The 68849-nt window shown below is 48.2% G+C and overlaps 4 protein-coding genes and 1 non-coding gene across 5 annotated transcripts in view; 2 read left to right on the top strand and 3 right to left on the bottom strand.

Moving 5' to 3' along the window:
• Positions 1-10492, bottom strand: part of Sf3a3 (splicing factor 3a subunit 3) — a 16132-nt gene extending 5640 nt beyond the window's left edge. The window contains exons 1-12 of the mRNA XM_051188746.1: positions 10303-10492; positions 9987-10034; positions 9618-9670; positions 9404-9509; positions 8528-8600; positions 7363-7454; positions 5584-5666; positions 4278-4416; positions 3259-3327; positions 2481-2548; positions 2144-2251; positions 1273-1342 (exon numbers count right to left, since the gene is read on the bottom strand). Coding sequence (XP_051044703.1) covers positions 1273-1342; positions 2144-2251; positions 2481-2548; positions 3259-3327; positions 4278-4416; positions 5584-5666; positions 7363-7454; positions 8528-8600; positions 9404-9509; positions 9618-9670; positions 9987-10034; positions 10303-10398 — 1005 coding nt within the window. The 5' untranslated portion in view covers positions 10399-10492. The remainder of the gene's footprint in view (positions 1-1272; positions 1343-2143; positions 2252-2480; positions 2549-3258; positions 3328-4277; positions 4417-5583; positions 5667-7362; positions 7455-8527; positions 8601-9403; positions 9510-9617; positions 9671-9986; positions 10035-10302) is intronic.
• A 4801-nt stretch (positions 10493-15293) lies between these two features.
• Positions 15294-22797, bottom strand: Fhl3 (four and a half LIM domains 3). Its single transcript, XM_051188760.1, has 6 exons — positions 22620-22797; positions 18111-18287; positions 17830-18004; positions 16453-16622; positions 16157-16367; positions 15294-16069 (listed from the first exon to the last, which is right to left on the bottom strand). Exons 2-6 carry the CDS (start codon positions 18264-18266, stop codon positions 15915-15917), a joined length of 867 nt encoding a protein of 288 aa, XP_051044717.1. The 5' UTR covers positions 18267-18287; positions 22620-22797; the 3' UTR covers positions 15294-15914.
• A 2301-nt stretch (positions 22798-25098) lies between these two features.
• LOC127225515 (U6 spliceosomal RNA) lies at positions 25099-25208 on the top strand. The gene has a single exon (XR_007834801.1). It is a non-coding gene; the product is annotated as a U6 spliceosomal RNA (small nuclear RNA).
• A 3600-nt stretch (positions 25209-28808) lies between these two features.
• On the top strand, positions 28809-42713 carry Utp11 (UTP11 small subunit processome component). Its single transcript, XM_051188759.1, has 8 exons — positions 28809-28975; positions 35574-35635; positions 37612-37714; positions 38168-38281; positions 39142-39235; positions 39335-39465; positions 41611-41721; positions 42447-42713. Exons 1-8 carry the CDS (start codon positions 28913-28915, stop codon positions 42528-42530), a joined length of 762 nt encoding a protein of 253 aa, XP_051044716.1. The 5' UTR covers positions 28809-28912; the 3' UTR covers positions 42531-42713.
• An 18181-nt stretch (positions 42714-60894) lies between these two features.
• Pou3f1 (POU class 3 homeobox 1) lies at positions 60895-63876 on the bottom strand. Its single transcript, XM_051188748.1, has one exon. It carries the CDS (start codon positions 63821-63823, stop codon positions 62468-62470), a length of 1356 nt encoding a protein of 451 aa, XP_051044705.1. The 5' UTR covers positions 63824-63876; the 3' UTR covers positions 60895-62467.
• Between the last annotated feature and the right edge of the window lie 4973 nt (positions 63877-68849).

Here is a 68849-nt window from a genome sequence, read left to right as displayed (position 1 = left end):
CCTCAGAACCCAGGTAAAAAGCCACACCTGCAATCTCAGCACTCTACACATACACACACACCACCCAGTAACTTTAAAAATAGAAAATAGGAGAGACTAAGTTTTGCCTTCTTGTTTGAACCGTGCTCATAGTCCACACCTGGTTCTGAAGGAAAGCCCAAGGTTTCAGTGCACATGCCTGGATTCTCACAGGTCTCAGCACTGCTGAGCCAGTCTTTCTGCTATGACCACCCTGCCCAAGAAGGCCACTTCCATTCACAATGAGTTCCCTATTTGCTTGACTTTCCATGCAGCTACTCATTTCTCTAACCACAGTGAGATATTTAAGGACCATGACATGCTCATTTCATATGGGAAATTCAGAATCATGCTTCAAAACCAAAAGCCAAAAATAAATGGCAAAGTAAGGACAAACATCCTATGGTTCAGAGTGAGAACATCTTTGGGGAAGCACAGGCTAGAACTCGTTAGAATTCACAGAGGTGCCATATCCTGGTTGAAAAAGCAAAACACTTCCAGAAAAGGGAGAAAGCAGTAGGCATACATCAGGTCAAGGGAATGGAGGTAATGGCTTCTCAGCCAGCTTCAAAGGACTGGCCACCCACATTAATAACAGCCCATGGTCACTGTCCCTGACACCTAGTGTCTGGCCAGTCTTTCAAGAGGATCACTCATTGGAGAAGCAGTGGGGGACTACTTCCTCAGATGTGTGGGTGGGTGCTAAAAATAAAGCAGAATCATGTCCATAGCAAAGGGCAGATATACGAACAAGTTATCTTGGGCAAGTCAAACCTTTTCCACCTCCCACTCACCCTTGGCACTCCCTGAGAGACAGTGCAAGAAAGTTCATAGCCATCTTGGTACCAGCCCTCCTCTAGCCTTGCTAGAGGGCAGACCGTGTCACAGTGTCACAGTACATCACACCTGAAGTACTGCTGTGAGTCGCCCTTGTCTTGCCTTTTGAGTGCCTGCTTCTTACTTGGGTCACCCCCTGGTCTATGCTGAACCTCAGCAAAGAGCTGCATTATTCTTGGTCCAGCTGAAAGGGGGTTTGTTGTCTATGTCTGGCCTTGTGGGAATTGGGCAGCCTTGGGAATATCACCTAACAACAGAACAGGAACCTACTGAAGGGCCAAGGACTTCAAGAAAACCACATTTTGAGATGAATTTACTGCCCACCCCCCTCCTTATTTGAACTTGAAAAAAAATTATTCTTCCTATCTAATTTCCACATGGAGCAGCACCACAGCGCTCAGAAGACAATGCACTCACCCCTAGAATCTCCACGTATTCATAGATCTGAGCTTCCAGGAAAGCAATATCTTTGTTCCTCTCAGTGTCTCTGAGAACAAGAAACAAGCTGTGTCAGTTAAGGGTTCTTTCTGCACCTAAAGCTTTACTCCTGTCAGGGACACTGACTCCATGACTGCATTAGAAACCCTCAGGCCCGTGAGCAACACAACATGCAGAGCAACCTCTCTGCTTCAAGTCCGAGGTCAGTGCTGACAAGCTGGTGTCTCCTCTTGACCATTTCAACCATAACACTGCAACTTACAAAGGAACACAGTACACAGGAAGTCCTGCAAACAAGTGCATGGCACAAAGTCCTAATTTCCCTGCTTAGTAACTGCAAGAAAGGGCACATTTTGCAACTTTCCCAAGTCCCTGAAAAAAAATCAGAGTAACAACTACTATTCAGGCTTGCTATGATAAATTAGAAAAAACAAACAAACAAACAAACAAACAATTAAAACAAAACAAGAAATGATACTCTGTATAGGTATGTAGCTCATGAATGCATTTAACTGTCTTTAGCAAAAGTAAAGTAGAAGCTAGGCCATGGTGGCACATGCCTTTAATCCCAGCAATTGGGAGGCAGAGGCAGGCTTATCTCTGTGAGTTCAAGGCCAGCTTGGTCTACAGAACAACTTTCAGGACAGCCAGGGCTAAACACAGAAACCATACCTTAAAAAAAAAAAAAAAAAAAAAAAAAAAGATGGAGGTCTTGCCCAGAAATGTAGCAAGTTTGAAGCCAACCTGAGTTACAGGAGCCCCTGTATTCAAAGGAAAAAGCAAAGATGGGAAAGCAGACCCTATGGGACAGAAATCTAAAATCAGAGTAGAGAGCGCTCCAGCTACTCACCTTTTTGTACCCTTTGATTTGGGATTTTTGGCAAACAGAGAGGTGTCCAGTGACTCCAGGGACTTTCCTTTGGTGCTGAATAGCCTCTGAGCTCGCTCTTCTAGGGTCCTAAGGAAGTAGGGGGTACACAGGATTTTAGGGTGAACTTTATGTATAGCAGGCTGGTGTGAGACTCAAAGCCTGCCAGCCTCCGCCTCTCAAGTGCTGGGTTTAAAAGTGTGCACCATCATGCCCTGTACAAGATGGTTTTTTCAGTGTGGGGCAACAGAAAATAACAAAATCGGAGCCACACAGTAGACACACAATAACTAATTTTGATAGAAAATCAGGTTCTTACCCGCCACATTTCAGGCCTAAAGCCAACAGTGCAGATTTCAATCTGTCCAGACCCAGGGACGCCAACTCCTACAAAAGATAAATTAATTACAAAATAGCACAATTAGCTTTTTCCACAGGCAAGATTACATCCTATAGCTAACCTAACTTTCAGTCTCCAGAGACGACTACACACACATTGGGAGGACAACATTCCCCGGCTCTGTGTAGGTAGAATCTGTCCGTCCTACCAGTATTTTTGCAGAGATGGGAACTGAACTCAGAACTCCACACATGCTGATCAAGCAGTCCACCAAGCAGTCTCCAGCCTCCTGTTCTGTTTTAGAATTACTGTGCTTGTGTTTTGAGACAGGGTATCATTCTAAAGCTAGCCACCTTTGTCTAAATACTGTAACATCATATCATACGTCTCTGAAATTTAGTTTTTTAGAGAAGTTGAAAGGGTTTTTTTTTTTTCCCTCCTGGTTTTTCCATATCCCTAGTACATGCCTGTCCTCAGGAAATAGTACTATTGCAAGTCTAAGACACTGAAGACAGGAAGACAAGTGGTCTCTCTGAAGGATGGCCAGGGCTGGTGAGAGAGCTTAGCAAGAAAAAAATGTTTGCTTCCCAGGAGAGAAGTTGGTGGAAGGAGAAAATCAACTCCCAAAGCTTATCATCTGCACATGCATGCTGTGGCACATGTATGGAAACATACAACTGCTCCTACACAATGAATTTAATAACAAAAGGAAAGATGGCCAAGCAAGGCCACTATCATCTACTGTCCTGAAACATACCTCCCAGGAAGAGAATGCAGAGAGGTCAAGATGGGCTCCAGCATGGGTCAGGGCACTGCTCGTCTCTTTCTGGCAAGAACAGGAAGTTTAAGATCCAGGTGAATAAGATGAATGAAAGTATGGGAGCCATCTAAATTCCAAGGACTGGCTGACCTCTTTATTTAATCACATTTATAAATAACGATCAATTCATACAGAAATGAAGTGATAAATAAAATCAGATGGCTAGTTTTCTTCCTGAAGGTTCAAGTTTATTAACAGAATGCAGTCTCTCTCTCTCTCATCACATAAACTGATTAGACTTTGTTCAGCAGGAAACAGAGAATCAGGATATGATGGTTAAAAATCCTGGCACACATCATTGATCTTAGCACCGGGGAGGCAGAGACAGGCAATCTTTTGTGAGTTTGAGACCAGCGTTCCAGGACAGGCTCCAAAGCTACAGTGAAAGGGAGGGAGGGAGGGAGGAAGGGAGGGAGGAAGGAAAAACCCTGACCCCAGACAATGGCCAGTTGGTCCTGACAAATCTTGTTCAAAGCATACAGAGAAAGCCTTGCTTCAGGGTAGAGCTAGCTGATCCTGAGGGACTGGCATCCAATGTCCCGAAGCAGGAACTCAAGACTGAAATAGTAAGTTTGTTATGGGATATTTGTACACTATGTGAAGGTGTATTGCTTTATTGTGGGTATAATAAAAAGCTGAATGGCTATTAGCTAGGCAGGAAGTATAGGCAGGATTTCCAGAGAGAGAAAGGAGAGGAGGAAATTCTAGGTGTGTAGAAGACACAGAGGAAACAGGAGGTACAAAATGGAAGAGAAGTAATGCTATGTCATAGGAAGTAGTTTAATATAAATGGGTTAATTTAAGTTATAAGAGCTAGTTAGGAACAAGCTTAAGCTACAGGCCAGGCTTTGATAACTAATAAGTCTCTGTGTCATTATTTGGGAGCTCGCTAGCAGGGCAGAAAAAGACTCGCTACATAAGTTCACTTCCCTGGTATGAACCCCACTGAAGCTCACCGGCCATCCAGGAAAGGTACCATTATCCCACTTCTTCTCAAAGTCGGTCTGAATCTTCCCAAAGAGTTCATTCTGATCCTGAAGGGGCTTCACTCTATCTGTGTAATCCTGAAGGTACTCCAGCAGCATTTCCAGGTATCTGCAGAGCATGCAACAGAGAAAGCAATCAGCTCTTATCTGTGACATGCTGGTATGCCCTGCAAACTATACTTTTTCTTGTTATTTTTAAGGCAGGCTTGTGTAGTCCTGACTTGCTTGGAACTCAACCAGGCTGTCCCAGAACTCAAGAGATCTGCCTGCCTCTGCCTCCCAAGTGCTAGAATTAAAGGCATGTGCCACCACCATCTGGCTCACCACTAAATTTTTAAAATGAGCTTAATTTTTTTTTTTATGTCATAACCTTTCCTACCTCCTTTTATACTGGCGATGTAATGTCAATTACTTAACTCACAGATAAAGGTCAAGTAAACAGAATATGAGAAAGAGCAAGCTTGGGAATAATAAAGAGATGTGTGATTAATTCAATATTACTTTCCACTTAATACTAGATCCAAGCACATAACCAGTCCTGGAAACTTTCCCTGTCAAACTCCAAACACTTCAGAGGTTCCTCAACAGACTTCTTTCTATAATCAACAAAAATAAGGAAGGTGTGGGTAAGACCACAGATGTTCCTATAGTTTGAATGTAAGTGGCTCCCATACCCTCATAGGGAGTAGCACTATTAGATGTGGCTTTGTTGGAGTAGGTATGCCTGGAAGGAACTGTGTCACTGTGGTGGTGGTCTTTAAGGTCTCAAATATGCTCAAGCCACACCCAGTGTTTCAGTTAACTTCCTGTTCTCTGGATCAATATGTAGGACTCTCAGCTACTTTTCCAGCACCATGTTTGACTGCACACCCCTATATCTCATCATAATGGATTGAATCTGAACTGTAAGCCAGCCAATTAAATGTTTTCCTTTTTAAGAATTGCTATGGCCATGGTGTCTCTTTATTGCAATAGAAACCCTAACTAAGAAATATACCTTTGTCCACGACCAAAATGTCTCAAATTTTTATTTTATTTCTTGAGACAGAAATATGCATCCCTGGTTGGCTTGGAACTCACCTCAAATTCAGTGGTCTACCTGCCTCTGCCTTTTACGAATGCTGGGCCATCATTATACCAGCATCACAAATATTTTAAAACCTAACACTCACTTACCTTCCAACACTCAGGCAACAAAAGGCAGAATTTTGACTTCAAACCTTCCCATGAAATTCTAGCCAAACCCAGAAAAGGTCAGGAAACTGTGAATGCCTACCTCTTATATTCTGCATTCTTTCTTTCTTTAGGAATGTCAAACAACTGGTCAAAGATGGATAGGTATGTGATGTAATCCAGCTTCTGAAAAGAGAAAAGAAATGATAAGAGTCAGAATGATAAGTCAGTTAATATTCAAAAAGGGCAATAGCTGGAACGATGGCTCAGTGCATAAAGGTGCTCGCTGTAAAGACCTGAGTTCTACTCAGAGACCCACACTGAGGAAGCAGAGGACTAACTCCCTCAAGTTATCTCGAGACCTCCATACTTGAAGGCCACTGCACACACATGTGCACACACACTAAATAAATAATTTTTGTTTTTAAAAGCAAGGTCAAATTGAATGTTCTCTAACTAAGTGTCAAGGCTTGGCTCACTGTAGTGTTTTCTTTCCTGTCTTTCAATCCCTAAGGCTGTTGATTCCACTGAAGCGAGTAGAAGATTACTGGAAGTGAAACTCACCCTACCAGATTAAGTTAATCCAAACAAGACACACACTGGACATTTAGGGTGGGCCAGGATCCTGTCTAAGGACTTTTGGCATTCTCAAATAAGGTCCTGAAAGGTGCCCTATGTTAATTTATGCAGCCACTTCCTGAAGACCTTTGAACTAAACATGGAGAAGCAGAAGAGAACAAGGCACCTGTCTGCAGAGCTTAAAGGTTAGTAACTGAACTTGGGGACATTTGCCCATAAAGACAAGGTCTCACAGAGATCCTTCTGCCTCTGCCTCCTGCATGCTGGAGTTACAGGTGTGCCACCATGTCCCATCTATGAACTTACTATTAAACTTCCTTGTGACCTTTATGAGTTTGCCATTTTAAACCTCATCACTCAACAAGCAACAAACAAATACCTGCCCCACAAAAAGACACCAACTATTCCTTTCCTGGTAGAGATGGTATTGTATCTCTCATATGCCTCATACTGTGCACCTAACACAAGAGCATTCAGAGTATCTCTGGGTTTAAAAGCTTGCCGGGTGGTGGTGGCACACGCCTTTAATCCCAGCATTTGAGAGGCAGAGGCAGGTGGATCTCTGTGAGTTCGAGGACAGTCTGGTCTACAGAGACAGCTCTAGGACAGCCAGAGTTACACAGAGAAACCCTATCTCAGAAAATGAACAAAAAAGTTATTTATCTTTGGGCAGGGAGTTAATTCAGTGAGTCAAGTGCTTACAGTATAAACCTGAGACCCTAACAACAGATCCCAAACCTCATGTAAAAGCTGGACATGGTGGTACACACCCAGACCCCTAGTGTTGGGGAGGCAGAGACAAAGACCCTTGCCTTTAATGCCAGCACTAGAGAGGCAGAGGCAGGCAGATCTCAGTGAGTTCAAGGCCAGCCTGATCTACAGAGCTAGTTCCAGGACAGGCTCCAAAGCAATAAAGAGAAACCCTATCTTGAAAAACAACAACAAATAAAGAAAAAAGAAAACAGAGAGAGAGAGAGAGAAAAAAAAAAAGGTATGGTAAGCAATCTGATGTTGGCCTCTGACCTCCAAGTGCACACTCCCCATCAGATATTTTATATTTTACAAAAATTTTATATTTTACAAAAATTAAAATGAAAACTACTAATTAAAGAAAATAACGGGCTTGCTGTATTATCTGTAGGCATATGTCATTTCATTATAAATATTGTTTAGTACTCCAAGAAATGGAATCACCTACTTAATATCAACACACATTACATGGGGGACACTCTACCTGCTTTAACTAGGTGTCTTGATTTAGTCCCTAGAGTGAGACTCTCTCTCTCCCCTCTCCAGGCCTTACCTCAGATGCCTTCAGGTTAATGTACTTAAGGTAGCAGTCATGGAGATCAAGGTACCGACCATATCCCTCTTCATCTGTGAACTCCACCAAGTCTGAAGGAATCACACATGTCAATGATTCTGATATTAAAGACCACTTTCCTGAACTTGCTCTATCAAGTGCACTACCTGTCTGAAGATCCATGAGGCAGCCCTTAACTCCAATGTTCTCCTTGTTCTCATCTAGGTTTTCATTTGAGCATAACTATTTTGTGCAAGATCATCAGGGTGTCAATATAGCCCAGAAACCAATCTGAAAACCCAGCTTTCAATTTCTGGGGTACTCGGGGGTGGGGTTAAAAATAGGGTTTCATACAGCCTGAACTGGCCTCAGACACCGATCTGCCTGCTTCCACCCTTTCATCTAAGAGCTGGGATGACAGGCGCGTGCCACCACGCTGGTTTACACAGCTCAGAAGTGAACTCAGGTTCTCAGGTACTCAGCAATGTTCTACCAACAGAGCTAATCTCTGTGCACAGGCCTCAGCTCCACATAACCCTGTAGTTTGCTTTTAAACCAACACTCAGAAGGCTGAGGCAGGTGGATGATGAGTTCAAGGCCAGCTGCACATGGGAGCAAGAGCAGCCTGGTCTATATAGTGAGTTCCAGAACAGCTATGGCTATGTAGAGAGACCCTGTCTCAACAAAACAAAATACCATAAAACCAGACAAACATAAATGCCAGGTGGTGATGTCTTAAAAAACAAAGAGGGGAGGGGGAAGAGGTAGAGAGGGAGGAAGGGAGGGCTGGACAGATGGCTCAATGGTTAAGGAAAAAGAAGAAAAACAAGGACAAAAAAAAAAAAAACCAAAGATACCAGTCTTTAGCTTCTTTGATTTAAATGCTATCAAGCACAGTAGACTTGGACCCAGGTTTGAATCCTGGCCCCCAAATGGTACTCAAAACCATTTCTAACTCAAGTCCTATAAGACACAACTTCCTCTCCTGGCCTCCTCAGGCACAGCACACACTTTGTGTGTAGGTATCATGCAGGCAAAATATCCATACAGACAAAATAAAAATAAAGACTTAAAAAAATAAATACATAAAAAAGAAGACAGGTTGTAGCTATATAGTCCAGGTTGGCTTCAAATTTCCCAGAAAGAAACATTAAATCATACTTACTTTGTGCCTCTTCACTGGGATTCTCTCGAGCCTTCAGGAGCTCCTCAAATTCCACTGACATTGGCACACAGATCTGGGGGAAGGAGAAAACGCAGGTGAGTCAGTGTCTCATGCATGTGCAGAGCTGGACTTCTAACGCCTGATTTGCACTGTAGTGTTCTGAGGAGCTTACTACTGTTCTCCTCTTGCTTTACAAAGTATAGCTGGGCAGACACTCATTGCCACAAGTCTGGGCTCCTAAGGAAGGACTGCATTGGAAGAGCTATCTAGAAGAGATTTTGTTTTGTTTTTTTGAGACAGGGTTTCTCTGAATGGCTCTGGAACTGGCTCTGTAGACCAGGCTGGCCTCAAACTCACAGAGACTCACCTGCCTGCCTCCCAGGTGCTGGCATTAAAGGCATGCGCCACCGAGGTCTGGCAGGAAAGATGTTTGAAAAAGGAGTTGGCATTGAACATGAATCCTGAAGGTGTCCATTAACTCTGGAGTGATCAGAGTGCCGTTATGTTGGTATAAGATTTCAAGGCAAAATTAGGAGCACAGTGTATTGGGTGGGGTGAAAGATAAAAAGGAAAAGGCAAGTTTGGATAAGGAGAGAGCCTAGACTATGATGCAGGCAAAATCTGGACCAAACCAATAAAGAACTCTGGAGTAAATATTACTCATCTCTCATTGGGCAGAAAAAAAGCAGGCCTTTATACCTTCACTATGCTCCTTTACAGGATGAGAGATGTCAGGAACGTTGTCAGCTAACTACGTTCACTGCAGTTAAGTGGCAAGTTCTTTCTTGGAGAGACACCTGAATGGCATACCCCCATTTCTCTTGCATCTTTCTTTATTTTAGGATAGGTTTGGGGAAATACTCTGAGAGGCCATACCTCATTTGGGTGTTTCCGATGAAATTCCTTTATCTGCTTGAGTCTGTTATAGAATTCAGCAAACTCATTGGGTCCTGAAATAGCATTGAGTTCTTCCTTTCGAAGTCTGCAAAATAATGACAAATCCGAAGAGTATAAAGCACAAAGGCAATCCTCTCACCATGACTCCTCAGAAGCTCTAACAGCTGAGGGGATGTATGTGACTGTCACTTACCCATCTTTATCATCATACAAATCCCTCAGGTTCCCACTGACCTCCATGTATCTCTGAAAGGCAAACACAAATCCATCAGAATGGAGCTATTTGTATAACAGGGCTAAATACACAACAAAGGCTTTTCTCGGCAAAGCCCAAGGAAACCTCATGAGATACAAGGTCTTTAAAGTTCCTCTACTTTTAAGAGACAGCCTGAGCGGGGAGTGGCAGTACACACCGTTAATGCCAGCATTTGGAGGCAGAGATAGGACGTAAGTCTAACACGAGACGGGGTATTCTCAGCACCTACAAGCAGTACTCACGCTGAGCCTCCGCACCTTCCCCGCCCAGCCCAACCTAAAGGGAAGCGGATAACGGGGCACTCACATCTTGCATGGCCCGCGTGCGGTGATCAGAATTGATCTGGTCCCGGAGCTGGAGAAAGGCAAACAGACGGTGTTAGTTTGAGTTCAGGGTTGGAAAAGCCACCCGGAGGACGAGCTTATTGGTTTAGGTCTCAGGTACTGAAGCAGAGGGACTGCTGGGCCCTCGGAGGATGTTACCGAGGCCACGGCGCAGAGGCAGCCGAGGAGGAAAGCGAAGATGGGGCGCGGGGAGGTTTTAAGGCCGAAGAAAGCGCTCAGGGGCTCGGCACGGGACCGAGGCCCTCTTCCTGGTGCGGTCCCAACCACGGCCCACTCACCGTGGACTTCTTAGTGAGCATCTCTTTGGCCATGACATCCATGAGCCTTTCCTTCTCCTCATGATAGCGCCGTTGCTGCTCCAGAATTGTTTCCATTTTCCCTTAGCCGCGGCGCTTCAATTCAGACTACCAACACGGCCGGAAGCAGCGCCTGCCGCCTTGCGCGTCTGCGTCTTTCTCTCAGCGCTCTGCATCCGGCTGCACCAAAGTTCCGTGAGCCCCGGAAGTGCCGTGGGGGACCTCAAAAAATGAACACCACACGTCGTTGCTTTCGGTAACACTGCCCCCTGCTGGCTGGGGGTGTGGAGAAGCGATGCTCAGCCACTGAATGGTCCCTCTAGGATGCCTGCAAAAACGCTGGAGGCAGAGGGTGAAAGGCAACTGACTGCCTGAGGCTCGCTGTGGCTAGCTGATCCGACAAAGACACACTGGTGTGGACCTGGATCGAGAAGTTGAAGGATACAGAAGGACAAGAGAAACTGGAATCTCTAGTTTCAGGGTGTGACCTCTGGTGTTTTCCCCTTGTCTGGACTTTAGTATCTGTCAGTAAAGTGAGGATGGTGGAGGTTTTGTTCTAAACAAAACTCATATATGGAAACAACCTTTTGTTTATCAGCAGAGGACTCTTTAAGTAAAATGTGGTATATTCAAGCAATGAAATGCTTGCTATTCAGTACGGGCTGACCTCTGATTCTCTGTATCCTTAATTCTTCTGCCTCTGCCTCCCATATTCAGGGGTTACAGGTATGAGCCACAAGACCTGGCCACTGGACGGTTTAGAAAATGAGATCTTTTTTAAAAGGAGGAGGAAGAAGAAGAAGGAAAAAAGATTAACAGCACTCCAGAGGCAGAGGTAGACAAATATCTGTGAGTTCTAGGCCAGCCTGGTCTACACAGTGAATTACATAGCAGCCAGGGCTACATAGAGAGCCTGGGACTCAGGAAACAAACACAAACAAACAGATTAGGACTTGAGAGCTGAGTCAGTATAAAGAGCTTGTCTAGCATGCACTGGGAACAGGGTTGGAGCCATGCAAAGTGGCTCACACCTGTAATCCAAGAAGAGGGTAAATTCAAGCTCAGCCTGTACTATGTAGTAAGTGCAAAAACAAACACCAGGTGGTAATGGCAAGAGCCCATAATCCCAGCACTGCACTAGGGAGGCAGAGGCAGGCAGATCTCTGAGTTAGAAATCAGCCTGGATTAAAGAGTGAGTTCCAGGACAGGCTCCACAGCTACAAAGAGAAACCTTGTGTGGAAAAATCAGAAACAAAATAAAAAACCCAGAAACAGTGTTCAGATGAAATGGGGATCAGGAAACCCTTGGAGACAAAGAGAAGACGAGAGAAGGGTTGCTTGGAATAAGGAGTGACTTACAATGAACAGAAGGAATCTGTTTGGGGGTGGCAATAGTTGTACAACTCTATCAACTTTGCTAAAATGGGAGGCAGAGGCAGGCAGATTTCTGTGAGTTCGAGACCAGCCTGGTCTACAAGAGCAGTTCCAAGATAGCCTCCAAAGCCACAGGGAAACCCTGCCTTGAAAAAAAAATCTGGGGGCTGGGGACTGCAGAGATTGGTCAGCACTTAAGTGTACTGGCTGCAGCTGGGCAATGGTGGCACATACCTTTAATCCCAGCACTTGGGAGGCAGAGGCAGGTGGATCTCTGTGAGTTCAAGCCCAGCCTGGTCTACAAGAGCTAGTTCCAGGACAGGCTCCAACGCTACATAGAGAAACCCTGTCTAGAAAGAAAAATGAGAGAGAGAGAGAGAGAGAGAGAGAGAGAGAGAGAGAGAGAGAGAGAGAGTACTGCTTGCTGGCCTACATTCTATTTCCAGCACCCATAGAGCATCTAGTATCTGTAAGACTTCAGTTCTAGAGGAACTGATGTTCTCTTCTGGTTCCTATGAGAACTCTGTGCATGTTGTGTATATGTGTATTTGCAGGCAAAGCACCTATTTTATAGGTGAAATAAAAATAAAATATAGCCAAGGCTATACAAGAAACCCTGTCTCTAAAAACTAAAAATAAATAAAACCATCTGGCAGAGGCAGATAGAGCTCTGAGTTCAAGGCCAGGCTGGTCTACATAGTGAATCCCAGACCAGCCAAAGCTACAAGTGAGATCCTTAAAACAAACAAGCCAGGCAGTGGTGGTACACACTTTTATTCCCAGCACTTGGGAGGCAGAGGCAGGTGGATCTCTGTGAGTTGGAGGCCAGGCTGGTGTACAGAGCTAGTTCCAGGGTATTCAGAGCTCCACAGAGAAACCCTGTTTCAAAAAAACACAAACAAACAAAAATACCCCAAATAATTTGAGTTTCTACTACCTACTTAATAAGCTAGGCATTCCAGTACAGTAAGTACTATAACCCCAGATCCAAAGGTAGCAAAAACAGGAAGATGGTTAGGGCTTGCTGGATTCTAGGCTACTAATGCCTTATGCTTTAAATAAATAAATAAATAAATAAATAAATAAATAAAGTGCACTATCGATTAAAAAAAAATTCCCCAGTCCCTTACAATTTTTATTTATACTCAAGATATAGCATCCCTCCTTCTTTTCCTTTAATGTACATATGTACATGCACACTTTCTTTCTTTTGAGACAAGGTCTCATGTAGCTAGCCTTGGCTAGCTCCAAATTCATTATATAGCCAAAGATTATGCTGAACTCCTGACTCCTGCACCAAAGTGCTGGCATTATAGGCATGTGCCAAGCAGGTGTGTTACTATGTTAGGTTTTTTTTATTTGTATTTTAGGTACTTTGAAGTTTTGCCTCCATGTATGTCTGTGTGAGGGTGTCGGATCCACTGGAACAGGAGTTGTAAGCTGCCATATGGGTGCTGGGAATTGAACTTGTGTCCTCTGGAAGAGCAGCCAGCCAGTGCTGTTGATCGCTGAGCCATCTCTCTAGCCCACTATGTTAGTTTCAAAATAAATTATGCTAGCGATGTTGAATCTGAAAAGTGTTCATAGTGACATAAATGAAACCATTTATAACTGAGTCTCTTTCTCTGAGACCAGCAGGGGACCTCAGCCATGCCTCAGGGCTGAAGCCTCCTTTAAATGCTGCCATCCACACTCACTGCACACTGCTTCCAAACCAGTCACCAGGCCCCGCCTTCCCCTTGCCACTGCTGCCGAGCGTCTCATGATCTCTCTTGGCCCACTGCATCAGTGTTCTGATCAGCCTGCTCATTTTACTGCTAATCCATTATTCAAACGCAGCCAGAATGATCTTTCTCACACTGACCCTCCAATGCCCCTGCTTCCACATTTCCAAGGGCTGCTCACCAGTAGGGTGAGGTCTGTTTAAGTTGGCACCTGACTTTTGACTACCCCGGCTCTGCCTGCCATTTTAGTAGCCTTGGCACTTCCTCCGTAATGAATTACTTATGCTTCCCCAAACCGGTGTATGTTTTTAGGCCTCTGGGCCTTTCCCCAGCTATTCTCTGTTTAGACTGCTCTGCCTCAACAAGTGTTTATTGAACTTGCAGCAACTGTTGGGAGTGCAGGAAGCTGAGAAGGCAGATGCATAAGACAGGCAGTTCTCTGGTTGGTGGGAGAATGAAAGGGAAATGTAGACCCACAATTGTTATAAGCATGTATGGAGGGCATTCTTAAAAGTTTGTTGAAAACGTTGGGCTGGCAGTGTGGCTCTGGGGATGCTGGCATGATTGCACTGAAAGGTGCTGGCCATCAAGCCACCTCAGTCTTAAATTCTCCCACGTGGTGCTGGTGCAGAGAACTGACTCCCATAAGTTTTCCATTCACCTCTACACTGTGCAAGCAAAATTTTAAAAATTACAAAATATAATGAAAAGGCCAACTACAAACTAGACGATGGTGACGCACTCCTTTAATCCCAGCACTGTGGAGCAGAGGCAGATGGATCTCTGGGTTCAAGGCCAGCCTGATCTACAGAGGCAGTTCCAGGACCAGAGCTGCACAGAGAAACTCTTGTTTCAAAAAACAAAACAATAACAAAAAAATAAGGACCTGCCAAACGCGCGCGCGTTAATGTTCATAACTATCACCCTCCTCTCTGAAGTCTGAGGCAGGAGAATCAGCCTGGGGTATACCATACAATAAGAACCTGCTCCTCATCCAGTGAAGCCTAACCGCTGCCAGTATAAAGAATTAATCTTGATCTTCAGGTGACTGTCTTTACGACTTTGGACAGATGACCCGGGAGCCTGCGTCTCTGAGAAACCGCAGTAAGGCCGGCCTAGGGTTAGGGAGTATTTCTTGAGATACTACACTCTCACTGTTTCCTCTTGGCAGCCCTCCTCCGCCCCACAGTGTCCCCGCCTCCAGAGGCTGCTGTAGCCACTGGGGAGCGTACCTGCCGCCACACTCTGACCGCGGAGACGGCGGCCAGGGGCCAAGCCCAGGCTTAGGCGTCCAGCAGAAGAGTGCTCCACCCCATCGCCCCACTTCAGGGGACAGCCCCTCCGGCTCACTCCCGCCCCCGCCAGTGAATCACGAGAGGCGGGGCAATGACCCATTCATGCTGGGAATCGGATCCAGATGTTCCCCGGCGCGTGCAGCTGCATCCTTGCCTTTTTTGGCAAAAAACGTGCGGCCGTGAGCGGATCCTGAGCCACCCCCACTAATCCTTGGGTAGAGGGGGAAGGGGGTTGAGGGTCTAGGCCCAACTGGGGATCAGAACTCCGTGCTTGTATGTCGGGTTGGGACAGGGTTGTTGGCGGGTGGGGGAAGATGTGTACCAGACCAAGAAACCCACCGCCATCCGGCTCTGTTTGGCACTTCTCCCAATCCCTCCCTTCCTCCCAGAGGTAAAAGCCCTCCGCCAGCAGTGGGGAGGCTGGCCAAGCTAGAGGGACTAGTGTGGCTGCCAAAGGGGATCCTCTTCCTGGGGTGAGAATCCCCACCCCAAGGCCCGCCCACTATGAGGTTTACAAAAGCCTGACTCAGCCAAGGAACCTTCCTTTACCCTCCCGACAAATACACGGGGGGCCCTGGGCTCCCTCACACTGTTTTATTGCAGAATCTGTAAGTGGGGTAAGCCACCCCCTCCTGCCTATCTCTGGGCAACATGGAGCCGAAATAAAATGGTACTCATAAACTGGACAGCGCCCTGGACCTTATGACTCTTCAACCAGGGAGCCCTTAATCTGCTATCCAGACAGCTGCAGGCTGGAGGTGGGTGGGATGGGGGTGAAGTCAAACTGGGGCACAATCTATGAGGGCTTCTCAGGCACCCATAGGCAACCTAAAAATCCATCCTGTAAGTCTAGATTTAGGGAAGCCTAGGTGGGGGTGGGGCTGGGGTGTCTAGAGCCTTGATCTAGGGAAGGAGCTAGATCTGGGAACCCAAAAAATATAGAGGGGAAGACTCATTTCTGGAGTGCAGACTTGGAGAGCTTAAGTTCATGGGTGTTCCACAAGAGCCCAGGTTTGGGGCCTGGGTCAGAGGGCACCAGCTGGTTTTGCTGGAGACTGAATCCTGACGCCACCGAGCTGCACAGGGGCAGGTGGGGGGGGGGGCCCATTCTACGGAGGGACTGGGTTCCCAAAGTGGTTCAGAAAAGGAGCCATAGTCTTGAACCCTTGGTTTGGGAAAGGGGAGAGTCAGGAGCCTTGGCTCAGGGCCCTGCTTGGCTGCAGCCCTGGCACACAACTTGGTCTCCGTCTGGTACGAAGCCTCGGCCCACCAGGGAGGCGGAACACCGGGCACAGGAGAAGCAGCTGTGGTGCCAGTGCCGGTCTTCGAAGGACACATACTTGCCTCCACCGAGTCCTGGAGGGAAGGGAGGGGGGTTAGCTCCGCAGCTGTGGTGGCACCGCTGCCCCTCAGCCTCGCCCAGGACCACAGCCACACCCTTACCTGCAGCCTCACCGCTACTCCCGCCTGTGATGGGGCGCTTGCAGCTGCTGCACTTGGGTGCAAAGAGTTCTCCAAAACAGGCCACACAGTAGGGATCATCGTCCCGAGATGTGAACTGCTGCCCCGCAAGGGGGGTCTGGCACCCAGTGCAGACCAGGCATTCCCGATGCCAGGGTTGATCCCGATACGTCACTCCACCCTGGGTCAGCGTCTGTGGGGGCATCACCCATCAGCAGGGGAGTGAGTCTTCCCACCCACAATAGGTCTTACCCTGAATTCACAGGCTCAGCCCCCACCTTGCTGCAGCGGGCACACCGAGGAGCAAACTTGTTCTCATAGCAAGGCACGCAGTAGTGAGCACCCTTGTCAGGCACGAAGGAGCGGGAACCTAGAGGCTGCTCACAGCCACTGCATAGGAAGCAATGTTCATGCCACGTCTGGCCTCCATACTCCAGCTTCCGGGACCCTGTGGAAAACAGGAATCCCACTTTGTCTTTGTCCCAAGTCCCTGAAGGTCACTGTCAACTCTACTCCCCGTGCTCTCCACTGCCTCTATAACCTAGTAAACCTAGTAGCTATAACACCCCACCATGTATGTTACATGTGCCAACCTCTTCCCCCCAACTGGACATGAGGGTTCAGCACATGATAAGAACATGCGTTAAACATTCCTTGCCTCACACAGGATTTTTTTTATTTGTCTTTTTTCCGAGACAGAATTTCTCTGTATTGCTTTGGAACATGTCCTGGAACTAGCTCTGTAGACCAGGCTGGCCTTGAACTCACAGAGATCCGCCTGCCTCTGCCTCTTGAGTGCTGGAATTAAAGACATGCGCCACCACCACCTGGCTCACAGTACTATGGTAACATACATCAAGCCTCTTACATAGAGGCTTTACACTTTTACATAAAGTATAAAACATATGTTGTCCCAGTATATTCTAAATAAGTCATTATATATCAGAAATACCAAGGTTTCTTGTTCTGGTGTTTCGAGAACTAGCTCTGTAGGCCAGGCTGGCCTCAAACTCACAGAGAAGCACCTGCTTCTGCCTCCCACGTGCTACCTGTCCAGAAATACCAGCCTAACACTCAGGCAAGATCCCAATAACCAGGCAACTCTGCTTACACAAAGCCTAATGCCCTAGGAATGACAGGTTTAGTACACACTAAGCCTTTGCATGTTCTAGGTATATCATTCTTCACACATGCTAAGTCTTCACATACCTATGAAGCATGCAGGACACCATACATGTTAAGCCTACAGTTCGATCTCTACACAAAAACTTCAATGCAGCAACCCTGAGAATCTCAGCAAATCCTTAGCTCTCATACAAGCTAAGGCCTGTGTGTGTATCAAGTATGTCAGCTGCTATACACATGGTAAGTCCTTAGGCGTTCACTAGGCCTATTGGTCTAATACACACTAAGCCTCCAGCTCGTCAGTTTCGGTACCCCCAAGCATTTGTGTGTAGAGCTGGGTGTGCCAATCCGTGTACATTAAGCTCTCAAGAGCATACATACATGCATAACAGATCCATAGACATTCCAGGACCATGTAGTTTGCCTAGGTCTCTACCCACACCAAACCTCATGCATGCATGAGACGGGCAGGCGCAAAGACCCTTCTCTGATGGCAGGCCCCATACCCAGGATGAGGTCCTAGGACATACCAGGCATGACAGTCTCCCCACAGGCTGAGCACTGTGAAGAGAAGGCTGTGCAGTAGCAGTCATTACAGAGAAGCTCACTGTCCTGGCAGGTGAAGGGCTCATCAGCGAGAGAACGCTGGCAACGGCAGCATCGGAAGCAGCCCTCATGGAAGTGGCGATCCTCATAGAACAGTTCCTTTGGGAGACAAGGCAGGGGCACTAGCATCTGGGCTTGGTGGATTTATCCTTGCCCCCCTCCCACCAGTCTGCATTTACTCTCACCCATCTAGTATGGTCCTTACCCTTGAGTCATGCCCGATGAGCTGCTGGCACTCCGCACAGGTGTTGGCGAAGGTGTCATCATAGCAGGGAACGCAGTAGGGGCCACTGTCTGTCTGGATGTACTTGCGGCCGTACAAGGACTCACTGCATTTTGCACAGTCAAACGCCTCGCTCATGGTGGTGATGCTGAGTAAGCCCTGTTAGGAGCACAAGATGGGGCAGAGTTCACCTAGAATGGCTCTAGCATAGCCCTGGACAAGCTCTTTGCACTCAAAAAAAGAGAGGAGGCATAGAAGAGATCAAAGCAGGTGGGGAGGAGGGGTACTGCTCTGGGAACCCAAGAGTCTTAATGCATGCTTGAATCTTGGGTGTTTATTGCTATATTTAACTGTGAGGATAGGAAGGGGTCAGGAAAAAATCAGGAAGCAGAAGTTGTTTTCTTATCTAGGCCCTGGCTGGCTGATCTGGGGGGAGGGGGCTTTTCCTGGGTCAGTGACTCATTTCCTGCTCCAGCCTGAGGTTTGCTTCCACTCTCTGTACTGTCCCTAGGGTGCTAAAGGCCAGGACAGGGGGCCACCAACCCTACTGTATAGAGACAGAACTCTTACCTCCTGACTCCCTGGATGGGACCATAGGAGTTCAGATATGGGGACATTCATCTAGGGTTCTGATCTGGGAAGCTTTGTGGAATGGGCTGTTGTCTTCCCCTACCCCCACAACTCCTCACCGATGCAGGAAACAGTGGAATGCAGGAGAGATGCTTGACTGATGAATGGTGGAGGGCGGTGTGAGAAGTTGGGCCTCCCCTCCCTGGAGAATCAGCCAAGCAAGCACTTACAAGGCTCAGCCTAGGTTCAGGCAGGAAGGAAACCCTGCAAGCTGGACACAGCCAAACGTCCCCAGCTGGACCCTCGGCCTCACCCCCTACCACCTCTGCTGTGTCTCTGGTCACACCAGCCTGGACAGTCTTGGCTGCAACAACATCTGCTGCAGCTGTGGTAGAGCAGAGGGCCAGATGTCAGCTTTTTGCCAGCCAGAGGGAGGAAAAAGGAGAAAACCGACATGCCTGGGGAGGCAGAAGGGAAGTGGAAACACAGGAAGAGGGTAGTGTGGGCCCCCTCCTTCCAGGTGTCTGCTGGGAGGTAGCTCTGCAAAGACCCAGGGTCATGCATGTCTCTTGCATCTGGACAGACAGCCTCTTCCTACTTCTCCTGAGCCCCCAGGGATTGAGGCCAGAGAAGAGAAAGGTAAGGGAAGACAGGAGCCCACGGAGCCCCAGTCAGGCTCCTTCTTGGGGAGTAAGAGAAGGGGGGCCCAGAGAGCCGTTGCTGCAGACACCCAGCCCCCCACCAAACCTCAGACACTTTCCATTTTCTCAGGAACAAAGCATGTTTGTGGGATGAGGTCACCCACACAGCTGCCTCTGGAACAGGAGCAAGAAGAATGGGGGGGCAGGGAAGTGGGGTTCCCAGTCTCTTCTGCTGGCCAATGCCAGTCTCTGGTCCCAAAGTCAAAGCCCCCCAGCTCCGCCCTCCTCCACTACGAAGCACATTCTCAAAGCCCTGGGTAGGGAAGAAGATCCCCCTAGGAAGGAGATGGTGTCATTGTTGCAAAGGAGGCCCGGGGGAAGTTAAAGGGGTGCACAAAGGAACCTACCAACCCCCTTCTCCGGGGCTGTACTGGCTTAAGATGAAGGAAAAGTCTTTCTGTGCAAGCACAGCAGGAAATTCTCACACACCTTGGTCTGCCTTAGAGTTCAGGCTTCAGGCAAAGACAGACGTCTCAAACCTGGAGGGCCTGCCTCTTTGCAGCTTGAGTTTGAACTTTCCCTTCCACAAAGTGGGAGCCAGTGGGTTCACACCCAAAGCAGGCCACAGGCCACCAGAGTTGAAGTCTTCAGAGTGGAGAGTCCTCAGGGTGGAGGTTGTGCTGAAGGGTGGAGAGAGCCCCCTCCTCCTCATGCCCCTCCCTGTCATTCAGAGCCTGGTTTCCTCTGGCCCAGCATCTGAAGGTTGCTTGGGCTGCTAGCCACTGGACAACAGTCAGCCATACAGGTGGCCTGTGACTATGTGTTCACTGGGGAGGGCCCTAGGTCTTTTCCTTCCTTCCGGGCTTGGCCAGCAGCAGCAGCAGCAGCTACCTTCCCAGGTCCAGGCTAGCCCTGGATCCACCCCCTCAGAGCCAGTCACTAGGCTGGGATGAGGCACCCCAAATAGGGTATGGGCGTGCCTTCTGCTTCCTTCCCAGAATCCCCCAATCCCTTAATTTACATTTCTAATGAGGACAGAGTGAAGGACACCACCAAGGCCCACCTGTCTAATCCCTGTTCCTCTTCTTCCACAACCTCTCCCCATTCCCTCACAAGGCTAGAGGATTAAAAGGATGAGCAGGGAGCCAATCTTGTATTCCTTACTGGCTTGTCGCAGGCCGGGTTCAGAGGAGTCACTGGATCTTCCAGATAACCCTCATCTGCTATTCCCACTACCGCACATATCTCTACACCAGACTTACACACACACACATAAACACACATACAGTGTACACACACCAGTGAGCTTGCTGGCAATGAATGACAAGACTCCTTTCTGTGTGGTGTTCAGTGTGTAGCAGCTTGTTTCAGTCGTGAAATATATACCTGACTTGGGATCCTGTGACCTTGGGTACATACTTCTCATGCCCTGAGACTTAGCCCATCTAGTTAAATGAGATAACATTACCTCCCTCTCCCAGGACTGCTTTCAGGCTAGGAGAGGGAGGTAATGATAATCCCTGTAAAGCATCTAGCAGATAAGGCCCAGGTAAATGGTAGCCACTACAAGCCCCTCACTCCTATTGGAGCCAGACAGTAGATCTCAGGAAGAGCTGAGGCAGGAGCTGGCCTGGGATGTGAAGGCCAAACCTAGGATCTAGCTGAGGGGACCACTTGGGGCCAAGAGTAGCTGTAGCCCAATCAGCTGGACACCAGGGAGAGACGCCCTAAATATCTTACAGATGGGTAGCTCACAGGTGTTCACACTTGTATGACACCTTGTCATTCATAAAATACATAGCTCACCACCACTGTATCACGTCTCACAAAGGTAGGCAGGACAGCAAATATCATCTCCTCTTTAGAATTCAGTACAAGGTACCAAGGGCAGGCAGGCTGGAGGCATCGATGGCCAAGGCTGTTCAGCAAGTAACTCTGCCTAGCAATGCTTTGGTAGTAGTGGAAGGGGCAGTCAGCCTTTTAGGATGATGGGGGAACGGACAGACAGATGGACATGACGCAGACGGACAGGAGATACACTAGAACTGGCTCTTCTCCCCAGCTGCCAACCCTGCCACTGGAAGACACCCAAAAGTCTTTCCAACTATCCATGCCAACTGCTCAATCCTTTCACACACCCCCAAAATCCAGGAGGACCCTGGCCAGGCCCCGCAGCTGTGAGTCAGAAAGAGAACAGAGGCCTCTCCCTTGACAGGAGACTTAAGGGGAGAAACTAACACTTCCACCCCGCAAACAGGCACCAACCCCAAACTCTCTCTCGTCCCTCTTCCCCACAGGGCCTGGAAGTCAAAGCAGTTTAGGGAAGGGGGGAGTTAGGGAGCAGATCCAGCAGCTGCTCTGAGGGCAGGAGAGGAACATTTCATTCACCCTCGAGTCCCCCAGGGCTGAAGCAGAGCGTCCAAGATTTGAGTTTAAAAATAAATTGGCGCTGTCTTAGTGGCTGTGTGTGCATGGGGCTCTTTCTTGAGCTCAGCTTTCCAGCCTCAGGTCCTCTGTCTCCTGGGGGATGGGCTGGCTGAGAGTCAATTTCCCCCCAAGCTTTGCCTCTACCTTTTCAGGCCTGGGGCAGCTGTCAGTGAGTACACCTAGCAGCCTCTCTTCCGCGAACTCTAGCCTCCCCTTCTCAGCACCCTTGGGTTGCGGTCTTTGTGTTTGGGTGTGGGTGTCCCTGTATCTCTGGAGCTGTGTCCCAGTGGACCCACTCTGGGGATTTCTATCCCTCGGCGGCCAAGTCTTGGTCTCTCAGTGTCTCAGACTCTGAAAAGTCACTTTAGGCCTCAGGGAGGCAGATTTAGCACTAGTCTAACAAGCTTCAGCCTCAGGGCCCTCCAAGGCCCTGGGAAGGGCGCTAGCAATGATTTCCCTGGGGTCATACATTTGCTTCTTAAAATGTTCCATAGAACCGGGGTCCCCGCAATGCCAGGAGAACTTCGGCGGTCCATTCTCTGCACTAGTTTGAATGGTTCCTGTAGCCTCCTGGGGCGTGCGTCCTTGTCAGTTCTATCAGGCTTCCTAAGAGCCTCAGTTTCTCCAACCCTCCGGATCTTTCTAGCTTTTCTAGTTCAAATTTGGTCCCCTCCCCCTGCAACTCTGGCTGTCCCCTCCCGGCCCGAAGGCGCCAAGCGGTGAGGTCCGTACTGGTGCGCGTGGTCCCAAGCTCGGGGTGTTTGGAGGTGTCCCAGCAGGGGAGAGTGGCGGGGAGTCCCCGGTAGCACCCCGGCACCAGCGCAGCGCGGGTACTAGGGCGGGGGACGCTCACCTCGAAGCGGGCGTGGGAGCCGGGCGCGCGCGGGCGTAGGTGGGACCCGGAGCCGATTGCCCCGCCGCTCCTACCTGCCGGCCGGGCCGAGCGGGCCGAGAGAGCCGCGGAGACGTAGCCTGCTGCGACAGACTGTGTGGGCGAGTGGGCGCGCGGCCCTAAGCCTCCGAGGAAGTGCGCGGGCCCGCCCCGCCCGGACCCCGCCCCCGGGCCCCCAACCCGCCGGCAGGGGCCAGACCCCGCCCCCTCCTGCCTGCTGCGAGCCCGGCCCAACCGAACCTGGCGCTCTGACCTTCTCGGCCCCGCCTTGCCTGCTCCCTGCAGCCTGGCCCGCCCCCCTATGCCCCTCCGACCCACGAGAACTGCTGGAAGCGATCTTAGGCCAGGGCTGCAGGACTCCTAGGACCAGGGTCCGACTGGGGACCAAACCCCCTCATCATCTCCTCCTAGCTCATCCCCAGATGTTAACTAAACCTCGGCTTGTGAAAGAGGCCTTAATGCAGTCTGCGGGAGGGGATGGTTTTGATTCTGCTGGCATAGCCTTAGCAGTGGAGATCAAGGTATTTTTTTTTTTTTAGAAACTTGGGCTAAAGAGAGCCTTTATCCTCCTCAGTTTCAAAGGGCTTTATTCTATAACTGAGTGGCGAAAGCCCAGGCAACAACCTCCCCAACCTCAGATGTATCCTGGCACTGAGGTTTCTACAGTGCCCCAGGAATAGTTTTGACCTTTCAGACTCAGGGAGACCCTAATCCTCAGTTTCATGAGCTTTTGGTTTCTTGGGAGGGGTGTGAAGAGCGTGAGTGGTTATGTTGCTGCAGGCAGGGGTGGTGAAGGAGAAGAGGGGGGACTTCTACAGTTTCTGATCCTCCAGCTTCTACTCTGTGCCGGGAAGGGAGGACAAGCGCTTGCCAGGGACACAAGGCCCATCCAGGTCCTAAAGGCCAACCCCCCTGGGATCCTCAGGCTTGTCACTAGGAATAAATAGCCTCAATCTGGAGGGAGGTGGTGGTGGAAGGGGGGAGGGGGAGGCTCTGTTGTGCTGTTTGCAAAACAGGAGACAACAAACTTATAACCTTTGTATCCATGGTGATTCAGATGCCCAGAGAGGCTCCCCTGATCCAAGGCTGTATCCCAAACAAATTTGTACTGCAGAGATTAAGCCCCCCACCCCTCCTCAAGGCTGGTGAGGACCCTCCTCTTCTGTAGCATGTGTCTGGTGCCTCGGTCCTAGGACAGCCTTCAGGCCTTCAGGCTAGGTTTCCTTTCAAAATTAAACGATTGCTTATAATGTTGTTGATTCTTAATGCAAGCACATTGAGGGCAGAAGTTGAGTTGTTTTTTTTTTTTTTTTTTTTTTTTTTTTTTTTTTGGTTGACTACTACATTCCCAGTATCTACTCCAGTGCTTGGCATACAATAAATAACTGATGAATGAATGACACACTGCTTCAGTTTGGATCCCCTTGTCACTCCCTGCCAGGCACCTGCTATCAGGAGGTGACTAGACAGCCTGAGGGTGGACCTTTCCTCTGGAGGGATGCAACAAACACTATTCCTGGTTGGAGTAAATAGCAAGAGGGGGTCTGTTGGGGATGAGATGATGAGGAAAGGGTTTATGTCAGCTTGAAATTCCACATCACAGCTTTGCTCAGGGATGTCAGGGTAGGAACTCAAGCAGGGCAGGAAACTGGAGGTAGGAGCTGAAGCACAAACCATGGAGGGACTTGCTGCTTATTGGCTTGTTTCTCATTACTTGCTCAGCCTGGTTTTTTAGAACACCCAAGACCACCAGGGTGGCACTGCCCACAATGAGCTGGGCCCTACCATGTCAGTCAGCCAGTACACTGCTCTTCCAGAGGATCCAAATTGAGTTCCCAGCATCTATGTGTGGCACCTCATAGCAGGCTGTGACTCCAGGGAGTCTGATGCCTTTTTCTGGCCTCCTCAGACACCAGCACAGGTGACAATCATTCATACAAAAACAAACATGTACATATAAATAAAAATAAATAGCTGGGCAGTGGTGGTGCAGTCCTTTAATTCCAGTAGTCAGAGGCAGTTGAATCTCTGTGATTTTGAGTCCAGCCTGGTCTACAGAGCAGGTTCCGAGACAGCCAAGGCTGTTACACAGAGAAACTTTGTCTCAAAAAAAAAAAAAAGTAAAATAAATAAATTATAAAAAAATTGATATGTGTGTGTGTGTGTGTGTGTGTGTGTATGTGTGTGTTTATACACATGAACATACGGTAGGAAGTAAGGAGCAACTTGTGAGAAGGAATTCTTTCTTCTTGCCATGTGGTTTCTGGGAATAATCAGGCTTGGTGGTAAGTGCTTTTACCCACTAAGCCATCTTGCTGGCCCTGCAGTCAGTTAGATTCTGCCTGTATAGGTTTAGGGGATTGGACTCAGGTCATCAGGCTCACAGCAAGTGAGCTGCCTCACCAGCCCTAAATATAAATTTTTAATCCTCTTCTCAAAGGTGAGAAAATCACTTCGGCAGCACAAATACTAAGACTAGGATGACACAGAGATAAGCATGGTCCCTGTGCAAGGATGACATGCAAATTCATAAAGAAAGTCATTGTTTTTAAATAAGACTTTATTGTATAGTTTTTTGTTCCACTAAAAATCTGTTAACCAGAAGCAGCAAAAAAAAAAAAAAAAAAAAAAAAAAAAGATGGGGAAATAGAGATTGGGGCCTGCGGTGGTGCACACATTTAATCCTAACACTCAAGCAGCACAGGCAGGTGGATCTCTGTGAATCCGAGGCCAGTCTGGTCTGTACAGCGAGTCAGGGCTGCTTAGTGAGAACCTGGGGAGAAAGAGAGATAGGGGATAGGGAGAGGGGTGGAGAAGAGAAGCACACATACATTAACTGCCAAGGATGGCAAAGTCAAGATTGAAATCCAGACTGTCAAATTGTTTCTCATGTCCAAAATGATCCTAAGCATTACCTGGATAGTCAGTGAACCTGTGAAAGGCAGTCTCTTCCTCAAGGGTACCATTACTAAGTACTGATGAGATCTTGCAATAAGTCTTCAGTATGTGAGGAGCCCTCCCCTCCTTCCCTCTCATGGTTAAGTGTTAAGGTTCTGTTGTTAGGACTTGGGAGTCTAAAGGTCAGAGAAAGTTGGGAGATTTTTGGCTCTGGCCAGCCTGGGGGAGGGAGACTATCCAAGTCAGGGGGCTGTGTGTCCTTTCTCCTCTCCGTTTCCAGTGGGCTCACATTTCCCTGCTCACTTTTTTTCCATTGGCCCAGGAAGACGTGCCCCAGGGAGTTCAGGGATCAGCCTCATGGACTCTCTGTCCCTGTTACCCATCTGTCCTCTCCCCCTTTTTTTGGAAACAGGTGTTTCTGAGCCGGAGCTGGAAGGAAGCAGAGTGCTTGGCCACAGGCTTAGGTTAAGTGGGCATTTGCTCTTTCCTTACCCAGGGGGTTCCTACACACATTTCCCCATCTCAAGCTCGCAGAGCCCCATCTTGTCTTCTTGCCTTGCAAGAGCTTTTAAAAGAAGGCTCTGGGTCACTTCTGCCAGGCCTCTCATAGCTTCCTCTGTCTGGGTGCTGAATCACTTTGGTGCCTGCAACCACAAGACCTCCTTCCCCCTAGGGAGAAAATACCCTTTCTTCCCTGGGTGTATTGCTCACTCTTAACACTGCAATGCCCAGAGCAGGCCTCCGGCTTAGCAAACACTCTCTTTCGAATGTCTTAGAAACTTGATTTGTGCTCCCAATCCCACAAGGGTGTCATAGAGGGTAAAATGAGGACTCTTTAACAGAGCACAGGCAGGGAAGCAGAGAACATGGTTAAATGCTGTGTGGGCACCATGCTTATGGTACTTGCTATGTTGTCTAGTCTTTAAAAAAAAAAAAAACCCATGTGAACTGGTTATTGTTATCACTTTACAAAGGTTTTGATGGTGTGGCTCTAAATGCCAAACTAAAGGGTGGTAGTTGTGCAGCGCCAATCTAGGGCTAACTCTAGAGTCCCCCACCTTCTGGGTACAGCAATAGCTTTCCCAGATGCTGCTGGACAAGGTAGGAGTGGAGACAGCAGTTATCTGGCCCTTCTATCAGATAGCTAAGCTTCTTGAGATGAAGCTGGAAAGGTGGTCCATCCAGGAGCTTGTTTTTCAATTAGGAATTTTTCTAATGCATGTGGACCTAACTGGGCAGAGATCAAGTGTGTAGACACAGAAAAAAAAAATCTTCATATTGTGACCTTTTTCATACTCACTGACTCCTGAACTCTCTGAAGAAGGTTTCCATGTCATTTTTCAGCTGGAGAGGTGGCCAGTGACATGTAAAATGGATGCAATTAAAGATCCTGTCTAAGCCTAGTGGTGCATGCTTTTAATTCCAGCACTTGGCAGGTGGAGCTCTGTGAGTTTGAGGCCAGCCTGGTCTACATAGCAAGTTCTGAGACAGCCACAGCTACATAGTTGATATTTTGTCTGGAAAAACAAAACAAAACAAACAAAAAAGAGCCTGTCGACGATGAGCCTCATGTAGTGGAAAAGAATCCAAATGCCAACCGATTAAAAAAATAAGGATGAGAGAAAGAGAGGGAGAGGAGAGAGACAGAACAAACAATTCCAAACACCATTTCTTGCTTTGCTGGGTCTAGCTCTCTCTTGTGCTACTTAGAGATAGCTTTAGTGATGATAAAAATAACACCCATAGCTGGGCATGCTAGTGCACACTTGTAATCCAAGCACTCTGCAGATGCAAGGGAATCCTGTGAGTCTGAGACCAGCTTGGTCCAATGAGTTTCACGGCAGCCAGGCCTACAGCAATAGATTCTGCCTTAAGACACCAAACCAAATTAGACTAAGTCAAACCCAATAAAACCAGAAACTAGAGACAAAACAATGTTATTGTGAACCAGCTAACAAGTAAACAGGGCACTAAGCACGTTAAACATATTATGACATTTAAGCCTCACAATCCTGTGGGTATAGCATTATTTTATTATTTTACAACTAGATATGGATATCAACCCTCAGCACAACTATCTTTCCTTGTTTAAGAGTAGGGGTGGGTCACGCGGTGGTGGTGCACTCCTTTAATCCCAGCACTTGGGAGGCAGAGGCAGGTAGATCTCTGTGGGTTCGAGGCCAGCTTGGTCTAAATAGTGAGTTCCAGGACAGCCACGGCTGTTACACAGAGAAAGCCTGCCTCGGAAAAGCAATCATGAGTAGGGATGGGAGTGGGACCAGAACACTCCCACCACAGTTCATGGCTCAATCTGTTGTCACATTATACTTCCTTACACTGAGTCTGCCAGCCAGCCATTTCTTTGATGGTTGTGAAAGACTCAGAACTTTACTGCTAGTAGATGATTCTTTTCTGCCATGCTTATAGATACAATTCTGCAACTCTGTGCACTTGACACTCCTATGAGCAAGACCAGCGTGCTATTATTATCTTCGTTTTATGGATGAGAAAAATGATGCTCGTTAAAGTCAAGAAACCTGCTCAAAATCCTACAGCCAGAAGTGTTCTAAACTCACATTATTTTTAGTTTTTGTTTCTTTTCTTTTTCTTCCTTCCTTCCTCCGTCCGTCCGTCTGTCCCTTCCTCCCTTCCTTACTCCCTGCCTCCCTTTCTTCTTTTTGGTTTTTCGAGACAGGGTTTTTCTATGTAGCATTGGCTGTCCTGGAACTAGCTCTGTAGACCAGGCTGGCCTCGAACTCACAGAGATCTGCCTGTCTCTGTCTCCTGGGTGCTGGGATTAAAGGCGTGTGCCATGACCGCTGGTTTTTTGTTTTGTTTTGAGACGGGGTTTCATTTCACTAGGTTGCCCTGGCTGGTCTGGCATTCACTATGTAAGGATAGCCTTGAACTCACAGAATCTCAGTTTCTGCCTCAGAGTGCTTGGATTAAAGGTTGCTGGGATTAAATGTATGAGCCACCACCGCCCCCTCTATTTAGAATAGAATTTTAACCCAGGCCAAGTCGCAGGTGACTGCACATGCGCATACGCAAGCCGAGCTCTGCCAGAGGGCAGTATCAGCCACGTGTTCCCAGATGCCAACTTCTGTGAACACTTTTAGGCGAGTGAGAACTCTGGAGGAATCACGAGTCTCGATCTAGGAAACTACATCTCCCAGAAGCCTCCTGTCCGTCCGGACTGCTTGAGCGGGGATGGATTTCCGGTAGAGTAGGCTTCTGATAGGCTGCACAGTGTGGAAGCCTCAAACGGCTGGGCCTGCTTCCGGTGGTCTTGGCGGACGCTGCTGCTCAGGTACCGGTGGTGGAGTTTGCTGAACCTTTTCTGGACCCCAGTAGGCATGGCGGCGGCTTTTCGGAAGGCAGCCAAGTCCCGGCAGCGGGAACATCGGGAACGAAGCCAGGTAGGCTCTCGCAGTCTCCATGGGCGACGGCCAGTGGCCCCTGCCCCCTTGCTATCCTAGCGTCTGGATACCGGCAAGCGCATCTGCCTTCTGTGAATACCCGACACATGGGTCCTGACCCCTGCGTGCCTTGTCGGGGAGGCCTGGGGACCTGGTTAGGGGGATGGTCATTGTCCATGGTAGGAGGTTCAGTGGGGAATTGAGTGAGGCGAGGTGCGTCACATGCCTTCCCCCGGTGACCAGCAGCAGTGGGCGCCCCGCATCCGACGCGTGCAGGAGTTGTGACCCAGGACAGGTGTGTTCCTAAAGTGGGCCCAACTTTTGGTCTTGGGATTTCTGGCTCATGTAGATCTGTAACATGCCTCACACTGGAATCGTGGTACTTTCCTTCTCCCTTCAGGAAAGTGACTTGATCTGTGGGGACCTGACAGCCCAGGTCTGTAATTGCAGCTACTCAGAAGGCCAAGGCAGAAGGATCACAAATTCAGGGCCTGACTGGGCAACTTAGACCTGTCTCAAAATAAAAATCTAAAAAAATTCTAGACATACAGCGGAGTGGTGAACTGTTTGCCTAGCAAGATTTAGTCCTTGATAGGAAGAAAGGAGGGAGGGAGTCCCCCACTAAATTTTAGTTAGAATAAATAATTGTGGGGTTTCTAAGGAGAATGTGTCAGTGTGGGAATATGCAGTAGAAATAAAGATATACCCGGAATCACATTATTCACTTTATTATTCTCAGAAATCACATGATTTTCAAACAAGCCTTCAGTGGCTGGAGAGAGGGCTTAGCCATTAAGAGCACTTGACTGCTGTATCAGAGTTCAAATCCCAGCACCCATGTGGTGGATTCACAAATACCTGTAACACAACTCCAGGAAATCCCACACTCTCTTCTGGCTTCCACAGGCCCTCACTCACATGCTCATATACACACAGGCATACCCAATTATAACATCTTTGTTTGTTTGTTTGAGACAGGGTTTCTCTGTGGTTTTGGAGGCTGTCCTGGAACTAGCTCTGTAGACCAGGCTGGCCTCGAACTCACAGAGATCTGCCTGCCTCTGTCTCCTGAGTGCTGGGATTAAAAGTGTACACCACCAACTCCTGTCACAGTTATACATCTTTTTAAAATATTTATTTTGGTTTTTCAAGATGAGGTTTCTCTATGAGAGCTCTGGCTGCCCTGGAACTCTCTGTAGACCAGGCTGGGCTCGAACTCACAAGAGATCCACCTTGTGAGCAGTGGGATCAAAGATGTCCACCCCCACCACCCAGCTTTTATTTTTTATATTTGTTTGTTTGGAGATAGGGTTTCTCTGTGTAACAGCCCTAGCAGTAGAACAGGCTGGCCTCCCAAGCACTACTGTCCACCTTTTAGTTTTTCTAATCAAAACTAACTTATGTTTGTTTATGTGTGTCTGTGAATGGGTTTCTGCACGTGAGTTCATATGCCTGTGGGAGCTGGGGTCACAGTAGTTGTGACCCTGGTAATAGATTCTGGAAAATGAACTTAGATCTTCTGGAAGAGGAAAATGTGTTTTTTAACTGTTAAGCCATCTCTTTAGCCCCTCAAATATATTTATTTATGTCAAGAAGATCAAGAATTGAGGATAATCCCTCAAGTTTTAGGACACTCTAGGCTACATGAGACAGTATCTCAACAAAACAAAATGGGCTGGTAAAATGGCCCAGCCAGTAAATGTCCTTGCTGCAGAAGCCTGGTGATCTGAGTAAAACCCTCTGGACTCATATAAAGGTAGAAGGAAAGAATGGATTCTCTCTTTTTGAGACTATAACTTAATTACAACATTTTCCCCTTCCCTTTCTGTCCTCCAAACCCTCCCATGTACCAATGCTTGCTCTTTCAACTTCATGACCTCTTTTTGGAGGATGGATTTTTAAGAAGTTGTCCTCTGACAACTGTATATGCAGTGGCCTGTATGTTTACATACACATGTCGTGTATACACACAAAATTAAACCACAGTAACAACAAGCAGAACCCCCCCCCCCAAAAAAAAAAACCAACAAACAACAAACAAGGCTTTTATAAAAACCTGTTGTACGGAAGCTGAAGAAAGGGAAAGGACATTATCGGAAACTGCAACTGACTGATACTATAGAACTTAGCCTCCTCCCCCCCTTAAAAATCCTTCTCTAGTTGATGTTAGCCAAAAGGATAAGAAGTGATAGTACTGAGTCTTCTTAAGCACAGTTCATCTGTGCATTTATTAGGGTGAATGCTTAGTGGAAGCAGTATCATACTGCAGTGTATGTGGAGGTCAAAGGACAACTTGCAGGAGTTATCTTCATGTTCAAACTCTTGGCAGCCAGTGCCTTTACCCACTGAGTCATCTCATAGTAGTGTATTTTCACATCTTATTTGTGAGACTGTATACAGACCTATCTAAAACTAATAGTAGCTAGCTAGAACTTGGTGAAGTGTAAATGCATGACTCTCACTGTCAACTCAGGGCAGCTGTTTGGAAGCAGTTTATTATGTCCTTACATTTCCTTGAGGAAATGAAGGCTCAGATGGGTCAAGTACTTTGTCCAAAGAGCCACAGCTAGAACTGTCATATGGCAAAGCTGGAAATCACATTAGCTGTTTCAAGAATATAGAGGTGGGACTGGGAAGATGGCTCAGCAATTAAGATGCTCTTCTAGAGGACCTGGGTTCAGTCCCCAGAACCCACATGACAGTTCACAACAGCCTGTAACTCCAGTTCCAGGGGGATCTGGCACCTTTCCAGAGTCAAGACGTGCGGGCAAAACACCAATGCACATAATAAATCTTGAGGGCTGCTTTTGAAGGCAAAGCCATCAAATGTGTTTTTTGTTGTTGTTGTTGTTGTTTTTTTTTTTTTTTTTTTTGAGATAAGATCTTCAGCTTTAGCCTAGACTTACTCAAATTCAATTTGTGATCCTTCTGCCTCTGCCTCAGCCTCTTGATGCTGGATCACTGTGCATTCTGCTTAAAATGACCACTTTTTCAGCATCCTAGGAATAGTGTCTCCTAATCCTACAGTGTTCTTAGGAGGTAGATGCTGTTTCACCTTATAAACTAGGAACCTAGTGCTTAAAAGAGATTAAATTTGACATCTAAAGTCACAGTTGCGAATAGTTGACTTGGGCTAACATGGAAGAAAGGGATTTCAAGGTGATTCCTGAGTCACTTCTGAATTTGGATCCTTGTATTTTTCTTTGTCCTGTTCCTCTGTGATGCTGTGGAAGTGAATTGTGCAGAGGAGGTAAATGTGGAAACCGCTTCACATGTACTGTCTGGTTTCCTCTGTAATGCACACACACATTTACATATTAATGACTCCTCTGACCCTTGAAATTTCCTTCTCTGTCAATCTTCCTTTGTTTTTTTAAGATGAAAGTTATCATAGCTATCATGGGTGCTGGAGAGAGGCCTCATTGGTTAAGAGCACTCACTGCTCTTGCAGAGGACCCAGGTTTGGTTCCCAACACTCACATGGTAGTTTACAGCCATGTATAACTTCAGTTTCAGGGCATTTGATGCTTTTGTCTGACCTCTGAGGGCACCAGGCATGCATGTATCACAGATGCGTATGTTCAGGCAAAACACTTATACACATAAAACCAATCTAAGCTGGGTGGAGGTGGTGCACACCTGTGAACCCAGCACTCTGGAGGCAGAGACAGGCAGATTTCTGTGAGTTTGAGCCCAGCCTGGTTTACAAAGCAAGATCCAGGACAGCAAGAGGTGTTACACAGAGAGACCTTGTCTCACAAAAACAACAACGGAAAAAACAAAACATAAAACCTAAAAATTTTTAAAAATGTATTTTTTGTGCATTGGTGTTTTACCTGCATGCATGTCTTAGGGTGTCAGATTCCCTGGAACTAGGATCACAGACAGTTATGAGCTGCCATGTGGGTTCTGGGAATTGAACCCAAGGTCTTCTGGAAGAATAGCCAGTGCTCTTAGCCACTGAGCCATCTTTCCAGGCCCATTTTTAGAGTAAGCATCTCTTCTCTCGTCTCTCTCCCCCCCCCCCCTTTCTTTTTCTCTCTTTTGAGATAGGGTTTCTCTATGTAGCTCTGGCTGTTCTAGAACTTGCTTTGTAAACCAGACTGGCCTCTAACTCAGTGAACCTCCTGCCTGTACCTCCCAAATGCTGGGATTAAAGGTATGTACCACCATTGCCCATAAAAATAATTTTTTTTTGTTGTTTAGTTTTTCGAGACAGGGTTTCTCTGTGGCTTTGGAGGCTGTCCTGGAACTAGCCTTGTAGACCAGGCTGGTCTCGAACTCACAGAGATCTGCCTGCTTCTGCCTCCCGAGTGCTGGGATTAAAGGTGTGTGCCACCACTGCCCAACAAAAATAATTTTTAAAAGAATTAGGAAAGTCTGTTTTGAGATATTGTTTCACAGCCTTGGCTGGCTTAGAACTCTGAGTTCCCCTGCCTTTTGTCTGCTGAGTGCTCTGAGGGCTTGGGCTACCACACATAGTTTATAATTTTTTTAAAATTACATTTGCTGGTTTCTATGGGTTTGGGAGTATGAGTGTTGGGCAGCCATGTCAAGGAGTCGTTGTAGAGGTCAGAGGACAACTTTTGAGAGGTCAGCTCTCCTTTCAGCATGTAGACCCTACTAGGGAAGCAAATCTAAGTTCAGTGGCAGGCATTACCTTCTGAACCATCTTGCCATCCTTGGGTTGTTACTTTACTCATTGGGTTATGTTATCCCTGCAAAGATTAAGAGATGACAAAGGTGAATGTAAGAATCCCATCCTAGGTTCAGTAGAGACATAGATATGCAAGCTCAGAAGTTAAGGTTGTTCAGAGGAGTGGGTATAGTGGTGCAAATTGTTATTTTGGAACTTGGCAGGCTAGGAGAATTACAAGCCCTACCTTGAGTAATATAGTGAGTTCTAGGCCAGTTAGACCTTGTCTCAGAAAGAAAAAAAAAAAGTCAGGCACAAACCAGGATATGGTGGGCACATGCCCATCATCATGCTGTTGAGAGGCTGAGGCGGTCATGAGTTTGAAGTCAACCAGAGCTGTATAACCTGCTTCCAAAACTGAAGCCAAACAAACATTATTCAGAGCAGAAAGGAGTATAGTGGGCTCTGAAATAGCATAGACTGGCCATAGAAGGTAGGGGTTCTAGTTTTAGCTTTGGGGCTAAGTGATTCTGCATTCCTAGAGTGAATATTTCCTCTATATGCAGCTAACGATGGCCTTGGACTTCTGATCAGCCTGCCTGCTTTTTCTGTGTAAGGATTACAGGTGTGTGTGCCACCATGCCTGGTGTCTGTGGTGCTGTAGATTGAACCTGGGGATTTTTGTATGCTAGGCAAACAGTCTATCAGTTGAAGTACATCCCCAGCCTTGGTTTTGCATTCTTGAATACATTCTCTAAATGTCATTCCCTTTCTGAAATATGCTTTACTTTTTTTGTAATAGTCATAAAGATGAAATAGGAGTATGTAACAAGCATAGCACATTGCTTTGGAACAGAGTAGTACATAATTGTTATGATGATATAGGTAGAGCTGGGCGTGTAGCTCAGTTGGTAGAGTGCTTGCCCAGCAGCTAGAGGTTCTAGGTTTGATCCTTAGTACCTAATAAAAGTCAGGCATGGTGGCATACACCAGCACTCTGTAGGTGGAGGCAGGGGGATTAGGAGTTCAAGTAGGCAGAAGGATTATAAACTGACCCTGTCTCAAAAGCTCTCCTCCACAGCAAAAAGTCAGAAAAGCATCTAACATAGACACACACATAATTTACACAGGGTCTCATGTAGCTTAGACTGGCCTTGAACTCCTGATCCTCTTGTTTGTATTTTTAAGATCTGATATTACAGACACGTACCAATTTAACCTGACATTAAGCACTCAAAGTAACATTGTAGCTTATGGAAGGCTAAATCAAGATGTAGTCACTGAACCCTGCTTGCTATAGAAGTGAATGGCAGAGATAATACTTTCCCATTGTCCTTGGTTTTGCTTCCACTGTTCTCTGTTTTGCTTTTTAATTGTTTGTGGTCTTACTATGTAGCCTTTGCAATCCTCCTGCCTCAGCCTCCCAAGTGTCAGAATTGCAGGCAAGTACCAGCCTTACTGTTCTTATTTTATAGTTAGGAAATGACAGCTCAGAAAAGTTAAGTGATTTATTTGTCCAAGGTCACAGATTGTTAAGAGATAAAGCATAGATTGAACCTAAGTCTGAAAACTCTAAATTTAGCTCCCTTAGCCACAGTTGCCTCCTGTTACTATGTTTTCCCTTCATAGTATTTTATAAGCCCTTGGATTAAGTTGGTAGTAATTTTAGTACAACTGGCAACTGCTTGCTTAGTGCCGAGTCATTGTTGCCTCTCTCTGTCCTTAATAGGCCAAGAAGCCTACTATGGTGGTGGTGCTTGTGACCTGTCAGGCTCGTGGATGAGCCCTCTCATCCCTGGGCAGGGCCTAGAGAGGGGGGAGGAGGGAGGAACAGGGTAGCAGGCTGGCTCCAAGGACACAGATTTACTGAGTACTACAGTCTTGTTCCTGTCAGGTGTCATGTTGCTTTGAGCATGTGTTTGCCAAGAGAACTAAGTGCATCTTTCTCTTTTTGTCTTCTAGCCTGGCTTTCGAAAACGGCTGGGTTTGCTGGAGAAGAAGAAAGATTACAAACTTCGTGCAAAGTGAGTCCAGTATTTCTGGTAGAGGTGCTGCCAAGAAAGCTTACAACATCCCGTACTACAGCTAAAGTGTCCCAGTGTCTAATGGAGAAATAGTTTCCTGCCATTGATAAAATCCCCAAAGCTCTGGCAGCCTGTTAGAGATTTTCCTGTGACCCTGGGCTTCCCTTTGTTCAGACAGAGTGTTACTTTACCTAAGTGCTTACACTGTCAATTTTTTTAATATGAACTTCAGGTGGTTTTCTCAAAGTGGTGTTGCTTTGTCTCCACCTTGGTGTTTGAACCAAATGCTGAATCTTTTTGCTCCCTTTTCTTGAACTGAAAGGTACAATCTAAAATTCTGTTTGTTGGGTCTCTTACATCATTATATGTGGTGTGGAATGAAGAGATGTGAAAGATGGATTCATGAGCCTGAGAGTGGGTGATGATGCTTATAATTGCTTATTAGCGTACAAGTCAGCTGAGGTTCTTATACTCCTGATTTCTGTAGGTCTCAGATTTTAATTTTTAAATATTTTTTATTTTATTTTGATTTTGGAGATAAGGTCTCACTATGTAGCCTTGGCTGGCCTGAAACTCACTGTGTAGACTAGGTTGACCTCAAATTACAGCAATCTACTTGTTTGTGCCTCCTGATACGTGCCTGTGGAGGCCAGAAGAGGGTATCAAAGCCCCTTGGAACTGGAGTTATAGACAGTTGTTACCTGCCGTGTCTGTTCTGGGAATTGGACCTGGGACCTCTGGAAGAGCAGTCAGCTTGCTTGCTTTTTCCCTCCCTCCCTCCCTCCTTTCCTTCCCTCCCTCCCTCCCTTCCTCCCTCCCTTTCTTCCTTCCTCTCTCCTTCCCTCCCTGTTTAACTTTATTTTTGTGGCTGTCTCCTTGTGTAGTATAGCCTGGGCTCAAACTCAAGGTCTCCTACTTCAGTTTCTTGAGTTTTCCATGTCATACCTGGCTGGTACCAGAGCTTTTTACTAGGATGCTTGGGACTCAGAGATCCACCTGCCTCTGTCTCCTGAGTGCCTGGATTAAAGTTGTATGCCACTATGTTGGCTGTCCTAGAGCTGTTGAAGCTAATTGTAAGAACTGAGTGCTGTGATTGGTTTCCTTTTAGTAGTTTGGTAGGAAATGGGACTTGAACCTAGGACTTTATACATTCGAGAGAAAGCTCTCTACCAGTGAGCTATAGCCCATTCCTGAGTGCTGTGGTTGGGTCAGGCAGTGTTCTAGGAGATAGAGTTTGTATGCTTGTTTTTTCCTTCCAACAACCTTCTGGGGTAGGTTACTGTTATACTCATTTATATGTGAAATTAGGATTAGAATGGTTATGCAACTTCCCCAGGGTTACTTAATTAGGAGTAGTGGAGTCTTGATACAGAACCACGTAGTATGGCTGCAGAGGTCACTGCTGCTGCTGTGCTCTGTGGCAGTGAATGGTGAATCATGGCAGGGCTTTGGTGCTGAAGCTTGGACCACAGCCCTTCGTGAGGAGTTTGAAGTTGTGCTTTATTTGGTGTCCTTTTGTAGTGGTTTAAGTGGACTAGGATGTGGAAAGGAGACAGTCACCTTTAGGCAGTCCCCTTGGAACAGAGGATTGTGGGTCTTACAGGGAGCCTGACTTGTGACAGTGAACCATGGAGCAAATCTGGTCACTGCTTTGGGTTTCTTAAACATTTGATTGTTGTGGTTTTCATTGGTTTGTTTACTTTGAGGGATTTTGTGTTTTTTTTTTTTTTTTTTTTTTTTTTTGAGACAAGCTCAGTTGAAATCAGATTGATTTAAAATTTGTCATTTCTCTGCTTCAGCATTCCAAGTGTTGAGGGAGCAGATGCACCTCTAGGTTATGAACTTTTAAATGAGTGTAGTTCATCTGTGTGGTTAGGTCTTCTTTTCTTTCCTTTTCTTTTCTTTTTCCTTCTTTTGTAACAAGTCTCTCCTGACTTGTTTTTTTTTTTTTTTTTTTTTTTTTTTTTTTTTTTTAGTGACTATCATAAAAAGCAAGATTTCCTCAGAGCTCTCCGGAAGAAGGCTCTTGAAAAAAATCCAGATGAATTCTACTATAAAATGACCCGGGCTAAGCTCCAGGTAGGTGCAAAGCAGATAATAGTGTTCAGAGTCCCTAAGTGTTGGGAAATAAGGATGGGGATGAGGGGGAGCGAGGAAGCATCCTTGCCATCCTTTTCTACTTGGACCAGGTGCTCCTGGTGAGAGGTCCACCGCAGACTGTCCTTTTCTTGGTCAGCATGCTCCTACCTTTGTACCATCTTCTGTTTATTTTCTTCCCCTATTTGTTTTATTTTGGTGTTACAAATGGAACCCTGTACCTCTGCATGCTAGACAAAATTCTGTACCCCTAGTTACACCCTAGCCTCTTGTTGGAAGAATAAGTGAATGGAGATGTGTCTGTTCAAGGTGTGTGTCAATGGCCTGAGGCTTTGGATAACTCTTAGTGTGCATGCAGCTCTTCCTCGTCTTTGCTTTAAACGTGGATTATGCTAACAGCCTACTAATGGCTGTATCTGTTACACTTCACTTTAGGATGGAGTTCATATCATCAAGGAGACCAAGGAAGAAGTGACACCAGAGCAACTAAAGCTGATGAGAACTCAGGATATTAAGTATATAGAGATGAAAAGGGTTGCAGAAGCGAAGGTAACCGTTGCATCTTTGTTCTGATGTATTTTTGTTGGTTGATAAAGGAAGGACACAGCTGTTAAAGGCTAGGCTCACAACCAAAAATATAAGAAAGGACACAGCAGATTGTAGTGGTATATATCTCTAATTCTAGCACTTGGGATGTAGAGGCTATAAGTGTTGAAGTCCTGGTTTAATAACAACCAAGGAAATGATTCTGTAATGTTAACTTATCAGCTGATTCCACAGTCTACAGTGTGTTTGGGTGTGATGATGATTTAGAAGTATAATCAGCATGGTGAAATAGAGTTCAGGTTTGAGAATGAGACTGATATAGACTAAATTCTGGCTGCGCCAGTTTCTAGCTCCATGGTTATAGACCTGTTAACTTGAGAATGCTTATTTCAGTCATATACTTTAAATACTGAGTTTTGTGGAATGCCTAGTCTAGTGCTTGATAAATAGTTGGTGCTTGGTAAGTTTAAGTGCTTTTATTTAAAAGAATGAAACCTGCCTTGCTGTGGTGGTGCATCCTTTAAACCCAGCACTCGGGAGGCAGAGTTCAAGGACAGCCTAGTCTACAAAGTGAGTTCCAGGGAGCCAGGGCTGTACAGAGAAACCCTGTCAACCCTGTCTTTAAAAAAAAAAAAAAAAAAAAGAATGAACCATTGAGAACAAAGTATAATGTCAGACGTGTGATGATGCCACAATGAAAGACAATGAAAGTCAGTACCTAAAAATATCACAAAGATTGAGACGATGAATTCTTTAATTCTTTGCTGGCTGACAGTGATGATGTGAAATGTCTAAGTTATTGAAAGTTTATTTCTGAGCCCCAGGAAGAGCCTTCTTCAAAGAACCCATATTCCTTACTCTAGAAAATTGAAAGACTGAAGTCAGAGCTCCACCTGCTGGATTTCCAGGGGAAGCAACAGAATAAGCACGTGTTCTTTTTTGACACCAAAAAGGAAGGTATGAAATGTTGAAGATGTGTGGGATGTTCTGCCATGTCACTGTGTGTTGGATGGTATTAGGGACAACCTGTGCCTTAAAGATTGCCTTTAATTTCAGTTGAACGGTTTGATATTGCAACTCACTTACAAACGGCCCCAGAGCTAGTAGACAGGGTCTTTAATAGACCCAGGATAGAGACCTTGCAGAAGGAGAAAGTGAAAGGCATTACCCCTCAGACTCGACTCAAGGTATGTTTCTCTATTACACTCAGATGGGAGTTTGGGGGGCCTCAGGGTTTTTTGTCTGTGATTAGTTTTTTGCCACTGTGTTTCATATAAGTATTTGTGGAAAACTTCAGAAACACTTGATAAAGTAGAAAGATGATTGGTGATGAAGTGGAAGTGGGTTATTTTGTTTATTTGTTTTGGAGGACTTGGTCAGGAGTTTAGGTTTTGGGTTTGAACCCCAACTCTGATCTGGTCCTTTGTGCTTTTAATGCATGCATCCTTTGCTGATACTTAGAAAATGCAGAGCAGGGGAGGAACATTGAAGACTAGATTGTGATGTGTGGTGCTTTGATCTAGAACCCTTTTCAGTGAATACACATATTAAATGTTTTCATATTACTCGTTTGTACCCAAGATTTTGTATTGACTTTTCCTTATGGTGCTTTCTATCACTTAACTGGGTTGTGGAGATGACAGGCTTTTTCTCAAAGCCTTCTGGAGTTGAACTCTCACTTCTGACTGACTCATTTAAAAAAAAAAATGCTGTCAATGTGTTTCAAGCAGACAGCTGTTCTGTTTTGATTTGAAGCATTTACACTGCATCAGTTTTGCTTCCAATGTTTAATTTCACAGCAGTTTCCTCTAGCTCAGAGGCAGCTAAACTTGCTTTAGTAATATAAATACCCCTAATTAGTTTGACTATATTGGGTAATCCCATAAATTTGACAGTCTGTGCAATAAAGTGAAAACAAAAGCTGTCTGAAACCACTGCTGTGAGAGAGACTCTGCTGGAGCTGGTGAGTTGTTGGTCTGAGGCCCAGTGCTGAGCCCCTTCATGTTCACAGCACTCCCTGCTGAGGAGCTGGCCGAGGTGATAGTCTTGCTTCTCAGTTAGTTGTGTTTTCAGTTAGCTGAATCACTGATGCCCCTCGGGTGGTATTATAGTCCTTTCAGAGGGTGGTGTCCTAGACCCTAAAGAATGGTCTGCCATCAGAGCAGTTATGAAGATAAGAGTGCTCAGGCCTGCCATTTTTGCTCAATATTGTTTCACTCCATTGCTTTGCCTAAAGCGTAATTATTTTTATCAAGAGACTGCTGCCAGTGAGTAGATTGCAAGTTTGCAAGTTGGAAGTGATAAAATCTGTAATTGGCTTGAAGTCTGTGAACATCCAGCCCCCCCAACACTGAAATTTTGTCCATATATACATATACAGGTTTCTGTATGTATGTATATACAGGTAGTTCAAAACAGTAAAATCTAACATCCTTCAAAACTTGCAGTGTTTTCAGTACTGATATGATACTACAAGTGGGAAATTGCACACCTGATTTTATATGATAGGCCACAGTCAAAATGTAGGCACACTAAAAATACTGTGTAAAATTATCTTCAGGCTCTGTATATAAGGAATACATGAAAAATAATGATAGCTTATTTAGACTTGGGTCTCATCCCTAATTTATTTCATATGCATGCAAATATTCCAAACACCCCCCAAATCTGAAATCCAAACACTCTGGTTCCAAGCATTAGGGATGAGTGAGATTCAGTCTGTGTGCTGTCTCAGAGAAAAAGCTAAAGTTGTAAGTTTCTCAGATGCTTCTAGTCTTGGAATGTAAGGACTGCAGTAGCCTCTGGGGAGTCCTTAGCCACTGAGTCTTCTCAGGACTCAGTGCTGAAAATTCCCCTTGTGCTCTGTGACATTGAGGTCTCAAGCCTCAGCACACTGCCCGTCACTGGTCCTTTTGTTGCTCTGTGTTCATTTTTGCAGGCTTGCAGTCCTGGGCAAGTGCTGCCCTTGCTCCAGTGACTGAGGCACTCAGAATTTGAGGCCACTTTGTGTACCTCTGGGAACACTCTTAGAAGTGGGGCCTCAGGACAGTCCTGACCACCTTTTAGGCAAACCTTCTACCTTTGGGACAGTTTTCTCCTCTGGGTCTCGTTCTACATTTGTTAAATGATAGATTTTGATAGTGAAGTTTCCACAGTTGCTCTCACTTGTAAATGTGTCTGCTTTAAAGTGGGCATCTTAATAGTCACCTTGAGTTGATTCTGGAATAAAGACGGAACTGATGAAACCATTGATATAGTTGGACTCAAGAACCAGCTTCTTACTCATTTTTGTCTTGTTAATTGTTTTTATTAAATATATGTCTATTCTGCAGAGGATAGCTAAAGAAAGACAAAGGCAGTATGATTGCTTGACACAGCGGATTGATCGGGAGAGGAAGCTGTTTGTGGTCGCACAGAAAATTCAAACCCGCAAAGATCTTATGGTGAGGAGGTGTAGGCTTGAGACTTCTCTCTCTCTCTCTCTCTCTCTTTCTCTCTCTCTCTTTCTCTCTTACAAAGGTCTTAACTGAGACTGGATCTCGGCTGTGTGTAAATCAACAGCAGTGAAAATGTCTGCTCCTTTGGGGCAGTGGTTTGAGCCAGTGTCTATTGCTCTGATACTGTTGAAACATTCCTTGATTAAGAAGGTAATAAGGGGTTATTAGTCAGTGCCCTGGAGCAGCAGAGGGTAGGATCAGGTAGCATGTGGACTTTATAGCTTATGAACAGCTCCCGTAACATTTAAACAGGTTAACAAACAGTGCATGCCACTCACGGGTGTTTAAAAATAGACAACATTGTGCAGTTAAATAGCAGAGCTAAGGAATCTAAGAAGCTCCTTCGCATTATCATTCCTCTAAATGTCAAATTCTTCAGCCTTGCAGATCTTTTAGGTTGGCCTTTCTCAACTGGGGTTCCGAGAGAGAATTAAATTTATAATTTAAACAAAATAATTACTCGAGCTGCTCTCTCCTCAGTTTCCCAAAGACTGTCCACAGCTGGTAGCACTCTGTGCTCTCCTGGAAATGTTAAGTGACTCTCTACAGTGGGTGGCTATGGCTCTTCTGAACTTGGAGAAGGCTCTGTCAGGCTCCCCCCAGCTAGCTTACCGGCTTTGTTGCTCCATGAAACCCTACTTACGTTTACCGGTCACCTTTTACCCTTACAGGATAAAACTAACAAGGTGAAAGTGAAGAAAGAAACAGTGAACTCCCCAGCTATTTACAGATTCCAGACTCGACGAAAACGTTGATGTGTTAAAAATAAGCCTCGTCATTCTGCATTGAAGAGAGCTCTTTTTTCCCCCTTTTGTAATAACTTCAGATTTCATTAGTTCAGATCTGCCTTGGTTTTTTTTTGTTTTCTGATCATGATTTATTGTCAACTTGATACTTGATATCTTTCTATGAGAATAGTAAAGTCCCTTTCCCAATTATCATTGTTTCTGTATTATTATTATTATTAATATTATTATTATTATTATTTTTTTTTTTTTTAGACAGAGTTTCTCTGTGTAATAGCCCTGGCTGCCCTGGAACTCATTCTGTAGACCAGGCTGGCCTTGAACTCACAGAGATCCATCTGTCTGGCTTTGTTTTATATTATGAATTCATTCTCCTACATATAGTACTTATTTTTCCTTATATAATTTATATAATCTCATATAACAAAGTAGAAAATAGATTAATTCATTTCTGATCTCAGTATTTAAGAACAACAGATATTTATCCCATATTTGGAGTTAGGGCTGCAGAGGTGAAATGCTACTGTGATCATTCTGGTGTATGTCCCCCATTTGGGAGAGTTATACGTTAGTTTTTGTTTATATTTGTGTTTTGTCATACTCTTTATAGCAAATTTTACATTCTAATTTTTAATTAAATCACTAGCTCTGTTCTATTTTTGTTACATTACAGACTTTTTCAAAAGTAATATAAGATCAAAGTAAAAAGTAAAGTCATTGTTTCTGTGTGTTTGTGTTTGTGTGGATGCACATATGTGGTGGAGCATGTGGAGGACATGGGACAGTGCCTGGCTTTAGAATCAGTCTACCTTGTTTTGAGACAGTGTCTCCTTGGCTTGGAGTGCATTGGTTTATTTATGAGGCTGGCCAGCCAGTGAGCCTCAGGGATCCACTTGCCTTTGCTTGCTTTTGCTGAGATTGTAGGTGAGGAACGCCATACTTCTTGGGGTCAGAGGATGATTCGCTGGATTTAGTTCTCTTCTTCTATGTGGTCCCAGAAATCAAACTTTGTTATCAGGCTTAGCAGTAAGTGCTTTTACCTGCTGAGCCATCTTACCAGCTCTCTCACTTGGCTTTTAAAATGTGGGTTCTGGGGCTGGGCAGTGGCAGGACCACTGCCAGTACTTAGGAGGCAGAGGCAATTGGATCTCTGATCTAGAATCCCAGGGCAGCCAGGGCTACACAGTGAAACTCTGTCTGGGAAAAACAACAAAAGTGTGGATTCTGGGAATCAAACTTAAACGCTCATGTTTACACAGCAATGGAACCTGAATTTCTTTTGTTTTTTGAAATGGGATCTCATGGAGCCCCAGCAGATCTAAAATTAGCTGTGTAGCCAAGGGTGACCTTGAACTCCTGATCTTTCTGTAATACAAGGGCTGGGATTACAGACGTGCCAGAACATCTGGCTGAAGTAATGGTTTTAAGGATTAAATGTGTACAGTGGGACTAGGGAACTTTATTATTATTTGTCTAAGAGTCCATTTCTCCTTCCTTACATTCAGAGATAGACACCCTTGGTACTTACTAGCAGCCCTATGGGTTCCTATTTATTTAGAAAGCTCACATCAGAAGGACTGGCTCTGTTCCTGCCTTTTGCTCCCAGCCAATTGCTGATTCCAAGGCTATAAATGACTTCACCTGAGAATACAGGCCCCAGGCTATATGGAACTGGTTCCTCCCCCTCCCCCGGGGCCCACCCATTGCTTCCTTGCCCATATATAGGGATGGTTGGCCATGGCTAGTCAGAACAGGACTGAGCAGGCTTACAGAAGATGTAGGAGAACTGAGAACAGGGTTCTGGGAGTCTTGTTCACACTCCACTTTCTGGAGAGGAATAGCCACAGCAGTCTGGTAGATTTTCTTTTTTCAAAATGTGTATTTGAGTGTTTTACCTTTATGTCTGCAACATGTGCATGCCTGATGCCCGCAAAAGCCAGAAGAGGGTGTCAGGTCCCCTAGAACAAATTAAGGTGATTGTGATCACATGTGTGTTCTAGGAATTGAATCCTCCAGGTTCTCTAGAAGAGTAGCCAGTGCTATTAACCTCTGTGCCATCTCTCTAGGCGCACGCGCACCTCTGTGTGTGTGTGTGTGTGCGCGCGCGCGCACGCACGCAAGTGTGAGATAGCTACTGGGTTCCTATGTAAAGTCTAGAATGAAAGCCTGTTTCCTTAGAATGTATACTGTGGGTTTCAGATTTGGGAGCCCTGAAAATAAAGTTCCAGAGAGCAGAATTTGTGAAGAGGTGCTGAGCTCAGTTAGTGCCAATGGTCTGAGTCTCTATCCATTAACAGAGATGTGGGTAACACTGTTAAGAAACCCTGGCTGGAGCAAGGTGAAGGTAGCATTTTCAGATGGTACTCGAAAGGGAATTTGATATTCTAAGGAGTTAACAAACCAAGCAATGGGTTGTTCTGGGGTAAGCTGCTAGGCACTGCAGCTCTGTTCTTGCCATTCCTGGGTAGAAAGGTGGAGGAGGATTGGGAGTATACCTGCCCACCTTCTCATAAAGTGTACACCCACACAAAAGTACACAATGTTGCATGGGCTCTCATGTTAACAGAGGCATGGGGCAGGAACAGCTTGGGACCCATAAACAGGTATGGACAAAGCCATGCACCCACCCTTGGGGTGCACACACAACATACCAGTGGAGATGATTGAAGGGGCTTGCGCTCAGTCCATTGTGTTTGGAGTTCCCCAGCTTCCAAACGAGGTAATTAAAGCTAGAGGAACAAGACCAGGTGTCCTTGTTGCTGAGCCACTGTGGGCTGTCTGTGGGGCCCAAGGATTCTCTGCAGAGCAGCAAGCACTCTTCACTATTGAGCCACCTCTCCAGCCCCTTGTTTTAATCTCTTGACATGGTCTCATGCTAGCCTGGACTGCTCTCAAACTTACTTTTCTGCCTTACTGCAAGTGTCAGAATTATAGTTATGAGCCACTGTGTCTGGAGGGCCCAAGAATTCTTAAGGGGAGAGATTAGTGGTCCCTTGTCCTTAACCCATCACATCTCTATAGTCTCATGGATTCTGAGACAAGGTCACAGCTTTAAGGTAAGGCTATCAGTGGGACCACAGACAGACTCACTAGGAGAGGAAGAGGTTTGTTTTCTTTGTAGCCACCTTCTTAGGCTTGGGATGGTTTGGCCTATTGACATGTTTACCACTCTGGCTGTGCCAAGAGGCTGTGGGTAGCCTGTGGAATTGGAGAACTTGCCTGGACCAAACAAGTATTCTTCTTTGGTCCATGTCTTCTCCTAAGCCAAGAGTTCAAAACAACAGCCATCTGAACCCTGTGGAACCTGTGGATCTGTCCAAGGGACAGTCCCCGAGCCAACTTCATTTATAGCCACATCCTAGGGCCCTTTTGACTACAACAGTGGTTCAAGGCCTTGTTTTACTTTTCAGTGTAAGAATCTAATTATGATTTTTTTGTTCACGGAAGGAACTGCTAGGTGGAAAAGGGCCCAGCAGGTGGAGCTGCTGCCTCTTTCTGGGCTGGTTATCAGAGAGCCTGTGTCTACCCTTCCGAAGCTGCTTCCACCAGATCCTCCTTGCCCACCAGAGATGCGGAGTATGGATTTGTTTATTGAATTTCATGCCACAGAAGAGGGCTCCACAGAAAATATCTTTCCTTTTAGTCTGGACATATGGTGGCTTTCCCACTTTTAATGAGGATCCTGTAGGGACTTTAGGGTCTTTTCCAAGGCCTCAGGTTTCCCAGAGGTTGGTCCACCAGGATGCTGTAGGGGGTTTCCCTCTGTGGAGGTCTAAGGGTTGACTTGTGGCTGTCTCCCTGTGCTGCTGGCTGTGGGTCACTGAACAATCCAAGCCGCACGTCTTTGGGCAGGGAAAGCAGCCAACGTGCAGACTGCTTTGCCTGCCTGTGGAGGCCGGTGAGGCCAGGGCCTGTCGGGACTTGAAACCATGAGGCAAGTAGGTGTGTGGTTCTGGGCTCTTTTTCTCCCAAAGCCATCTCAGCTTGCCAGTTCCCAAAGTCTCATGGGGCATTGGGAAGGATGCACTGAGCCTTGGGTGGGAATCCTGGCCCAAAGCCACAGAGGAGTGGAGGAATGGGGGTAGGCTGTCTGAGGCTGAGCTGGCAGGTTTCTTGGGCTTTGCAGCTGCCTTCTGGGGTCAGAAGGTACACTCTAACCAGCTAGGTCATGGGGCCTCCTTACTGGCAGGGCTTCTACTGGCTTCTGTAGCATATGGATGCCGGTGCAGCAGAGCAAAACGGGAAAGGCAAAGCTGCTTGTTCCTAGGTTCTGGGCCAGGTGTCACTCAGTGGCAGTAGAGCTTTGACCTAGAATATGCAAGGCCTGGACACGATCCTCAGCATTGCCCCCCAAAGCCCAAGTCTACTTCTGAGACTCAGGAGACCAGAAGAGGCTGTGCAGGTAGGTCATGCTCCTGCTTGTCTGCCGAGAGACTATCTGGCCAGAGAAAGCATCTCTCTGGCTGTTTCTGCCTCCCTGTAAGGAATCGCCTTACCTCCTTCCTCTTCCCAGGCCCACTGTCATGGCATTTTGGAAAGTCCTGTCTCAGCTACACCAGCTCTCTCTGTCCATCTGCTCTGCCTAACATGATGGGCCTAGGAAGGGTGATGGCCATATCCTGTCCTATGAAGGAACTCCCTGTGGCCAGGAGGTCATGCAGTCTGTTCCTGCCAGGTGGTAGTACAGGCTGGCCTAGAATAGAACCAAGGGCCTAGGCCAGGGGTCACTGAGTTTGGCAGTTAAGGAAGGTGGGAAGTCTTTTTCTGTCTTCATTGTCACCTGATGGCCATGCTCAAATCACCAGTGTTGATAAAACCCTGGTGCCTGGAGGTAAGATGGGCACTCCCCTCCCTTGCCCTTGGCTAGTCTGACTAATTTACAGCTCCCCCCCACCCCTTATTACCCCAAAGGCTTCTCTCTGAGGTGACAAATATTGGGGGGTGGTTTCATGTTTTCACATTACTGGGTGGAAAAAAAAACCAAAAAACCTTAGTATACCCCCCAAAAGCAGCTCCTACAGAAAAGAACCTCACCCTGAAAGTTCCCATCTTCTGGTCATGTACTCAGAGCCTGAAGGGTTAAGAAGAAAGGGCTGGAGCCTGTCCTGAGCAGTGTCAGGGACAGCCCCTTTGGAGGTGGCAGCACCTGCCATTCTTCAAGTTAGGGGAAGACCTTCCCATGTTCCTCCAGCTCTAGAGCTCTAGGCTGTATGGGTTCCAGTGGTCGATTGCAGGACATGTGGCTGTCAGCTCAGGGCAAGGAGGGACTAGAGTAGGAAGGAATCAACTCTCTTGCTTAGCTAATTTGATCCCCTACTTCTGGGACAAGTGTCTCTCCCCCAGAGAGGGTTCTTTAGGTAGAGTGATAGGTGGGAAAATACAGGGTCCATCTGGCACATAGAGGCTGGGGAGGGGGTGCCACCCCCTCCTGTCTCTGGCTGGTAGCATTATAAACTACCCCCTGCCAGGGGCAGATGGCCTCCATGGCAGATGGAGACTAGGCTAGCAGTGGGATGGGCTTCCTAGCCTCAGCCTGGCCTCCTCTTAGGCTAATAAGGCAACCAAGGAGGCAGTGACAGATTCTCTCTCTCTCTCTCTCTCTCTCTCTCTCTCTCTCTCTCTCTCTCTCTCTCTCTCGAGAGAGAGCTTGCTTTTGAGCCTTGTTAAAATATTCTGTGGAAGAAGTAAGAAGCTTCCAGATAGAGCCAGTGGATCTCAAGACACAGTTTTCTGTGTGGTAGGGGTGGCAGGTGCTTAGGCCGAACACTGCCCACCTGCCCTGGCTCCTGATGCTTATGGTGGTTGGATCTCCATCGAAGCTGATAGTCCCTGGGGTTGGGGACTGCTGCAGCTGGAGCCCAACCTGCTAGATGAAGACCCTTTACCGGGTCCCCAGAGCTTGGGCCTGGGCAGCAGCTCCTCCCAGAGGACGCACCCCTTTATTATGCGTTCCTGCCCCCTCACTGTTCAGGCAGGCAGCGGCCTTCATTAGCCAAGGAGCTGGGGTCTGTTTTGGCTGCCTCATCAGCATCAGTGAACTGCGTCCCTGCGAGATTTGATACAATTTAATTAACCTAATTAAAAGCTCTGATTGCAGAGATGATTGGGGTAGCGCCAGCAGCGACTGCATATTTATAATGAGCTGCAAGGTGTGGGACCGCAGCCAAACGCCACGCATCCTAATGAGCGGGAGCCGGGAGCCAGGGAGCGGGAGAAGGAACGTTTATTTTTGGCAACAATGCCCAGTTCCTCCCTGCCAGGGAGTCAGAGACCCAGGGAGCAGAGACCGACCTGCTCACCACTCTCTTCTGCACAAGGTGGAAGCAGAAATGTGTGCTCTCTGCTGGCAGTCTTGGTCCTTGGGACACCCCCACCCCGCTTGCCCGGAACTCAGTGATACTGTCTCTGTTTGCAGAGTTGGGGGTGGGGTGGCCGGGGCCTTCCGCTGCCTCTCTCCATCTTTGGGAGCCAGGGACCACCTTCAGAGTCATTCTGAGGACACAGAGCCCCCTCCGTGTCCTCATTTCCAGACTTCAGGACTTCTGGGCTCGCCTCTTCAACGTGGAAAGGAGGATATAAGGGCTCAAAGACAGGCTCAGAGGTCAGGGGAGAAGTCAGAAAAGAGGTCTGAATGTCCAAGAATCCCAGCCGAGGATCCTGGGCCTAGAGCAGGCAGGCAGGAGCAACAGCAGCAAAAACTCCCTGCTCATTCTAGAAGTTGGAGTCCGACATACCCAGCTCCCTCGTGAGGACCCTGCCTACCTCCCCTGGACTCTCTTCTCTCCCACTGCCTCTGTCTAGGGGAAATCTCAGTTTGTCTGACTCAGCGCTTCCGCTGTAAATCACATCTAATAATAACGAGAGTGAGAGCTGAGGCAGAGATGCTGTGGGTGAAGGGGGCATGGCTGAGAAGGGATGCACTGCCCAGGTGTTAAGGGGGCGGGCGTCTCTAGGGTGAGCTCTAGAAGCCGTCGTCAGAGGCCAGGAGGGAGAAGCAGGGAGTGGCCTTCTAGCCCCGCCTCCCCAAGCTCCTGTTCTGGGGTTTGTACAGGTCACGAGCTCAGCCAGGCTGGCCCATGCCCCCCCCCCCACCGCCAGTGCTTTGAGCACTGCCAGGACAAGATGAGATTTGTCCCCAGCCCACCTTGCAGAGTTGCAGCTGTTTAGCTCCCTTATCAATCTTCTCTGTGGATTTAATCATCTCTCTGTCATCCGGCAGGGCCAGCCCTCCCCTCACTGGAGCTCCTCAGCCCCAGCTTCCCTCCAGTCCCCCTCCCCCCAGGCACAACCCTCTTCCCTCACCTGACTCCCCTGGAAAGACATAGTGGACCAAGGTGGCTTTGCCTTCCATCCCAGTGGTAGGGGCTGAGTCAGGGAGTACCCTTAAAGTATACATAAGACTATGGGCAGGCAGAGATGGCATTGGCAGGGGATATGTCCTAGCTGGGTCTCCATTTGACTCCATTCTAGCCTGGGTAGGACAGGGCCTAGAAGTTGACCTTGACCTTCAGCCTGGATTCGGGAGACTCTTGTCCTTCTGGCCAACCCTGGCCTTCTTCTTGGGTGGATCCTGCAGCTCAGGATCCTGTGGGCAGGAACCATGAGCCCATGGCTTTGTGGGCATCTTGGGAAAGAGGGTATATGGAGTCAATGGAGCCTGTGTTGTGGTCCAGGCTGGGAGCCAGGACACAAGGGGCTCTGGGGCCCCCTCCCAGTGCTGACGTGCAAGATGACCTTCGGGGCCATGTCTAAGTCTTCTCTGCTCTGCTTTCTTTACCCCCAGAGCATCTGTGGAATGGGTGAGGTGGGGGGCTGGGGTCACACTATGGCATATCTGCCCCTAGGAGAACAGGGGAAGATGGCCCTTCTTCCCTTTGCTCCCTCTCTCAATGCCAAGGAGGGCTACTCCTCCCCACTTGTTGAGGAATGGGGTCCTGCTGGGAATCAACCACCGTCATCATCACAATGGAGGCTGCAGGACTCCTGAGTAGAGGCATCCCTTAGGGAGCTGATGGAGGCTCTGGAGACATACCAGATAGCCTGGGCTGGAGAGGGTTTTTCCCCTTCCACATAGGCTGGGCTCTGGGAGACAATGGAGTGTTGACAAAGCTTCAGTCCTGGTCTCACATGACCTGAGCAGGGCTGTGGGTGGACTGCACGTGGCTAAGCCGCCTGAGCTGACCTTTGGTCGCTGGCTAGAGAAGAGAGGAAGCCATGAGGTCTCCTGCCCACTCAGTACCCTGGGCACCCTGCCACCTGACCCCAGGAACTGCCCTCTGGGCACACACTTTGTCCTCCTCCTACCTCCTCTTTTTAGCCTTTCTTCTGTTCCACCACGTGTAAGAGTGTGTGCATTGTGAATGTGTGCGTCTGGCTGACCGTGAGGAGGGAGACACACACAGGCTGCAAGATAGGGAGAGAAAGGAATCAGGAATGAAGACCTTGTTTCTTTGGGGGATGGCACCAACGATGAGGCTATGTGAAAGGTTCTCTACTGTGCCTTTTCCTTTGATCTGGGTCTTCCTTATTTCTGGAGGGGATGGCAATGATGGAGGCTCACCCTTGTGGACACATCTTGTTCCATCCTGAGCCCAGGCTGCAACTGGAACCTCAGTGCCACTTCCAAAAGTAAAAAAAAGGATAAAGTCAGCATGGCGGCTCACACTTTTATCCCAGCTCTTCTGAGGCAGAAACAGGAGGGTATTGATTGAGTTTAAGGCCAGTCTAGGTCACATAGCAAGAATCTGTCTCAAAACAACAAGAAAACAAAGCAGCAACAACGAAACTGAAGGATTTGGGGAGTTGCATCATGACTGTACTCAATGAATGAACTAGAAAGATATCATTTAATGAGGAAGCGGGGCATGTGTATGCACCCATATGCACTTATACCCCCTGCACAAATGTACTTCAACACATATATGCACATACAATACAAAGATGGAGTATACATGGAAATTCAGGAGAGATAGTTGGCTTCTGAAGATTTTCCTTCCTCCTTTTACCCAGACTCTAAGATAGGTGCAGAAATGGATGTTATCTCTAGAGCATCTTCCCTCGATATCCCAAAGGAGTTGAGGTTCAGGGCTTTGGAGGTGGGCAAGCCAGTACAAATGACCTGATCGTATGCTTGGAAGGCAGCCTGCCAATCGGACAATCGGACTGTCACATACCAGTACAAATATTATATGAAAGTTTTTTCTTTTTTTTTTTTTTTCCTATTTCTTTATTGGCAACCTTCCTTCCTTCCCTTTCCCTTCCTTCCTTCCTTCCTTCTCTCTCTCTCTCTCTCTCTCTCTCCCCCTCTCTCTCTCTCCAGTAGAGTCACCTGTACAGCCTCTCTATAGCCCTGAGATCAGGTGTAGGGAAGCTGGATAGACTTGGTCTAGATGGAATGGGATGCCAGTTATCAGCACATGAGGCTTCTGGTGAGAAGGGACAGTGCATGTACCTAAGACTTACTCCCTGGATTTCACTCAGGTGAACTTTCCAATGGCTTGCCTGAGGAGAGTTTGTGGACTATCCTATCTCCTTCCCCTCTGACCCCCCACCTTTTAAAGGCAGGGTTTTTCTCTGCATAGCCCTGGCTGTCCTGTAACTCACTATGTATACCAGGCTGGCCTGAATGCACAGAGATCCCCGTCTCTGCCTCCAAAGTGCTGGGATTAAAGGTGTGTGCCACCACCGCCAAGCTCTGTTTCTTTCTTTGACCCAGGTCCTATGAATACCATCAGATATTCAGAAAGACAGTATGGGGCTGATCCTTAACAATGAAACAAATGGAGCCTGCAGGGGCTGGGCTGGAGGCTTAGTGCTACCTTATGGGCTGGGGTTATGGACGGAACACAGGCAGAGGCTGAGGCTAAGATTGGAGCTGAGATTTGAAGTTGACACCAAGTTGAAATGTGGAGGGCAGTGGGATGGCGGGGGTTGGCAGGCTATACCTTTCAGGCTTGACAGGGTTCTGAGATGCCTATTTTTAGTGTCTAATGCAGATGTTCTCCTCCAGTGGTGTGCTTGGTGTCTGTTCTCCCTTGGAGGGGCGGGACAGGTCCCCTCCCCCTGCTCCCCACAGCTGAGCAGAGCCATACATCACCAAGGGGCTGGGGCTCCCTAGATGTATTGCCCTAATACGTCGCTATAGCAACCCCACTCTAATCCTGCATTATTCTAATGTGGTCCCCTCCCCACTGTGATGTATAGCTTGGGTCTCAGAGCTGCGAGTCTGGGAGTATCCCAGGGATGAGTAGGTTGCAGGTTGCCTTTGCTCCCGTGGGTCCCATATTGGCTCTCATTCTGTGCAGGGGGATCCTTTGTGAGGTTGTCTGTGGAGGTGGGGTCTGGCCCATCAGCCTACCCTGTCTAACTAGAGAAGGTAAGCTGCAGGTCATGTGTGCCCAGCTCTGGTACACAAGTCTGACGTACTGATCCACGCCAGCCTGCCTGGCCTGGGGACCTGAGGCCTTGGGGTTGGGGGCCAGGGCAGGACAATGGCTGCATTCCGGCTGTTAGCCACAGGCCCCCATTGTTTCTGTGGACACTGCCTGCTTGAGGGCTGCAGTTCTGGCCCTCACTCCTCGTGGAGCGTAGGATGCTCCCTGGACCACTCCCCCGGGGACCATAGAGGGGTGATTCATGGGGTGGCTAGGACATAGCAGGCTCCAGCTGTGCCCAGATTCTGGGGAGCAGGAGGGGGAGGTGACTGAGGATTGTTTGTGTCAGGGGAGGGGGGCTGAATAGCTAGAGCTGAGTCCTCAGGGCTCTGAACACCAACCAACCACGTCATCTCCTATCCTGCCTCTTGTGTGGGCTGATCAGAGAAGCCCCATTGTCAAAGATGCAGGCCCACCCAGGCTAGAAGGCAGGCGAGGTCCTCAAAACTGAGAAGACCCCCATATTGTTCTGGTGGAAACTGAGGTGATAAATGTGACAGGGATTTGTTCCAAGTTACACATCCAGGTAATGGCAGGCTGGTAACAGAACATCACCCCATATTTCCTTGGAGCTTAGATGTGCCTGCCATAGTCAAAAGAAAAAGGCAAGCCAATGCTGGCCTTGGTAGAGGTTATGTTGTCAAGCTCCTTCTTCCCAGCGCCCTTTGAAACCCCTTATATTTAGGTCAGCACTTGACATTCTTGGGGTAACAAATGAGCTGAGGGGGATCTCAAGGCCATACAGACTGATGCTGGAGGCTGTATGGACTATACCTTCTTTGAGGCCCTGGGGAAATAAGTGGAGTGTGGAGAGTTTCACACAATTTCATAGACACAACAACAGATTTCATTGTTTTCTCCAACATCTTCTTTTTCATTGGCTCCAATATACTTACCAGATATGGCTGAGGGCCAGGAGGGAATGAGACCTAGCTAGAAGTGTGTGGAGGTTGGCAGCATTGGTCTTCTCTGCCTCTGATCAGTTGGATGACTGGGATGAATGGATGGCACATAGATGGTTGGGTAGTTGAATAGGTAGTTTAAGGGTAGGTGGATGAATGGTTGCATAGATAGGTGGGTGGGTTCGTGAATGAATGTGTAGATGAGTGTTTAATGGACTGATGGGTAAATGAATGAGGGAATACTTATTTCATATTTTGAGGTCCATCCTGACAAATGACCCCATTTGTGAGGCTAGCACCCTGAGGCTGATGTACCCCATGAAATGGTTTAGTGGTTAACCTCTGGCCAGGGTTGCAGTTAAACCAGTCATGGAAACCTAAAGGAAACTTCAGTTAGACTTAATCTCATGGCTTGTGACCCCATCAGGTTAGAGTCCCTCACCCTGTACTGAATCTTTTGTGCTAAGGTAAAAAATGTGCCAGGCCCTGCTGGAGGCCCTGAACAGAGCCAAAACTCCATAAAGGTTCAGAGGTCAGAAAGGGCAAGTGAATGGGGTCTGAGGGTTCAAGGGCTGAGCGAATGACTAGTTTCTGGGATCAGGGCCATGGTCTAGGGACTTCTAAGCAAATCTTTGCCAATTCTTCATGGCCTAGTTTAATGCATTTGGGTGCTGTTTCTGCAGAGCTAAGTACAAAGCCTTGGTACACAGTACTAGTACTTAATATTATAGCCTTAGCAGACATGGTTGGGGAAGTAGGATTTCCACAAAATAGAAATAGACAATAGGCTTAGAAGCTGCACCTAAGCCAGGTGGTAGCGAATGCCTTTAATTCCAGCATTCAGGAGGAAGAAGCAGGCAGATCTCTGTGAGTTTGAAGCCGCCTAGTCTATTGAACAAGTTCCAAGACAGGCTACAAAGCTATATAGAGAAAGAAGGCCTGTCTCAAAAAACCAAAGGGAAACAAAACAAAACAAAAACACCCCCAAAACTATACCTAACAAATAAATGAAAAGAAATTATTAATAAGAAAAGCTGAACCTATCACTGATCTTCTGGAACACCCTGAGAAAGGCCTCACCTGTGGACTGGGAATGGAAATTTAGACTTAAATTTACATAGTGGTTTTATGAATGAAGAGAAATCATTTTAAGTGGGTAGTGGTGGTAGGGGAAGCACTTGACACTATTATTATTATTGTTTTCTGCAATGGCTCAGCAATAATATACACTGTACATATAACATTATTTTTTACAGCTAACATTTAATGTGCTCTCATGACATGCCAGGTCCTCAGTGTTTCTTCATGCTGTATATCATCCCTCATCAAATCCTGACAGCAGTTTTATGGTGCAGATACTGTTGTTACTTTCATTTATAGAAGAGGAAACTGAGGCATGGCAGGTCAAGGAGCTTGCCAGAAGACTCACAGGTCGTAGGTAGACGCATCAGGATGAATGCCTGGGCAGATGCTAGCTCTCAATCCTCCAACATGTGGCTGCTCAGTACGTAGAGACTTGGAGTGAGTGGAGCACTCAGGAGGACTTCCTGATCACTTGAACTATCTTAGGCAACTTATCCGACTTTCTTTAGTCTCAGGGGATTTACTTGATTCTGGGTAGTGGCAGCCAACTAGCTCTAACACCCTGTTTCTCAATTTCCATGCCTAAGTTCTGGAGCTTTCCATGCTTTGAATAAACACTCAAGCACTGACTATTATTTTATTTATTTATTTATTTATTTTTGCTGCTGGCCTTAGTATAAAAAGAACAGGGGCTCAGGAGCCAGATAAAATGGCTTCTGTCCTGAGTGCTGGCATTTACTAGTCATGCTGCCTTGGTTAAGCTATGACTACTCTCCAGGCTACAGTTTCCTCTTTTATAAAATGGGGCTATATTGTGTAAGACAGTACATATAAAACATAAGGTGAGTGATGAGTATGTATTATTTGTAAAAGTGCCCTTGGACAAAATGGGGTCCTTGGTCAGAGGTTATTCATTATCTTATGGTGTTCTTTCCAGTACAGTAACTTTTAAGCTCAGGCTCCAGAATAAACAACTTTGATTTATTCATCACTTATGCTAAATATTATGTGCATTATCCTACTTAATTCTCCAAACAACTCTACAATACAGAATGGCCATTGCCATCATACCGGGAAACTAAGGCATGGAAATGTGAGTTGCTGGCTTCCGGTCACACAACGGATGAAAGATGGAGCTAAGACTCGTATTCAGGTCTTTGTTTCACACTGTGTGCTCTGCCTCCTAAGTCACAGCAAGTTTCTTGGGACTCTGATGACATAGGAGAAGGCAGGTGATTCACAGAAGCAGAAGGGGGCATTGCCATAGACTAGATCTGGCTGTGAGCTGCTTGGAGAGATTCTCCCAGCTTCTGCATGGAGAAATGCCCCCTCCTTCCTAGCTTAGCTTCTGCAAAAGCCCAAATGGTGACTCCAGGCCAAGGGAGCAGTGGCAAGGTCCAGGTCTGCTTTGACTCAGGCTCCTGTTCAAAGCTGAATAACTGGGAGCCCTTCAAGAAGGATTTCTGAAAAGCCATCAGGAGTGAATCATTGACTTAGGGAGGTGATGAATCAACCAGGAGTTCATAAAACGGCAAATGAATCGGGTGTGAGAGCAACGGAGCCACCGCTATTCCCCAGAACCCTCCAGGGACAGAAAGCCAAGAGAAAAGAAATAAAAATAACACGGGGCCTTATGCCTGCTACAAACTCGAGGCAAGCCCTCTTTCCGTGTGGGAAGACAGAGTGGAGGAGAGGGACAGGACCCACTGGTGGGTGAAGGGGGCAGAGGATGCTCCTAAGGCACTTTGGGATCCCTGAGTCCAGGCTGTGGGTGTAATTAGCAAACGCCTTTTTCCCTTCTTTTCAGGAGCCCTCACAAGAAAGAACACTGATTTTGACGAACACCCAAAATAATGTGAGATCAGGCACCATGCATTATGCATGAGGTCTGATTTAACATGAACATTATTTCTTGTGTACGAGACCATATGCCTCCGTGCTGTCTCTATAGCCTAATAATACCCAGACCCACCCTGGTCAGGCTCAGCAGGGAGATGTGTCCACTGCTCTGTGTGGTTGGAGGTGGGGTGGGCAGGTGAAGGGTTATAGTACTGTGTTCCTGGTCCTTGGGTCATCTGAGGAGAGTCCATTAAGATGCTTTGAAGGGAGGTGGGAAGCAGGGGGTGGGTCATATTCTTGTAGTGTAGAGTGGGTATTATTTTGTGTAATTCTAGTGTGTGTGTGCATATGTGTGTGTGTGTGTGTGTGTGTGTGTGTGTGTGTGTGTGTATGACATCAGGAGCCTGTGACTAGGTGAAACTGGGTTCATCACAGGGCCACTTGGAGGCCTGTGCATAGCTAGGTTTTACTGTTCAAGGATGATGGTGGAATGGGTAGAGCTAATTGCTGTGTGTGTTTGTATATATACACGCATATGTATGTGTGGGGGTGTGTGTTTAAAAAATAAGATCACACATACATACAAACACACAGCCTAACTTTAATTATCTGAAAGGAACAGAAAGAGATTTGGGAGGAGCTGGGGCAATGACGGGCAGGGATGTATTTGGAAAGTGGTTTGTGGGGTAAATGCTTAGAAATCTCGAAGGAGAGGGTCTGGCTAAATGTGACAGTAGACAGTGGTGTGTGTTTAATTAAATAGTACATGGGCTAAGTACCTGGACTCTCAAGAATTCAGTGCCAACCACCAGAAAGCTGGGTCTGGGTGGTGGCAGGGTGGTGTGGGTAAGGCTGTGTGTGTGTGTGTGTGTGTGTGTGTAAGCTGCTGATGAGCTGGTAAGAGGAGTGATGGGGACGTGTGTGAGGAGACATGAAGAGGCAGTATGTGGTTGGTAGTGGGTTTCTGAAAGTGGCTGTGTGAGTGGGCAGTTGGTAGATGGAAAGGGAAGGGTCACAAACCAGCACATTTTTGTCTCTGTGTGAAGCAGGATTGCTTCCTTTGGGGCCTGAAGTCAGCTCTGCTCTAGCTGGCAAAGCCTGTAGAGTAATCATCTTGAAGTTGACTTAGGAGGAGGGCACGCTCAACAATTAGGTTTCTGGTGAGTGGTGTCATGTCCCAGCTCAGGGACCAATAGAGGGCAGTCCTTCCACATGGAGTCTTGAGCTGCACTAGGGAAGCACTAGGAAAGCCCTGGCAGACCTAGCAAACACCAACTCCAGGAGAGGACAAAACTGAAGTGTCTCTAAACTGTCTCTGCCAGTAGTCTCTAATCTGAGACCCTGGGAAGATCTTGGCTAAATTTATGAGAGTAGCTAGGCCAGATAAGCCCCTCTCACTCTACCCTCTGGTTAGGGGGATTTTCTTTCTAGAGTGAAAGCCTTGCTATGGAAAGCTCAGGAAGGAAGAAGACTGGTCCTGGGTGGGTCACATTGACTTATTTTCTCCTATGCAGTCCTTGAGCCTGTCTATGAACTTCCAAGTGGCTCCAAGTGGGCAGCTGTGGTTAAGACTCAGGTAGACCATTCTAGGGACAAGGGATGATTGCTTGGGACTTAATGCCAACACAGAAGCTATATAACTTGGGACAGGAAGTGAGGAAGAATATCTGTGCTTGGTTATCAGGATGGTATTTTCTGAGTTTGCCTTGATGATCACAGGTGACCCCCCCCTTTTCAGTGTTAAGAGCCTCTTACCTCTGCAAATGCTCTAGATCAGATTCTCAGTATAATATGGACTTCCCCCCTACCACGGGGCTCTGGGATCAGTCATGGATTTTCACATATGCAATGAAATACACAAACATCAGGTAGGTGTTCTTATGAGACCAGTCAAGTTCTACCAATCTGTGGCTGCATGATTAAAAGACATAATTTTGCTTGAGTGTAAAAGGTAAGAGATGGCCTCAGAAATTCCAAGTTTGCCATGAAAAGCTGGGCTTCTTTGGAGGTTAACATTAGGGACAGGTGCCTCTCTTTGACAAATGAAAAATCTGGAGAACTCCGAAGCAAGCAGGTAGACCTGTATACAGGAAATACAGAAGCCTACAAGTGATGTGCCTTTCCCAAACTATTTTGCCAAGGGATCAGGACTCTAAGTTTCTAGGTAGTCTGGAGCAGGAGTCTGGAGGAAGAAGCCCTAGGGCCTTCTGCTATGAAGGGGTTACCACTGGGTAGCTATCCCAGGCTGGTGTCTCATTAAGCAAAATCCTTGCACTGCAAGATTTCCCCCCAACCCCTTCCCCACCTTTCCCTCATTCTTTTTGTTCTATTCCTCAGCTGCCGCTGAATCTTGGGAGGGAGGCTGTATTGTTTTGCTATTTTTGAGTTGACTTGCTGAAATAATAAGCCCACCCTCTTGTACAAGATTAAGCAGACAATTAGGAAATCAATCAATCAATTGGTGTCAGCTGCAGGCAAGAGGCCAGTGAAAGGCTCCCATCTTCCCTGAGGCCTTTCCAATCTCAAATCCGGCAGACACTCTGGGCTGGGAAGCCAAGCTTCCTTTGCTTCCATTCTGAGACCCCCCAAGGCAGGGACAAATCTAGGGGTGGGGGAATAGGGAGTAGGGAAGAATATGGTTTGGCTTCAGAGTTTTGTATTTAATAAAGCACGAGATGAGAAGCTGAGTTAGGGCAGCCAATGACTTCAGACTGTGACATTGCCCCGCTGACCCACAAGTCTCTTGTCTCTTCCTTGAGAAGCACAAGGAGGCTCAGTAAGGACAGGAGGAACAACAGGGACTCTCGTGCCCATCATAAGGCTATTCATGAACTTAAAAAAAAAAAAAAATAACAAAAAAGTAGGCGAGTGAGCTGAGCTTTTGAAAAATTCAGGTGCCTTTGTGCTCGGAGAGATAAGACCCCCTTGTGCTCAGGGGGGCAGAACCCAGAAAAGTCACTAGGAACCATCAGTTATCCTAAGGTCTCAGCCCAGCCAGGGAGCACCAGTTTGGGGTTCCTGGAACACCTGACTCTGGGTATCACACAGCCCACCAGCTGAAGCCAAGGGCTCCCCAAGGCCCAGACTTGAGCAGCTTCCAGGCCCTTCAGGCCTCCACATACCCCTTCACCAGGGGATAGAACTTTCTCCCCAGACAAGCCACTGTGCCTGCAAGCTTTGCTCCACCAAGAGTAAGAGGGACCTTGTAAGATTTCTCCTAAGGGGGGGGGGGGAGGGAGAACCATGGTTTACGGCAGAAACGGGAAGAGTTTTAAATGAAAAAAAAAAAAAAATCTTCCTGACTGGGATGCCAGCCGACTTGGGTTTTGAGTTGAACTGAGACCCAGTACTGGGGCTGAGTGGATGCTGCTACTGAAGAATTGAGAACATCTCAGAAATTTCCCCTTCAGGTACTGATGCATAGCACTCATCTCTCCTCTCCGTGATGCTCTTCCGTGTCTGCCCTAGGAGATGTATCAAGCCTTCCCCACAGTATGGTTTGTGTCCCTACTTCTCTCCAAGAGTGGCTGGGACTGGTGGTTTGTTTGCAAAGTAGAACTAGTTCTGCCCAAGCAAACAGGCAGGACTCCCTCCGGAGCTGACTTAGTTCTACAGGACCTCAGCCTGAACCCTCCAGATGTCCAGTGTATCTAGGTGGGCTTGGGTACCATTTGTTTGGATGGAGAACCAGTTGGGATAGGATAGAAGAGCTTGACCAGATTCCCAGCTGCCCCATGATGAGGAAACTTGGCTTGAACCCTGTACATGGAATGCAAGGTGAAATCAATGTTAGGGGATGGGGTGTCAGGCAAGGGAAACAGATTCTAGTCTGATAATCCAGGAAGAGTGGCTTTTTTTGGCTGACCCCAAGTTCCATGTGGTGTCAATGGTTTCCTGTCCTAGGCCCTGATCTGGTCTCAGAAGTCAATGGGAAAGGGATGTGGTTCACTTTCTCTAGACTGGTGTTACTTGGGCCAGGTGCCCATCTGTTGACCAAGCAACAGGCAGTCAGTCCTGGTACTGACATGGAGTAAGAACTTCAGGAGAGGACCAGATAGGGGACTCTCACCCCTTCCCGAAAAACAAGCCCTAGCAGTAAAGAGAACAGGACACAGCCCTGGGGTACATGTTTATGTGAGTAATAAAATATTTACTATAACATAAATATAAAGGGAACTTCCCAGTCTACATTATTTTTTTTTGCAATAAAGATACAAAGAGAATGCACCGAACATTGTTCCAAAAATAATAAAAATAAAATAACAAAATTTAAGCTTAAACCTTAACACACAGATGAAGAAACGGTGAAGGGGGAAGCTCCAAATACATCCAGAAAATAAATAGAGATGGGTCAGAAATCAGGAAACCATATTAAAATATCTTTTTTTCGGTTTAGAAGGGCGTACAAAACCCTTTAGGATGGGAAGGGACAACAACCCAGAAAACCAAATAAAAACCAAGCACAAAATGTTTCCTCCCCCCCTTGCCAGTGTGTACATATCTCACATATTTACATGGTTCCCACCTCACCCCAAATTTGGAAAATTTTCTCTCCAGGGTTCCCCCAGCATCCCGAGGGGCTGGAAAGAGCAGGGGGAAGCGGTAGGGAATCAGGCAGAAGGTTCTTGGGGGAATGGTTTATTTCTACAGCTGGTTAAAAAATAGTTCCAACTTTTCCAAGTTTCGTTCGTTAAGGCCAGGAGGGGCAAGGCCCGGCAGGGAAGCGGCGGCCCGCGGTGCGTGCTCGGTCTTGCGGGCGGAGATGCCCCTTCCCACTTGGGTGTGAGTGGGAGCGCAGACCCTCTCCGCTAGGCCAGGAACCGAGACGAGGGCTCGGATAAAACGAAACGAAAATGAACACTCAAAAATTTTTTTTGTTAGTTTTTCTTGTTTGTTTTTGTTTTTGCGTTCTTGGAGGAAGGAGGAGGGTAAGAGAAAGGGAAAATAAATTAGGCTAGATTAAAGCTTTGGCTATTTCCTGCTTTTATACACAGATGCGGCTCTCGCGGCCTCCCCTCCGGGGCCCCGATAAATACAGTATACAGCGATTTAAATTAAGGGCGCGGGCGGAGTTAGAAGGACCCCAGGAGCCGAGAGGCTCCACGAATAAATAAAAACCGTAAAAAACCAAGCCCGGAGAAAGGCTGAGGGGGTGGGGCGCATCCTGGTAGAGAGAAGAGGCGCGTAGAGAATAAAGTGACAGCCCCCCACCCGTGACCTGCAGGCTACAGGGAGTCCGCGTCCGGGAGAGCTGCTGGGGACTCTCCTCTCTCTTCGTCCTTTCTCCCGGGAATCCCTAACCCCGCACCGCGTTACCTTTCGCTGTGGGGAGGCCGCTGCCGGGATCCGGCCCCGAACAGCCCGGGGGCAGGGGCGGGCGGGGATCGTCGAGGGTTTGGGGACAGGGAGCAGGCAGTGGGCAGAGGGCGCCCAGGGTGAGTTGGCGCATTCCGGATCTTCGCTGCTCTCTCCCGGGACTCGGGAGACAGCTTCTCGGCCGCCCTTCGCCGCTCGCCGGAGAGGGGTTCTGTCCGGGGTGTTTGGTTTTGTTTAAAAGTTTCTGGGCGTTTTTTTCCTTTTTGTAAAATCCAAAGCAACCGAATAAACAACAACAAAAAGAGTCCAGGCCGCGCGGGCTGACTGCGCGCCAGAGGCACCGCTGCGCCGGTGGGGAACCCAGCCCGCAGGGTCACTGCACCGAGCCGGGCAGTGTGTGGTGGTGGTGGTGGTGCAGCGCCGCCGGCGGGGGTGGCGGGGGCGCAGAGGGTGGCGATGCGCCGCCCCCACCAGGCCCCAGCTCCCCAGGCGCGTAAACGTCGTCCATGGGCGGGTGGCCCGCGCCGGCAGCGGGGGTCATGCGCTTCTCCTTCTGCCGCCGGTTGCAGAACCAGACACGCACCACCTCCTTCTCCAGCTGCAGGCTGTCGGCCAGGCCGGTGATCTCGTGCGCAGAGGGCTTGGGACACTTGAGAAAGTGGCTCTCGAGCGCGCCTTTGACCCCCACCTCAATGGACGTGCGCTTCTTGCGCTTGCGGCCCTGCGCCGCGATCTTGTCCAGGTTGGTGGGGCTGCCGCTGGACGAGTCGGTCTCCTCCAGCCACTTGTTGAGCAGTGGCTTGAGCTTGCACATGTTCTTGAAGCTCAGCTGCAGGGCCTCGAAGCGGCAGATGGTGGTCTGCGAGAACACGTTACCGTAGAGAGTGCCCAGCGCCAGGCCCACGTCGGCCTGGGTGAAGCCCAGCTTGATGCGCCGTTGCTTGAACTGCTTGGCGAACTGCTCCAGGTCGTCGGAGCTGGGAGCATCCTCGTCCGAGTGCTCGCCCACCGACGAGCCACCACCGCCCGCGCCCGGGTGCAGGTGCGCCGCTGCCGCGTGCAGGCCGCCCGCGTGTGCATGTCCGTGTGCGTGTCCGTGTGCGCCCAGGTGCGGCGGTGGCGACGGCTCCAGCTGTGCCTCGTGGCCGTCCTCGTGCAGCGCGTGGTGCAGGCCGGGTCCCGCGCCGCCACCGCCCGCCGCCAGCATCCCGGCCAGGCCGCCGCCGCCGCCACCGGGGTAGGCCGCCTGTGCGTACAGCCCGAGCGGCTGGGGTTGGTGTCCCCCACCGGTCCCGGGCGACGGCGACATGGCGGGGCCCAGGTGGTGCGCTGTGCCGCTCTGTGCCCATGCCGCGCCCGCGTGGGCCGCCCCTTGGTGCACCAAGCGGGCGTGGAATCCACCGCCGCCACCGCCGTCGTCGGCTCGGCCGGTGCCGCCACCGCCCGCCTTGCCGTGTTCCAGGTGCGGGCCGCCGGCCCAGTCGCCGCCGCCGCCTCCTCCCGTGGGTAGCCACTGGGGGTGCGCTAGGCCCACGGGGTGGCCCGCGCCCGCGCCCAGCCACTCGTGGTGCATCAGCTTCTGCACTTCGCGGTACGCGGCCCCCGCGTGCAGCCGCTCGGCGGCCGCCGCCGCTGCCGCCGCCGCTGCGGCATCGGGATGCATGAGCGGCCCGGTGCCGCCGGCTCCGCCGCCGGGGCCCCGCGGCAGGTACTGCGCGGTGGTGGCCATGCCGCCCCGCGCCCTGCGCCGCGCCGCCGCCGCCGCCTCGCTCCGTCTGCGGGCCCCGCCGCCGCGCTCCGCCGGCTTAAAGCCGGGACCCGCTGGGCGCTCTTGAGCCCCACCCCTCCCGCCGCCCATTGGCTGCCCGCGGAGCCGCCTCCCGCCCCCCGGCCTCGGCCTCCGCCCCCCGCGCCCGCCCGCCGCCGGGGCCTGCAGCCCGGAGCTTGTCATTGGGCCATGCTGCCGGGGTCCCGCGCGCCGGCCGTGCTGATTGGCCGCTGGGGCTTCATTCATGACCCCCCCAACACCGTCCGCGTACACATTCACGCCCCGGGGGCGCGGCCGCCACGTGGGGAGTGGCGTGGGGGTGGCACTGGGACCGCACCCCCTCTGGTCCCCGCTGCGTGGGCCCCGCTTTCCCCGCAGCGCGGGAGACTCGGAGCCTGGTCGGTCCCACGTTCCACACAAGCTGAATTTCCGCCCGCATCCCAATGGGGCGGGGGATTGCGGGCTCCGGGAGGCGCTCCGGCTCCGAGCAGAGACTCAGCCCGACACTCCTCCCCGCGCTGCGCCGCTGCCTGCGGGCCAGGATCCCGCGAGTGTGGGCTGCAGCGAGAGCGAGGCGGCGTGGCTTCCCGGCTCGGTACTCCGCGGCTGCTCACCTCCGCGGCCTCGTCTCCTGCGGCTTCCAGGTCACACCGTGCGCTCCCCTTCCCGTTGCTCCCATGGTCTCTATGTTTTCCCCATTCTCTCTCTAGTCTCAACGACAACAACTACCCGGACCTCTTCGTCCTGAAAGTGCTGCAGGCTCGGACAGAGTCGGATCGACTCCGGGTTTCACGCCTTTCATCGGCTCTCCTTCCCACTCCTGGGCACCGAGGCCAGGTGAGTACCGCGTGGGCGGTGCTGCGCCAGGACAGACGGCGGCAGCTCCTGTTTATAGCTGTGGTCCAGGGTTCTGGAATGAGAGGACCTCGAGTTGGAGACTGGTTCCGGAGAAAGCGCCACCAGTGGGTGGGTGGGGGATGGACACTGGGCCCTGTCCTGCACTGCTGTAGCCTTTTCGTGATGTTCTTCCCAGCGTGGATCGGTTGTCCGTCATTGGCACTGGTTATGATGGGGTCATACAGGCGGGAAACTTGCAGGAGAAGATGGGTGGACTGACTCAGGGAAGGACAGTTCAGAAATCCAGTTTGTAGGCTGGCAACTGTCCAGCCTTCCGTGGAGCCAGCTGGGACTTAGTAGGGAATTAAGACTGAGGTGTTTGTCCTTGTTGGAGAAGTGGACAGTGGGATGCGGTCAATCTCTTCATCCCTGCCGTGTTTGGAGTGTCTCCTAAGGCTACTGAATGGAGCAGGGCCTCAGTTGTGGCTAGTCTGTGCTTCCTTACTCTGCTACTCTGTGTGGTTTAATACTTCCGTCTGTTTCTGCCCTGGATTTCCGACCACAGCTAGACACTCCTCTGTCCCTAGTCTTGCTTCAAAGTCATTCAGAGGTTCCAGGGTGCCAAACTGGGGGCCTATCCAGGGCCTTAGTGGACAGGTCCACTTAGGACTGTGGAATGAAGCTTATGTATTTGAAGAAAGGACCCAAGGGCTCTGAAGGCAGCTGCTGTGAGGATGATCTCAGGGAACAGAGTTGACAGTGATAAGAGTTACCGTGGGTATAGGCCGTGTGCTCTAAGCCCTGAATGCCCCAAGTCCAGCCCCTGGCTAGTCCTCAAGGGAAGGAATGGAAGAGATCAGGGTTGTCTGGTTACTGGCCACAGTCCTGAACAGGCACTGTCATGACCCATTCTAGCTGCAGGAGTTGTGGTGGTTTTCTATGTCTGAACCAGGATAGGAATGCTGGGTTTTCCTGGACCTTTCCCAGGAAGTAGTCACCTTGTGGCAGCTCAAGTTCTCTTGGTCCACTTACCTGGTTAAGCTTTCTCTCAGACCTAAGAAGTCCTACAGCTGAAGTCTCTAGTGCCAGCCCTAACTAGGCCTGCGTTCCTCTGAAGATTAGGCTCAAACTGGAGCTCCCCATGTCTTCCCAGTTACAGTACTCTGGTCTATTCTGTCTGAATTTGGTTTTCCTTTTTGTAAATTGGGGCTGATGATATCTGATAGTCCTCCTGTCTCCCTAAGGTGAGCAGAGAGTGGTGTGAGACAGTGGGGTGCCCCCCCAGAGGACTTTTTACTCTGATCTCTCTTGTTGTTGGTGTCTGCTGGCTGGAAAACTAAGTCTGTTTCCTCATTTGTACAGGGGGCTGTAGGGTTTGGATCAGTTTACCTCTTTTGCTCTTCCAGCTTTGACAGTCTGAGATTCTATACATCTACCTCTGATCCTGCTGCAGGATGGGAAATGTCTGGACAGCAGACAGATATTATGCCATACAAATGTTGGGGTTACCACTGAGGCTTGAAGAGTCCATGGACATGCTCTGTTCTTCCCATCATTTGGCCCGTGCCTTGGGGGAGTTAATGACAACATCCTCGGAGCATAGAATAGAGCTGAGCTTTCCTAATGCCTTCTACTCATCCTTCTCTGCATTGCTGTAGGTTGCAAACAGTTTTGGCCTTCAGGGCAAAGATGACCTATAGCCTTATCTCTGGCCATGCTTGTAGGCAGGCTAGGGCTAGCTGGAAGCTGTGTTCCCTGATCTGTGCTGAACAGGGGGTTATCTTCAGTAAAGCAGTACCCAAGCTCTAGCTTGTGGCCCAGCCCATCTCAGTCCTTGGGCTAACATTTCTATAAGCAAACAGCCTGTGCAAGTCACTTGCTTCTTGGAGCTACAGCTTTTCCATCTTAAAGTAGGGACAGTGATGCCTGCATCTTAGGATTGCTCTGATGATCAAAAGATGTAACAAAGAGTGTAATTTAAGTGTCCTTCCTGTACATAGTGGATGCTGCCCGGGGTGAGCAGCAGCATGAACTAGGAAAGGTAAAATTCTTAGCTTAGTGTTGGGAATTTTAGATCCTCTAGAAGGGTATGGGTTTGAGTCTCACTTTTCCTAGGGGTTGTTTCCCATAGAAAATCTTACAATCCTCTTTCCTCTTGTTCTTGGAGATTGTGTGAGGACCATCATAGATCCTGGGCAGATACCTGTACCAGACTGGCCCCTCTCTCTAGGCCAACAGTTCTCCACCTATGAGTTGAGACCCCTTTGGGGTTGCCTAAGACCATAGGAAAACAGATATTTGCATTATGATTCATAACAGTTATCAAAATTACAGTTATGAAGTAGCAGTGAAAGTAATTTTATGATTGGGTATCACTACAACATGAGGAACTGTTAAAGGGTCTCAGCACTGGGAAGGTTGAGAGTCACTGCCAGTGGGATCACTACCTTCACACACCCAGAGAGAACTTATCTTTATTACTGTTCTGCACAGCCATGGTGTAGATGTGGAAGTCAAGTACCTTTTTGGCTGGTGCAGATGGGATAGTGAGGGCATGCTGGGAGATGTGCATTCTCACACATACCAAACATACAGATACAGATATGCAAGCCAACACAGGAACACATGTACTAATTTACCACAGGAACATATAGTCTTGCATCAATAGGCTAAACATGCAGTTACACAAAGCAATACCTACCAATAAATACAGTCAAAAATGTGTCTAAACAAAAACGTGTTCAAACACAGACACTCAAATAGACAGAAATGGGTCTTTCTCGTCTGTCATTAAAAAATCTGAGACCTACAGGCTCCTAGGGTCACCAAACGCAGTGACTCTTGACTGACACACAATGTTATTCACATAAATAGGTGCACTTTGGTATCAGCGGGAGCTGGCCATGCATACTCTTTTACCTGAGTGAACAGATACAAAGAGTTCTCCCCATCTCATAGACACCCTTATTCACTCCCTGAATTAACCATCAGGTCTGCACAAGGGACCAGAAGGCAGGAAGGGGCTGTGCTCAGTCCAGGGTCTGGTCCACGTGGTTCATTGGTGATGTTAGCCCCAAGGAGGTAGGCAAGCTCTTCTATTTGTTTCCCCTCCCCTCCCCTCTTCTTGCCTGTGCAGGGCAGCTCCCAGCTAGACTGCTGCCAGTCTCAGGCTCCCTCATGGGGCCCCTGCCCATCCGGCCCCAGGCAGGAGCTCCTCAGCTTTCCCAGAGTGCACTGCCTCCTCCAGGCTCTGGAGTGTGACCGAGCGCCTGCTCATTTGACACAGGTCACCGAGCCTCCAGCAGATGGGGCCCTCGCTGTGGGGGGCCTTTGAGCTGCAGGGCAGTTGGGGGTGGGTGTGGGTGTGGGGAGGGCTTTGTAGGGAGGAGTCAGAGCAATGCAAGCTCCATGCTGCAAAGCCTGAGGTCACAGACGCAGAACTCCACACAGGCTGCCACAGCTACACTTTCGAGGCTGTTACCATCAGCACCCTGGCAGCGATGTTCTGCTGTTACAGTTCAGTTCCATGTCCCTGGTAGGACAACTTGTGCTGTGATTCATGAGCATAGGTCCAGGGAGAAGGAGGTGCAGTCCTGCTTAGTGTCTCTTGGTGGCAGCTGGATCTGACTGCTTTCTCTTTAGGTCTCTCAGCCCCCAGAGCTTTCTTCTAACCATTAGTAGGGAGGCTTGGAAGGGCAGGGGCCAGGCTCAGCTGTGTCGGAAAGCCTTTGTGGTGTGGGGGCAGACTCTAAAAGCATCCCCTGGAGCCTTTGCAAATCAGGGATGCTGGGAAGAAGAGGTAAAGGAAGGAAAGAGGGATAGGGTCCACCTGCTGGGCTGCTGAAAGAGTCTTAGTACATCCTCCCACCCAAAGGCGTGGAGTCTCTGGGGCTGGCTGGGCTTGGGTAGCACTTGGCGCCCACTTCCTCTCCCTTCTGCCACCCTTCTCATGCGCTGGATCTGTTGTACACATAGAGCAGGGTCTGGGAGTCAGGGTCCTGGGTTTCATCTGCGCCTTGGCTCAGGGCTTGTGGACCTTGAGCCAATCTCAGTATCCTGATCTCTTCGACCCTTGACCTCTGCATAGCTTCCTTTATAAATGAGGCAGGATGAGCTCTGATGGCGATTAAGAAGGTGGAGAGAGATTACC

Source organism: Phodopus roborovskii, unplaced genomic scaffold (assembly GCF_943737965.1).
Source record: "Phodopus roborovskii unplaced genomic scaffold, PHOROB, whole genome shotgun sequence".
Classification (NCBI taxonomy): domain Eukaryota; kingdom Metazoa; phylum Chordata; class Mammalia; order Rodentia; family Cricetidae; genus Phodopus; species Phodopus roborovskii.
Note: the sequence above shows the minus strand (reverse complement) of the source record. Positions and strands in the feature narration are given on the sequence as shown.

What these genes read in the sequence shown, in the direction of transcription:
- Pou3f1 (XM_051188748.1), bottom strand. Translation starts at nt 63,823, where the DNA reads ATGGCCACCACCGCGCAGTACCTGCCGCGGGGCCCCGGCGGCGGAGCC.
- Utp11 (XM_051188759.1), top strand. Translation starts at nt 28,913, where the DNA reads ATGGCGGCGGCTTTTCGGAAGGCAGCCAAGTCCCGGCAGCGGGAACAT. An exon ending in TGACCCGGGCTAAGCTCCAG is followed by an intron (nt 37,715 to 38,167) that starts GTAGGTGCAAAG and finishes ACTTCACTTTAG; the next exon opens with GATGGAGTTCATATCATCAA. An exon ending in AAAGGGTTGCAGAAGCGAAG is followed by an intron (nt 38,282 to 39,141) that starts GTAACCGTTGCA and finishes TCCTTACTCTAG; the next exon opens with AAAATTGAAAGACTGAAGTC.
- Fhl3 (XM_051188760.1), bottom strand. Translation starts at nt 18,266, where the DNA reads ATGAGCGAGGCGTTTGACTGTGCAAAATGCAGTGAGTCCTTGTACGGC. An exon ending in TCATCGGGCATGACTCAAGG is followed by an intron (nt 18,005 to 18,110) that starts GTAAGGACCATA and finishes TGTCTCCCAAAG; the next exon opens with GAACTGTTCTATGAGGATCG. An exon ending in GAGTAGCGGTGAGGCTGCAG is followed by an intron (nt 16,070 to 16,156) that starts GTAAGGGTGTGG and finishes CCTTCCCTCCAG; the next exon opens with GACTCGGTGGAGGCAAGTAT.